A 65,998-nucleotide genomic window follows, 5' to 3' on the forward strand; every position below is an offset into this window, starting at 1 on the left:
AGCACCACGGGCAAAGGCATGAGAACTAATTAATGCCCTCCCACAATCAGGGTGTTCTATCAACCCTGCTTGCTTCCTAATTAGCCTGGTGGGAAGAGGGATGAAACCTGCCCTCCTTAGTGACGAATTTTACTTGGGTTACCCCTAAAACTTCTTCGCACCATCTCTCCTGGGGCCTGATCCCGAGGTCAGGGGACATCTTTCCATGGACGTCAACATCCACTGGCTTGGACTCACCGGGATCGTATTCGGAGACGGCCTCAGACTCTGTTCTCCACCCCCCAGAGCTAACTACTGCTGGCTTCAGGGGGAATTAGATCAAGCCCATTCAGCTAGCGTAACTAGGAGCACAAGTGACCATTGGCCACATGCTGGGGTCAGAGGGGAAGAAAATCCACTCACGATCTCTTCCAAGGCCAGCAGCACCAGTAGGTAGGCCTGGTCTTCCTGCAGAAGGAACAGAACAGGAAAAGACTCCCAGTGCAATTTCCCCTCCAGTCTCTTGGGGCCTGGTTCCTGCTCAGTGTCCACAAGTCCTGGGCAGAGCAGGCCCATTGAAAGAAAGGGTCATCTTGCTGACCCTTCCAGAGCCCAGTGGCGTTCCAGGTGTAGCCAATCAGAGCCCCTCACAGATGGCACCACCTCTGAGAGATGCTAGCAGGCTTCACCCGGGATAAAGAGTCTCCATTAATGCCAATAATGGGAGGTTTCCATGGTGTAATTTCACCTGGACCAGATCATACATTCCCATGAACCAGGCTCCTGAGCAGGAAGGAGACTCAACTGTCCCCCACTGCCACCTTAGAAACTCACCTCCCTCCACCCCTGAAAAAACAAACTGAGGCAAGCTTCATCTCAGTGACTGAGATTCTACTCATCCTGCTGCCAGGTGGAGGAGAATGATTTGCACAGGGGTCTGATGGAATTTGACCCAAAACTCTCCCCATCCACCTGCAATGGATCCCCATGAGAAATTGCCCTGCACCCATGTGCTTCTTTCATTGGGGGCTGTCCCTAAACTATGTAACACATGGTGGGGCGAGTGGGTTCTTCAGTTTGCATGTTTGTTTCCGAGTTACAAGGGCCACGTCTTGAAAATCACCAACCGCGCTATGTAATTTATGGACAGCCCCTTGGGAGAATTCCTTCAGGAACTAAGAGTGGAGAGGGATCTTAATTTCCATCAGGGAGCTGCCCATGCTTCCTTCATGGGTATCATATAGAGAGTGTGGGCCCAACCCTGCAGATTTCCCACTGGCTCACTTACACTCTATGACTAATATTAGCATCCCCAGCCTTGCAGATCAGTCCCAGCATGGTTCTCGCACTACACATTGTCTAGATGGTCCCATTCCATCCCATCCCCATTGAGTCCTGCACAGGGACGCATTAGATGGTGGTCTATGAACAAAGGATGCTCCTAACTCACGAAACACCAGCTCCCCTCGGAAGATGCCACACATCTAAAAGCTGAACTGAAATGGCAAGCCAACACATAGGTACGCACAACCTCCAGACAATGAATTATAAGCAACCAGATCTCCTAGCACTCCCCTCCTTCAGCCCCACTAAGGAAGAGAGACCAAGAGCCAGCACTACCCAAAGCCCACAGGTCTCATTCCTTCGGAGGGGCAGATTACTTCTCTGCAGCAGCAGCTGGATGCCAAACTCCAATCATGGGTCCATTCTTCTGTGTTTCAACCCAGACCTGCTCAAGTGGCCCAACTCCTAACCAGGTCAGCACGTCAGTTTGAAAGTTAGTGGTCTAATGGGGCCAACAAAAGGCAGCTTTCTGGTAGCCTGCAGGTTTAATTGAACTTGAATATTCAGCAATTCACCAACTCCCTGTTGGACTCAAAAGCTCTTGATATGCAGCCTCCCTTCTAATTCCTATCAATATCCCCAAGAGTTTTGCAGACTGCTCCAAAGGGGAATGCACATGGCTGTGCTCGGGGTGGGGGTAGGGTGATTTCTGAATCCTATTACAAAGCAAAAAACAATGACTTGTTAAATGATTTGTGTTTGTTGCAAATTATTTGAAAAATGAATAAATATGCCAGGAAGTCTCCTAGCCACCCTCATTAAAAATTATTCTAAGTAAAGAGAACGCACATCAATAAAGTCAGTGCATTAGTCTGTAAATGAATTAATTAGCATTTGATTACTAGGCATTACTCTCACTTAAAGGTTGGAGTGGCTGAGCAGTGAGTTACGCTGGCCATGGCAAGCGCTGGCTGACCCTCTGGATCTGTTCACTCCGATCCCAGGGATTCTGCGATCTGCTGTTAAACCGGGCTGGGGATTAGTGGAGTCACGCACTGCTCTCAATAATGTGGCGGATTTAGTTTTATGGAGAGGTAATTTCTCCCCTCCCCCACCCCCAAACACACACACACTTTTGTGCCTTTAAGCCGCTAGCTGCAAACCAAGAACCTTCTCATGAGATGACCCACAACGGACCCCCCAGCAACCCTACTCTAGGTGCATCACAGTTCACCCTGTCCTCGCACACTGCAATGAACGGGAATCTTCCCACTGATGTGAATGGAGTTTGGATTGGGCCCTGCGCAGCAGTTATCAAAGAGGGGCTAGGATAGTCTCCCCCAGATAAGGGCACCGTCCTGCATTCACCAAATTAGATGGGCCAGTCCTTACAAAGGGCCTGATCCTGAAGTGCACTTACTCATGCAAGTTAAGTAATAATAATGCCTCTTAAATGATGCTTTCATCCATACCTCTCAAAGTGCTTCACGTTGTACTGACAGGGAAACGGAGACAAAGCAGGGAAGTGACTGGCCCCTGGCCACTCAGCAGATCCGTGGTAGAGCTGGGAACAGAGCACTAGACCTGGGTTCTCTTGAGTAGCTGTCCCACTGGGCCAAACCCTGAAGTTTGCACATAGGCAAAGCTCCCACGGACTTCATTGTAACCTCCGCCTAAGTAAGGGCTCCAGCAATCAGCACCAACGGAAGCTTTACCGAAGTAAAGCATCAGAATCCAGCCTTCCTCTATTCCCTCCACAAGCTTAGAAGCAGTTCACAGTCCCAGCTCAATGTCCCGCAGACAGACGGGGACATCTACTGAAAGAGGGAGACTTGCAACAAATCATCCAAAAGGAGAGGAGGCAGCCTGCATGGGGTGATTCTGCGCCACTGAAGTCAATGGGAATTTTCTCATTGATTTCTAGGAGCATCAAGCCCCTACTGTGCTTAGCTCTTTCTGAAATGGATCACAAGAGGCAGCAGCTGCGCAAATTAACCCCCCTAAAGGTCTCAAGGCTGGGGTTGGGTTTTAGTTTTCTGGCAAGGGCGTCTTTGTTTTATTCCTTGGTTTTGTTTAAAAAAAAAAATCACAAGCTTGAAAGTCAGTAACAATCATATCAGTATAACGGGGGGCGGGCGGGGAGGGAAAAACATGCAAATATTGAACTATTCAAAACCATGCCTTGGGTAGATCCAAACTCATATTTACATACAGAAATAAAATACAGTGGGAACGATCAGCTTGGAATATAAATAGCTTACACTGAAATTTCTGCAGCTGCCATCTGCTGCGTAGTATCGGAAAGTAACATCGAACGCAGCCAAGGAAGGTTAATTAAAAAAAAAAAAAAAAAAAAAAGAGAAAAAGGAACAATGATCAGCGTGTGTGCGTGCACATGTGGGTACCCACATGTGCACGTGTGTGTGAGCAGGGTGGTGGGGATATTGGCTCATACAATCCCCACACACACACACAAAAACTACACACATGCAGAGAACCTGATGCAACCTTCATATCACATAAAAGGACAAATAAGAAAGGTCTCTGTGTGGGGGAGGGGTTGTTTGGGCTAGGGGAAAACACACACACTCTCTCTCTGCCTTCCTAGTTTTGCTGAATTCTAGTTCCAGAACCACAGGGAAAGGGAGGGAAGCAACAGGAGGTGGCAAAAGAAAACAGTTTGCTCCCCAATTTAAAAAAATAAATAAATAAATAAAATAAAGAAACCAGGGACCCAGACTAGCACCCTTGTCTGGAGCCGGTGTCTGATTTCCCGGCACGCCAGCCCAGGGGAAAGGTGTTTGAGAAACACTGCAATAGCTTCCAGAGTCACAGATTGCAGATTTCCCTGGACAAGACTGGCGAGATGCACAACCCCCCCCCTCCCCAGACCACTGTCTGATGCACAACCCTCCCCCCCCCACCCCCAACCACTGACTTGATTATTCTAATCAGTCTGCAGCGACAGAGAAACAGAATCATAATGGGGTTGGGGGGTGGGGGAATTCCCACCGCTCTGGCTGTTTGTCAGGCCAGATTCTCGGTGCGTATCACATAATAAGCGGAGAGGGCTTGGTCCCGGTTTATCTATGGCCAAGTGAGCCGTCCCCACCAGTGGGTTTCTCCCCCATGCTTCTCTTCTGTGGATCTTAATGGTGTAACCCTGGTTGTCTCTGCTCCAGCAAAGCCGTCTCCTACGCACTAGGAATCCGCCTGTGCTGAGGCCACTAACGAACCCAGAGGCCGTTCATGCAGCATCTTAACAAGCACAGCTCCTGCGCGAAGGTTGCTGCCCTCCCGACACAGGTTATAAGCCATGAGGGAAAGGATGAGCCACACAAACACGGTGTGTTGTTCTCCCCTTCTGCACCTCCGGCCCTGCTGCATAGGGCGCTCAGAGACAAGGTCAGGCCAGGACCCAGTCGTTGCCTTTGATTTTGCACACTTCATTTCCCACCTCCTCCCGACAGTGGTCAGACCAGTTTGTGCAATGCTCAGAACCAGGTTCCCACCTCCCTGTGCGAGCCACTGTGGTGGTTACTGGCCCTGCTGCTCCCTGCAGTGGCTTGCTGCTGCTCTGGATAATCCCAAATGGTTATTAACACACCACAGTGTCCTTGCCACAAGGGAGAAGCCGGCTTGATGCTGAGAAAAGGACTGTTCTCCTGTGGGTGCATTCCTGCTAAGCGATGTGGAGGCAGCCTGGCAGGGGTTAAATACTGTTGCAGCTTTTAAACAAAGTAGATCAGACTGTCCCCCCTCCCACTTCTGCAGAGCGCAGAGATGAAGGAAGTGTGTGTGGGTGGGGCGGGGGGATTTGGACAGTGCATCTTCTGGATGCCATAGCTACTTCTGGGAAGCCTCAAGTCAGCAGCCAGAGGCAAAAATCTTCTGGATCAGAGGGAAGCGTCTCCCATCTGTGATGGAAGCAACCACTGCTCCAAGCTAGCCCCTTCCAGAGCTATAGAAGCCCCTTCCCCAGAGGAAGGAGAGCCCCCAGGGGCAGATCTATCTAAACTGCACTCTGGGGCTGAGGGAAGTAAAGCAGCCTCTCTAGCGCAAGAGCCTAATCCGAAGGCCATTGGGAAGATCCCCATGGACTTCGGAGCGGTCGCAGAGGGAGCTTTTCACATTGATTGGGCATTAAAAGCTGCCCCGGTAACCTCAGAGGGACCGAGTGATATTTTCATGCCTGGCACGCTGGGTCAGGCCGAAGGTCCATCTAGCCCAGTGTCCTGTCTTCTGACAGTGGCCAATGCCAGGTGCTTCAGAGGGAATGAACAGAACAGGTCATCATCAAGTGATCCATTCTGTCACCTATTCCCAGCCTCTGGCAAACAAAAAAGAATTTTTTAAGTGATAAATTTGAGGCTCATTTTATTGGCCTTCTGAGCCACTAGAGTCACAGCTGGGTCACGTCGTCAAGCTTTACTCTTCAACCACTAGGGCTAGAAACGTCTTTAAAAGCAAGCCAGCAAGCTGAAATTCTGATGCAATCCCCAGACTCCAGGAGCTGGAGCTTTAAGAGAGATCAACGTTGCGAAACTTGGCAGAGCCCTATCCAACAATCCCTGCCCTCTCTCTGCCTGTCAGCCAGTCAAGGAGGAGAGAAATTAGAGATCAAAGAGGCCAGTGGGGTCATCTTTTCCCGCCCCACCAGATAGCGCAGGGTTGTTCCCTAAAGCGTCCCTTCTCCTCATTACTGAGGAGGCTGCGCCCTGCTCATGCCTCAGAACCGGTCCTGACACAGCAGGGATTCAGCCTTGCTGCATCGTTCTCCCAACTCTACATGCCATCAGCTGTGCCCACCACTTCCACCCCTGCCCCCGTTCGGTAGGGCAGAGGGGGTCTTTGTGCTGCACTGCATCAGCCGGACCAACCCGCACACCTCACATCAAGTCTGAGCCTGACAGGAACGGCCTGCGAGGGGCCCCCCACAGCTCACTCAAAGGCAGCTGGGTCTTGGGACCCAGCGTGGAGATGAGAAACCGACTGGCAAGTGCTCCCAGGCAAGCAGGGGGGAGGGGAGGGGGAAGAAGGGATGGGTGCACAGGGATAACCCACCTCCCAGCAATGCCTTCAGCAGGGCTCCGGAGATGCCACCGGCATGCCTCATCCCCACCACTTCTCTGAAGAACATACAACTTGCCAGTCACTCACAGCCTCCTGAGGGCACGTCCATGCAGGGAACGATCAGCAAATGAGACCCATCCTGGGGGAGTCGGATGAGTCTTGTCCCTCCGCCACACACACACACACACAAAAAGCCTGGGATGGACATGCCGTTACCCCAGGGGAGCATCCCACGCCCCTCATGGTGGCCTCTGATCCCCCCCCCACCCCTCCCTGCCCACCCCCTCCCAGCAGGGCAGGGGAGCGGCAGATGGGCTTATAAGAAGGGCAGCAGAGAGGTGAGCGGGAGCTCCCTCTCGCCCAGCAGCGTGTCCCGCTTGAGGCTGCTGCCCTTGTTGACCACCTTGACCTTGAGGGCCATCTTCTTGACGCTGCCAGCTCCCAGGCAGTCGAAGAAGAAGTCCTCATTGAAGACAGGGCTGCGGCTGTTCTTGATGATGGTGCTGCGTTGCTTCTGCACCTTGCCCGGGTTGAGGCAGAGGGAGACGCAGCAGTTGATGGCCCGGGCGTCGCACAGCTTGTCGAACAGCTCCTCGGCCGCGATGACCCGCACCCGCAGCCGGGCGTTGGCGGCGTCGTACTCGGCCGTGAGCCGCACGCTGCCCCCTTTGCTCAGCCGGACGGTGTGCTCCCTGGGCAGGCGGTCCGGCGAGTCCAAAGGCAGGAGGGACGGGGGCGGGGCGCCCCCCGCCGGGGGCGTGGGGCACCGAGCGCGCCGCTGCAAGCTGGGGCTGGTGTCGGCCGAGCTGTCGTCGGTGGAGAGGGAGCTGTTCCGGGCCACCGGGTGCTTGAGCTTGATGACCTTGGCCTGGCTGTCCTGGCTGAAGATTTTGAGCAGGGAGACGGAGCGGGACAGCAGCGGTGAGCTGAAGGGCGAAGACTCAGCCGAGGAGCAGGTGTCGCTCTCCCCGCCGCTGAAGTAGCGGTAGGGGTTCCTCAGGGACATGCCGATGTCGGAGGGGGTCAGGCGGGCGCTCTCCCCGTTCACCTTGCCCCCGGCTGCCCCCTTGCGTGGGGAGCTGGGCGAGGACGCCTGCGACTGGCACAGGCTGCCGTGCTCGCTGTGGAAGAGGGACTCCTTGCGCCGGGTGTGGGGGCTCTCCATGAGGGTGGCGAAGCCATAGGAGGTCTGGGCCTTGGGCACGTAGGGGAGGGACATGGCCGTCTGGGCCTGGGGGTCGGCATTGGTGCTGAAGTCCTCCTCCGAGGCCCACTCGTCGGCGCTCTCGATCTGGATGATGTGCCGGCTGGCGGCCTTCAGCAAGTTCTTGCTCTCCGAGGCAGCCTTGACCGGCAGGCGGGGGCTGCGCTGGGGCTTGCGGGCTGACAGGTTCTGCTCCGAGGCCGAGGTGCCAAGGTTGGGCTTGGCTTTCCCCTCTGCCCCCTCGGCTTCGGGCGGCACCGTTGTGAGCTTGGGCGGGATGAAGAAATCTGGGATCTTATCAGGGGTCAGCACGTTGCTGTACAGGGGGCCCTTGGACTGCTTATCCCCCGAGTCGCTGGCCCGGGCAGCACCGTTCTCCACTGAGCCACGGATCCTCTCCAAGAGCCACATGCTGCTTCTCCTGGGCTGGGGGGAGGGAAGAAGCCAAGGAGGGTGGAGTGGGGTTTAGACCCCCCTGTCACTCACCCTCTGTAAGATAAACAAGCAAAGCCCAAGGGGCTCATCACGCCCAGGGTCAGAAACAGAGTTTAGGGTCACAGGGGGTGGGAGGGTCTGGAATGGCAAATAATTGGGGTCCCCCTTCTGTGGGGCTCAGGGGGGATTGGAGCCTTACTATGGGGCTCTGTGGGGGGTTGGGCCCCCACCCTTCTGTTGGGTTCAGGGGGATTGGAGCCCTTACTATGGGCCTCAGGGGGAATTGGGGCCCCCATCCCTCTGTGGGGCTGGGGAGAATTTGGGTCCTTATAATGGGGCTCAGGGGTGATTTCCCCCCCCACTCTTCCACAGGGTTATGGGGGGTTGGAGCCTTACTATGGGGCTTGAGTCGGGGGGATTGGCGCAGCCCCTTTTGTGGGGCTCCTGGGGGGATTGGGGGCCCGTATCTGTGAGGTGCGGGGGAAGGGGATTGCCCCCTCCCTGGGAGGTGTGGGAAGGTCGGTGTATCTGCCAGCCCTACCTTGCTGCAGGGGGCTGGAATTCAGAGCGGGTTTGGGGCGCCCCCACCCCATCTCCTCCCAATCACCCCGATCCAACCTGCTGCTTCACCACCACCCCGCCCCCCGCTCCGAGCAAACCTGCCACGACTCGCCCGAGCCGCGGTATTTCCCCGGCCAACTTCTGGGCCCGGCCGGCCGAGCGGAGCCGTCTGGAGCCAGTGGCTCCCGGCCGCCCTGAGTCACTCGCCCAGCCCTGGCTGCAGCCCGCGGGGTCTATCAACCAACCCTCCCCCGAGCTCTGCAAACACTTCGCTGGCTGCAGAGTCCGCTCGGGGGTGGGGCGGGGGTGTCCAGCCCCCCTTGGCCACCGGGTCCCCCCCCCATCTGACCTGGATTTGAAATCCATCCCCCCCATCCCCAGCCCCAGCGCATTAGCGCTCCCGGCGCCACCTGCCAGCCCCGGGGCCACCAGCACCCATAGGACCGACAGACGCAGTTAACTTCTCTCCGCTGCAGAGCCCCGGCTCCCGGGAATGTCTCGCGTCGCCTCCCCCCGGCCGGGCTGGGCCGGGCCGAGCCAGCCGCCGAAAATCGATGCCCCCCGGCGGAGGGAAACAAGCAGCATCCGCAGCGCCCAGCCCCCCGGGGAGGGAGGCCGGGCCCGGCCGCGCTTCTGCTCTGCCCTCGGGGCCACTCGCCAGCCGCTGGCCCCCTCCAGGGGCGCCCGGGCTCGCCCCCGCGTCCCACCCGCCTGCCTGGCCCCGCCGCGGGCAGCCAGCGAGGGCGCACCGGGCTCGCCTCGTGGCCGGTGATCTCCTGGCGGAGACGGGGCATTTGAGCGCACGCCGGTCAGTTGCGGAGGGGCCAGCCTGGGATTAGGGGTCCCCGCTCCCCCACCTCGCAGCCGTGCCCCCGGCTCCACCACGGGCGTGACATTTTCAGGCGGGCACCTGTGGCTGGCGTCCCGCGGGCGGCCCCTGGCCGGCCTCCAACTAACTTCTTTGGGTGCGGGGGGGAGAAGAGCAGGACGGCTCCCCTGTAACCCTCCTGTTCCGGATGCTACGAAGGAAAGATACCCCGCGCAGTTACGCCATCTGGGTTTTGCTCAGGGCTGGTTCGCGTTGAGGGGCCCCCAGGCGCGCCCCCCCCCCCAGACCTGCGAGCAATGAACCCCAGCTGCGGGGGGGGGCGCCCCCCCAGACCGGCACGCAGCGCACACCCCCGGCTGCCTACCTGCCGGCGGGGGATCCGCAAGCCGAGCCAGAGGTGGGGGGCAGGCAGCCGGTCCGCGGCTGGCTCGGGGCTAGGAATGAGGTGCCCGAGCCCCGCCGCTCCCTTTTATACCCGCTCTCCTGCCACAATTCATTCATTACGGGCGCCAGAAACCTCCCCAACACAGACCTCAGCAACCGAGCCGTATTCCTCCTAACACAGCTGCCCCCGGCTTTTTCGGCTGCTCCTGCGCCTCGCCACGCGCTCCGGAGCGCACAGAGCTCCTCGCTCCCGCTGGCTGCGCGCAATGGCCCGGCTGAGGGGGCTAGAGGAGAGACACCGCCTGCAACCGGGGCCGCTGCTGCCTCGCCTGCTTTTCCTTCTCCTCCCAGGCAATTGCAGCTTTCCCCAGGGCCTGGGAGGTGGGCAGAGTCCTTTCCTAAGGGCCAGGCGAGGTCCTGGGGCTAAGCAGATCTCCTGCTGCGGGAAGAATTTGGTGGGACCCTTCTCCTCTGTGTGTGGACAGCATTGTGCAGAGGGCCAGGTGCCTGAAGGGAGTCTCATCTTCCCCTGATGCACCGGCTGTTGGCCACTGTCTGAGGTCAGGCACAGAACTTGTCAGCCCAAGGATCCTGCCCAAGCCTAGCTCATCTCAGCCCCTGTGCCCCACTCTCTCTCTCAGGCTGGTAGGACAGCTCGGGGCTGGGATGGATTCGCAGCAGTGCAAATCAGACAAGAGCCAGGCCCCCGCGATCTAGCAGCGCTCTGAAGAAGAGAGCAGAAGGATGACCGCATGGGTTTAGGAGTCGGGGACTCTGAAGTTCCATTCCCAGCTCTGCTACTGGCTCCCTGTGTGGCCTCGGCCAAGTCACTTACCTTCCCTGTGCTTCAGTTTCCCCATCTGCAACGTGGAGCTAATGAATCTTGTCTTCCTCATTGCCAGTCTTGGAGGCTTTTGCACAGTTCTCCTCCCTCCCATCCCGAATTCCTAGTAAGGCCGGGACACCCAGGTCCTTTAGACACGTGGAATAGACAGACGAGACAGGATTCGCCTTCCTGGGTTTCAATAAAGGAGTCGTAGGAGCAGATTTGGAGACAGGCATTCTGGGCCCAGGGCCCTGGAATCTGCAATCTGTGTCTACTGAATTCAATGGTTTCAGAGTGGTAGCTAGCTCAGTAAGTACTAATTAACGTAAGGGCTTTGTTAAAGCCTCACCTGAAAACCCCCCCTTCCCCCTGCTTGCCATGCACCGAAACCGAGACACATCCAAAGCGGCTCTGGCACGGGTACCTAAGGGTGCTCCATGGGAGGGAAGTGTAATATCCCCCACCAAGCACTTCAGCTCACCAGAGTGCTTCACAAAAGTCAATAGTCCTCCAAGGACCAGGCATCAAAGCTCAAGTACTTGCAGAGTGTAAGTGGTTTGATATTGTAGATGGCAGAACGGGGTGGGGAAGAGGACGGTGCTGCATGGGATACATTTCGCTAATGTCCAGCAAGAATCACCCTGGGAGGGGACAGGTGTCAGGAGGGCGGGGGGGGGGGTCTTGATAGGTTTGCTGGGGTAAATACCACACGGATCCTTTGTGTTTCAAGATGGAATAAGGGGACAAAGAGCAGGGCTTTGCATATCTTTTTAAATCAAGATAATCGATGTAACGCTGATAAAAATGGACCAAATCTACCATCCTGGAGAGGGAAGGTCTTGGTACAGCTGGGGCAGTACCAGAGCAAGATGCCCTGCCCACACTGCAGGGCAGAGAGCCTCCCGAGGGCTGCAAGAAGCATGCCACTCACTCCTTAGCCTCACCACTGAGGCTGCCAGTTGTAGGCAGGGCTGGGTGATGTCCATCAGCAAATGGATCAAGGCCCAGCAAACTCATTTCATGTAGGCCATCCACCAGCCAACTCGCATCACTCACTGGCTGCAAACTGGGCTAACCCGGATAGTGCAGACAGGGCCTAGGCTGCATTATGGAAGATTTCGTCTTCTTCTGGCATATGTGGCCTCTTTGGCAGACAGGCTGCTGGGTGAGATGGCCCGTGGGTAACATCAATTTTCAAAACAGGCTCCAAAAGTGAGCCTAGCTATTTGTCACGACTAGGAGTGGGTAGTCTGACCTAGTGGTCAGAGCAGAAGTCAGCTACCAGGAGGTCAGAGTCCAAGATAGGCCAGAGGGCAAACTGCAAGTGGGGTGTCAGGAGTTAGGCAGGGTCAGGTTACCAGGAGAACAGAAGCAGGAGACAACTTGAGAGCAGAACCACGGCTTGATAACCAGAGTCAGGCCTGCTCAGGATACCAGGAAGTCAAGCCGCAGGAGCGGGAAGCGCAAGGCACACGGCCCTGAGCAAGGTGGATCCCAGTTGCATGTACAATCTCCTCTTCATATGCTGGGTCTAAAGAGGGGCTGTGAGCCAATCAGGGCCCCCAGTGTTCGGCCAATCAGCTCCCAGGACTGGGGTCCACTGTCGGAGTTCAGCTCCTATTGAGACAACAGTTAGCAGGTCTCTGGGTGCCCCGATGGAGCCTGCTAATGCCAAAGCACCCTGTGGACCAGCATTCGAGACCTATGGTTCCTGACCCAATCACAGGCCAATGAGCCTAACTTCAGTACCAAGCAAACTGGCAGAAACTTTAGTAAAGATCAGACCCTGAGATGAAGAGTCAACAGGGCTTTTGTAAAGGGAAATCATGCCTCACCTATACAGGAGAATTCTTTGAGGGTGACAAGCATGTGAACAAAGGTGACTCACTGGATGTAGTGTACTTGGACTTTGAGAAAGCCTTTGACAAGGTCCCACACCAAAGGCAAGATCTTAAGCAAAGTGAGCAGTCATGGGGTAAGAGGGAAGGTCTTTCATGATCAGTAACTGTTTAAAAGGCAGAAAACAAAGGGGAGGAATAAATGATCAGTTTTCACAATGGAAAGTGGTAACTAGTGGCATCTCCCAAGGATCTGTGCTGTTCAAGTCAACATATTCATAAATGATCTGGAAAAGCAGGTGAACAGTGAGGTGGCAAAATTTGCAGATGATACTAAATCACTCAAAAATAGTTACGTCCAAAGCTGATTGCAAAGAGTACTAAAGGGACCTCACGAAACTGCGTGACTGGGCAACAAAATGGCAGATGAAATTCATTATGGATAAATGCAAAGTAATGCACACTGGAAAAACATAATCCCAACTATACATGTACAATGATGGGGTTTAAATTGGTTGTTTCCACTCAAGAAAGAGATCTTGGAGTCATCGTGGATAGCTCTCTGAAAACATCTTTTCAGTGTGCAGTGGCAGTCAAAAACACTAACAGAAGGAATCGATAATAAGACAGGAAATATCACAATGCCACTATATAAATCCATGGTGTGCCCACAGCTTGAATACTGTGTGCAGATCTGATCACCCCATTTTAAAAAGGGAAAGGTACAGAGAAGGGCAACAAAAATGAGTAGAGGAATGGAACAACTTCCGTTCGAGGAGAGATTAAAAAGATTTGGACTGTTCATCTTAGAAAAAAGTTGACTAGAGGGGGATATGCTAAAGATGTGTAAAATGATGAATGGCTGGAGAAAGTCAGTAGAGAAGTGTTATTTACCCCTTCACCTAACACAAGAACCAGGGGTCATGCAATGAAATTAATAGGCAGCAGGTTTATAACAAACATCAGGAAGTATTTCTTCACACAACGCACAGTCAACCTGTGGAACTCCTTGCCAAGGGATGTGGTGAAGGCCAAAAATATGACTGGATTCAAAAAAGAACTAGGTAAGTTATTGGAGGATAGGTCCATCAATGGTTATTAGCCAAGATGGTCAGGGACACAGCCCCATGCTTTGGGTGTCACTAAACCTCTGACGGCCAGAAGCTGGGAGTGGATGACAGGGGATTGCCCTGTTCTGTTCATTCTCTGTGAAGCACTGACAGGACACTGGGCTAGATAGACCATTGGCCTGACCCAGTATGGGCGTTCTTATGTCTAATACAGAAGGGAAAGTTCTGTGTTCTTGTGCTGAATCAGCCAGGAGTTGTTCTCTGCTTCCTCCAGGCTCTTCAATATATTGCATTAGGTCAGGGATACCGTAATTACTCCTCTCCTTGCAGCAGCATGGCTGAACGGTGCATTTTATCATCCACGCCTTGGGTATAGGTAGATTAAGGCTAAACATGGGCTGGATGAGTCAACAGAACCCTCCACATAAATCTCTCGGAGCTACCAGACCAGCCTTCCATTCTCCCTTCTAGCCTGCCAGCAGCAAGATGGACGGAACCAGGGACCCAAGCCTGTGAGGCGCTGGGCACTCCTGCAATGTTCAGAGCACCCTGCCCTCCCCTTGAAGCCTCCGAAAATTGAAGGCACCCAGCACCTTGCAGATCTGGGCTCCAAATCAGCCCATATGTGTCTGTGGGTCAGGGTGAACCAAGGCTGTTCACATCCCTGAGGGACCCATGGGCCTTAGACCACACCCACCCCTCAGGAAAGCAGTTTCCCCTCCTCTTTTCTTCCCTGCACAAGTTATTTTGATCGGTGAACAGCTCCCACGCCCCCCTGCCCCCAACATCTCCTGAAAGCGAGCTGCTCGCTCTATAGAAGAGCAAACTTGGGTGATGATTTATGAGGTGTCTTAGCACATTGTGCCGCATGACGGCGGAACAAGACTTAACGAGCCGCAGACCTTTAACACAAACAACAAGACGGGATTTGTGCTCTTTCCCCAGTGTATGTGAAGATCCTTTGCCACCTAATTGGCAGCCAGCAGCCAGGAGACGTCTCGACGTCTCTGGGAGAAGGATTCAGCTGAGAGCCAGGTGCCATTATTTTGGCAAATAGTAAATTTGCTGAAAAATACCTGTTGGGGGCATTTAAACCGATCTGCGAGGCTTCCGCTGGAAATAAACAGAAATGGTTTCCTGGAAAAGTAGAAACGGTTCATTTCAGCCATTTCAAAATGTCCGTTTGTTTAGGATTGTAGCTAATTTTCGATAGCAAGAAAGGGTGAAAACACCTCAAAAGACCCAAAACTAATTGAACCGTTTCATTTTAGGCCTTGTGCCCCTGTCATGCAGACAGTCAGTGCTTCATTCCTGACACCCCCCCACCCCCGATCTGTGGCTCAGTGCTTGTGCCACAAATCCTCCTTTTCTTTTTGCGGATACAGACTAACACGGCTGCTACTCTGAAACCACACAGTCTGGTTTCCCAGCTCCCACAGACCTCAGAGTTACGAACACCAGAGTGAAGAATTGACCGGCCAACCACACACCTCATTTGGAACCGGAAGTACACAAGCAAGCAGCAGCCGAGACACTCCCCCGCCCCCCCGAAAAAGCAAATACCATGTTAAACATAACCTAGTAAAGGAAAAGAGCATTTTTCTTCTGCATAGTAAAGTTTCAAAGCTGTGTTCAGTCACTGTTCAGCTGTAAACTTTTTAAAGAACAACCATAAAGTTTTGTTCAGAGTTACAAACAACCTCCGGTCCGGAGGGGTTCATAACGCTGAGGTTCTGCCACTGTGTGTTCAGGACTGCTTTGCAGGTGTGTGTGACTGGTGGGGTGACCACACAGTGCGGAGTCCAACCTGGTGCGGGAGGGTATGAGAGGAGGGGTTGCTGTGGCCAGATGGGAGGGGTCTCAGGCGGGCAAGCTGGGGATATCATGGAGATGCTGTGTCAGGGCCGGGGGAAAGAGAGAGAATCCCCTAAAACCTACTGCAGAGCCAGCCTTGGACTCTGCTGCAGGCAGTACGGTAGCGTGTGGCTGGAGGGGAGAGAGAGAGGGGCGGATCAGGAGGGGAGGGGAGGCCAAAGGAAAGGAGGGCAATTAACAAAAGGCTGCTGTTTGCCTTTTCTCAGCCTGTGCAGGGAAGAAGGCAAATAAAGCACAGAAATGGTTGAGTTCCCCTGAGATAAACAAAGAGCATTGGACATGGTCCAACCCTACCCATCTCCACAGCCGGTGCAGAGCCAGCAGTTAATGGGGCACACAGAGGAGGCAGAGCTCCCACAGAAACTGACCTCCAGCTCTCTGGGTGATGAGCGTGCCAGGTCTCAGCTCCTCGCTCAGGAAAGGGGGATCAAGTAAAAGGGGGTGGCCATGAGGCAGGAGGCTGGCTACAGATTCTGAGTTAAAGTGAAAACCAGACTAGTGGGTGGGGACTGGGGAACCCCGGGAACTGAGTGTGCCAGTTCTCAGCAAGGGAAGCTGCAGGCAGGTATCCACACAGTCAACTCTGGGAGCGTTGGGGAGATGTGTTTATAGACAGAGATTCACAACCAGAGATGGGAGCAGGAAGGTTCTTGGAAGCCCCACTGACTGCATGCACCGAGTGTGTCAATTCTCAGCCAGGGGGAGGGACTCAGAACCAGCTGCACACCAGATTCCATTTCTTTCTCTCCTAGCCTACCTGTGCCTGGTGCATTGCTAGGAAACACAGGTTTGAAGAGGGATCCTTTCTCTCCTGCCTCTTAACATCTCTCAGACCTCTAGAGAACCTCTCCTGAGTGGAATTAAAAAGAACAATTGCCCGAGGGTCTCTTTCTTTCACTCGCAGTTCTGGTGCCTTTTCTTCACACTGATCCGTGCGCCGCCTTCTTAGGCTCCGGTATTACTAGAGGGGAAGCTATTTCTGTGCCTAGGAAATGGCAAATTCTATTTAACTTGCCATTGTTCCCAGCACAATAACAAAGGCAAGGTGTGCGAGAACAAAGTAGCAGGGTAAATAGAAACAGGGAAACACAGCTCAGCAGCAGAACCTTGCCATCACTGCTCGGCACAGGCGTGGGAGCTGGGGAGCTCTGGCGTGCGGGGGGGCGGGGTGTTACCACGTCCGAGCTCTGCTCAGCTTTTCCACCAGCTTGCTAAGCTCTCTGGACGGTCGCACAGGACATTTACTGAGGATGGCTGACCCCTGGGAGGCCTGTCAGTGGTTTGGAGACATGGGCCTGGCACTCCCGTTTACGTGCCCATGGGATGCAGATATCTAAGGGGCAAATCAAGCACTGCAGCCACAGATGCATGGGCAAGGATCGGGGCCACCAAAATCTGAGCACCCCACTCGGCTGGCAGCGGGTGAGGAGCAGGGCCACCGAGATCTGAGCACCCCACTAGGCTGGCAGCGGGCAAGGGCAGTGGCTATTGGCCCAAGACGCATCCTGTGGATGCAGGGGGAGGAGAAACTGCATTGATAACTGGGTTGGGCTGCATACCCCTCACAGGTAATGAAAGAGTTAACTGGAGACAGAGCAATCAGGGCCCCTGGCTGCACTGGCAGGTGGGGCAGGCCCCTCTGAAGGTGAAGCCCAGCTGGGTGGTGAGCCTAAGGAGAGGGAGCCCAGATCAGGAGGCTGGAGGGAGAGAGAAGAATGCTGGGTTCTTCTCTGCTTGCTAAGGACAGGAGGAAAGGCCTGGAGAGAGGCAGATGTGCAGCATGTCTGGGAAAGGCCCTGAAGGAAGGCCAAGGTAAGATGAAATCCAGGGAGCAGTGAGGAGTCAAGGGAGCAGACCTTAGCTGCTCACAGCAGGGTCCCTGGACTGGAACCCAGGTGAGAGGAAGGATCTGGGTTTCCCTGCTGAGTTTGGAGCTGGGCCTTCAGAGAGAAAGCCCTAGGAATGAGACCTCGCACAAGAGCAGGGGGACGTCCTGCAGAGCCTGAGAAGGGGGGAAGAGTCGGGGGGAGGGAGCCTGGGTAGCGGGTGCAGAATTATGTTTATCTGAGTTTAGTTTCCTGGACTCTTTGTTTGCCCAGGAAGGGGCAGGAGAGCATGTGAATTGGCTGGAGAGCAAGGTCATCATGAGAAGAGGCTGGGCTGGAGGGGCTGTTGCTCCTCACCAGGGAGGAGATCCTGCTACCCCACAGCCCGCCATGAGGGGGGCGCCTCAGCAAGTAACTCCACTCCAGTAACACTCCAGAACGGATCAGAATTTGGTGTCGCGCAGTCTGGCTGATGTAATGCTCCGAGCCACTAAGGGAGTTGGGTCTGGTACACCTAGATGACACAACTGTGGCTATTCTTTGCATTCACGGATAAGGCGCCGTCTTTGGACCAGTGCAGAGTGCTGGTGTTGTAACCCGCACACCGCCCAAGTGCGGCGCTCTGTTCCATCTAGCGGCACCGAGACCACTTAGAGATTAATGAGTCTGCTACAGCCTTAGCTAAGAGCCATGTGACCTTCAGCTCATACACTAAGCTCCAGAGATCCCAGGTTCAATCCTACCTAGTGGGTTCTGTCAGACCGATAGCTGGAACGTGTGAAACTACTTGCCCCCCAAACGACTCCTCGTCCGGGGAAGCTGGGGGAAAATGCAGGCGTCACAAGGTCTCGCAGACTCAAGGCGGACACGCCAGCACTGGCGGGTGGTTGTGGAGTGATTCTCAAAGAGGGAGAAGCTGTTGGATGCCTGGGGCCTGGCAGGCATTAGGACCAGCGAGGCTGAGAGTCTGTTTTACAACCGCTAAATCCATGGATTAGGAAAGGGAACCCAGCAATACCCTCAGTTAGTATCAGAGCCCTGAATTTAGCCCTGTGATAATGGTTGGGGGTACTTGTTCATTAACCAGCCAAGTAGCAGAAGACAGAATAGGAGACTCAGTTGCTGGTAATTTGAGTTTTACCAGTTCTTTCATGTAACTGAAAAATTCCCAGGTTTTACAAAAGCAATTATTTGTTTTTTACTGATTTCCCCCCCCCCCCCCACCTGAATTCTGGACCACACAAGTACATGACACTACTCGGTATGTTAAATTAATCCAATCCGTTCCACTGGGTAAACCAGCAGGTCGCAAACTTTGGGCCGGGACCCCAAAGTGGGCCGGGACCCTGTTTTAGTAGGGTGGCCTGGCCTGGCTTAGACTTGCTGAGGCCCAGGGCCGAAGCTGAAGACCTGAGCCCCACCACCTAGGGCTGAAGCCTGAGGGCTTCCGCTCTGGGTGGCGGGGCTTAGGTTACAGGCCCCCTGCCTGGGTCTGAAGGTGGGCTTCAGTTTTGCCCCTCCCATATTTGTTGCACAGGGTGGTGGGGTTTGGGCTTTGGCCCCTCATCCTAGACTGCGGGGCTTGGGCGGACTCAGGCTTCCACCGCCGCCCCCCATTCGGACTGCTGGGGTCATGTAGTAATTTTTGTTGTCAGAAGGGGGTCGCAGTGCGATGAAGTTTGAAAATCCCTGGGCTAGCCTAATTGATTATTAATTTAATAACGCTAAGTGCGAACGTTACTCTGTTAAAGTAAGGCCGTGTAGTACGAGATATGCATGTACAAGCACATGCATATGGGTATGTACCATTATGAGCAATGCATGAAATAAACCACAGCCATAAGCCACTTTGACTGTCAGTGCTCTGACTTTTCTCCATTTGCTGCTTTTCTCTGTTCTTCCGTCCCGCCGTATTAACCCCAGTATTTACCCAGAAAACGTTGACGTTATTTTTTTTGCACTGATTCTCACCCATCTTTTAATATTTATACTAAGCCCAATAATTTCCTGGGAAACATTCAACAAAATAACAACGGACAATGAAGGGCCTGGCTTACTGGTAACTCCGTTTGCCGGTTCCTTGCCTTCCCCAACAGTGCGGGAGTCGTGAGCAGGCAGCGTTCTGATACCATCTGCTGGTAGCAAGGCAGCAATGAGATCTACCACCGATCCCACAAGTCGCGGCCTGATCACCCTCCCTCAGTTAGAACAACTTCAGAGCTCCAGACGAAGGCTAGCAAGAGAAATACTAAAGCTCATGCTCAAATAAATTTGTTAGTCTCTAAGGTGCCACAAGTCCTCCTGTTCTTTTTACTAAACAAGCAGCCGCTCATGACACGGAGGGGAGGTGGGCAGGATGGAGAATGGGACACTAGGACCAACAGATTTATCAGTAAGTAATATTCCCTTGTGCCTCTCTTCTCCCATCCCACAACATCAGCTTCTTGGATAGACTGCTGATGTAGCTAGCAGTATCTGCCCAGGGGCAGTGCTATGTTACTGGCCACTAGCAGGGTCCTACAGCCAAAGGGGCAACCTGAGAAGCAGAACAGCCCTAGCTGACAATGTCATATGACTCGCAGTGTTGCCAGTTCATGGTTTAATTCTTGCGATATTTGGTGCTTTTCTTCAAGCCTCAGCTCCTGGAGTCCTGGGATGAGGTGAGACTCTCAGGCATTTTCTTTTTTAACGAAGAAGATACTAGGCCTTGTTTTCAAGCTTTTCTTGGATGCCACATCAACCGGAAAGGCTACAACACTGGCAGACAAATTCAAAGAACCCCAAAGTTGCCATTTTGAAATTTCATGATTTTTCAGCCAATCCCATGATTTGGGGGGGGACTCATGATTTCGAAACGTTTGGGGTTGACGATACTAGGAGGGGGTGACGACCATGTCACCACCACCTTACATACCTTGGGCATGAAGAGGTGATTTCTGTCACAAGTGACAAGATGAGAAGAAGGCAACTGGCCTGCTCATGAGCTGTGCTAATGCAGTGGAAGACCCAGCTAGCCAGGGTGACTTTAGCTGTAGCTTTGGCCTTGTATCCCTCAAAAAAGAGAGTTGCTTTGACTTTCTAAATTCTTGAGAAAGACAGAACTTGAGAACGTGCCTTGCCTCCATCCCCCCAACGCAGCCTCTTGTCCTAGGAGGGATACCAGGTAACAGTTCAGAGAGAGAGGAAGAACAATGGGTTAATTCAGATGGAATTTGGAATTCAAAGATTGTCAGGTGCTCAGATACTATGGTGATGGGCACCAAGATATGTACCAAAGATAGATGGTTGTGTTGGGGGATAAATAGATGGGTAACAAAACTGAAGAGGAAGCTGGGGAGGGTGGCGTGGGAAACGGGACTCTGGCCCAACTCGGTGCTAGTCAGCCTCTACCAACTCTCTGCTAAGTGTCATGAATGCAATGTTGTCAGCCCAAGTCTGCAGCCAGCTTGAGATAATAGCTCTGAGAGGTGTGAACTGTCCCAGTCATCTCAGTGGGGTGTTAACTCTGAGATGACTCTATTTTACAATTAGTGTTATTAACCATTTAACTGCTGATAATTCTAGCAAAATTATACAGCTAATGTGCTTAGTCCATCATCCCAGATGGACTCTCATGCCTCCCCAGCTGTCAAAGACCCCAACATCCCTTGTATCCAGCATCAAAAACCTCTAGCTTCACCCCTTCCCCCTCCCTCCACAAGTACTTCTACCATGCATCTATGGCCTGTCAGTAAAAAAACCTCTGGCAGATCAAAAATGAAGATGTGCAGAGAGCATAAAATAAATTGAATTGAATAGCAAAGTACTCCCGAGGCTGCTGCCTCGATTGCATTATTCAGGTCCATGTTTAACTCCATAAAAGCCCCCATTTTTTTAATTGAATTAGGGCTGCCACAGGATTTCCTGTCTGTCTCATCAGGGGTGCTGCCGTATCCAGGGATGCTGCTGAAGAATTTAAGTACATCTTTCCCTGGAACCTGGCTAAGTGATTCATAGATGGTGACGATCATTATGATTCTCTAGTCTGACCTGCCGCACAACACAAGACTAAATATGCCATGGCCTCAGTCGGGAGTCAAACCTGGGTTAACGTCTCGGAGGTAGTTAGAAGCCTCCCTGAGGATCAGACCCTTAGGGCTTAAGGTCCAGTGCTGGATCCTCATTGATGACCTAGGTGTCTGTATATAACCTGCACACTCTCACATGGGAACTACAGGGGCAGAAAAACATAGAGCCAGTTAGTCCGTTTCTGTAAATAAAAAGCACCATCATAAATCCCCAAATCCCTTCTTGGGACAAATAAAGAAATCAGCTTTATTTTGAGCAGATCCTTAGTTCTCAGCTTCTCTGTCAGTTTCACAATAGAGCAGCAAAACCCTGGAGAGCATGTGTCAGGGTATCATGGCCCCAGGCTTCAAACACACAGGCCACGCAACTTCAGTATTGGCCCCTGCAAAAAAACCCCAAAAGGATGAGACAGACCAAACCAGGATTGGACACTGGATTATTGAAACGCTACAAGTAAGAGGCTCTCTCTCCTGAGGTTTGAAGCCTGGCTTGGCAGAGCTGAGAGATGCATCTAAGCGACCACACTTTTAGGTGCTTATTCATCTCCAACATATCCCACTAACTCTCTTCGTTACTCCTTCCCAAACTGATTTGGGTTACACAGATGGAGGCAGAATAACCCTGGCAGAGGCAGGCCTATTGTGAAGCAATTAATCCCTTTTAAAAAAAAAAAAAAAAAAACCTCTCTCAAGCATCAGATCACAGCATCCCTAGAAGTCGAAAGGTCCGTGCTGCTCAGACCCAGCAGTAATGGGTGTAAGACAGAGGCTTTCTTTCCAGCGGTGACAGAAGAAAGTGCGTCTCTAGCAGCCTTTTCATGCCTCTGCTATAGAGGGACGATGCAATTATCTCTGCAGACGCATTACGATACTGCAAAAAATAGAACCCGAGATGGAAACGGCTCGTCCCCGCTTGTATTCAGCGATCGATGGAAAATGACCTGTTCGTTAGTTTATTCATCGACTCTTATAACGTCTAGCTCTGCTGAGCACCGGATGCTTCCTCAAAGGGTGTTTTATTGACTCAGCGCCCCTGGCCTGGGGGAGTCCGTCCTCTCCCCACCTATGGTAAAACAAAGCGAGGGATTTCTTCAGCAGCAGCTTGCGATTCTGCATTCAGGTAGCTATTGTTATTATTTTATTTTTTTATTAAAGGGAGTATTATTAACCCCCTTTGATCACTGAGGCACAGAGAGAGAAAGTGGCATGGCCAAGGCCTTAAAGGGGGTCAGTAGCAGAGCCAAGCATAGAACTCAGCTCTCCTGAGCCTTCACTACATCCATCCTTCCTCTCATCAGCTGATTGGCCTGGTGCTCCAAATGCTGCCTGCAGTTTGCAATGAACTAGACTCATGAGACTGGGAGCCGGATCAAAACCTTTGAAAATCAGGGCCTAAAAGTTCATCTGGAAGGTGCAACAGATGAGGTGGAGTGGAGGGAGGGGGATTCAGACCTACTCACGTGGCTTTGGAAGCACACACACGCACCCCTCCCAATTTCCCTGAACAACAGCCACCTGGCACTACCCGCTTTTAGGAGCGTCGGGCTGTGCAAGATCCACTGGGCTTTTTCTGCCTCTGTTCCTTTGAGCGACACTCCTTTTGTGGGGTCATTCTGCTTAGCAAAGAGCCTCAAGTCGGGCACACCTGCTGGTTTTTCGTTCCCATTTGAATGTGAGTGTTCGTTAACTAGTGATGAATGGTAGCTCGGAGCCTGCAAAAACAGCACATGGCTGCTCAGACGCCAGGCGCAACACAATGAGAGGGAGAGAGACCCGGTCTAGGAAGCACCATTCACTTGTGTCCAAGCCCCACCTTTGGGCTACACCCGGGTGGCAGATCTTGAACCCAGATCCTGGTAGTTCTCCCCTCTCCCGTCCCCCCCCGCAAGAAGGCAGCAGGAATAAAAATAAAGGAGCCGTAACATGCTGGAGGAGGAAGAAAGTAATCAGCCGACACGGTTAGTGAGGGAACATCCAGACTTCCCCCACCCCCACCCAGCCAGGGGCTGTGCCAGCAACTGGCAAAGAACAGCTGCAGACAACAGGTGAAACCCAGCTAATTGGAGTCACCTCCCATTGGCTTTGGATCAGGTCCTTAATTTCCAACGATTCAGTCAATGTCAGGGAAGTGCAACCCTGGAGGAGGTGAGGGCAGCCCCTTGAGAGGCTCCACCTCGATCCCTCTGAGATCAACAGGATGGGCACAGTACATGCAGTGGTAATGCAATCTTCCCCTTCCTGCCCGTGGATCCCCCCCCAGTCCTGGGGCAAGAGGGTGGATTGCTCTCTATGGCTTAGCCAATCTCTGGGTGCCTCGCCGAGGCTGCCCTGGCACCCCAGGAGTGCCAGTAGCAATGTGGGGCGTGGGCAGGTGGGCGCAGCTGTAACAATGGTGCTGTGTGTTCGGCAGCAGAGGCATCTCCCAAGGGGAGGAGTAGAAGCCCCAGGAACTGAGTCATTTAAATCTAGACCAGCTCTAGAGACTGGATAATATATAGCAGGGACCAATCCTGCCTGCAAGCTCTGTGGGGCAGGAATTGTCTTGTTGTTTGTACAGTGCCTAGCGCAATGGGATCCCGCTCCAGGCCCGGGGCTACCACAATACAAAGATTAGCAAATGCATGTGACGTGACCAAGCTCCCATGTCCCTGAGCTAACTCCCTCCACCTTGGATCCAAACACTCCTACGTTGTCAATGGGGGTGTGTGTCTGAGAATCTGAGCCCAGGTTGGGGTCTGAAATCCACAGCGCCCCCCCATTCTCTGTCCTGGGCTGAGCTCAAACCCTGGCTCCAGCTGCAGATGTCACAGCTGAGCTCTCTCTAATGGGTCCGAACCCCCTCCGTAGGTCTAGGCAACCCCAGCTCCAGTGAGAATCCAGAATCCAAACCTGGATTCCAATTTGAGGGGAGGGTTGGGGGGCTCCCTCTTAATGTCAGCGATGCCCAGTGTGGATCGCAGGATGCAGTTGGGACACATCAAGCAAGCGAGGACAGGTGCTGGGCTCAATCTGCCGGAAGCCCCTTTTGGAAATCAGGTGTTTGGGAGCATGTAGGGGGATGCGGTGGGGGAGCAGAATTCTGGGGGGAGTTAGAAATGGAGTGTCTGCTTGGCTAGGTTGTCTGGAGGACATAGCACGTGAAACCCGTGTGTTGTGTGTACCCCTCGGTGCCTGATCTGCAGTGGATATGAGTCTCTTACAGCCCCCGCTGGGGCAGCTTGGCTCGTTAGTTCAAGCTGTAGCTACTCATGCCTTTAGTTCTGGAGGACCCCAGTTCAATCCCTGGTACGGCAGCCTTCAGGGATGCGCCTCGCAACCCCGTGTTGGCAAGGAGGCCAAGGACAGAATGGGCCAAAGGGACCAACCACTCAGGAGCTTACGCTGCCAATAGGTAACTTCAGTGTCTGGACCAGATGGAGGCTCATGGGACAGTATGTGAAAGCTGCCCCACGGGAGCCAGGGGTGGACCTGTCATGGCCTGCTTTCACCTGAGTGGCTCTTTGCAAGGAGCAGCAGCTGTCCTACACCAGAGCAGAGGCAGATAGCTCTGTTCATCTCTTCCCCCAGGGCACAGGCTGCACTGGGGTCTGCCAAGTGGAGTCAAGAACACGTTCAGGCCGTTTGATCATTTCCACATTTAATTAGAAACGTATTCAAACCAGCGAACCCCTCGCTGCGTGTCAGACGGTTCCCCGAACGCCGGCGCGTTGGCAAGGCAATCGCTGGATGGCGTTTAAAAGGCTGCCACCGTTCAGTGGAATTCTCACCGTGGGTCCCAGCTGATGGATGCTCAGCGCCGGGTAGCCTGTAAAATCCTGCTACAACGTGACACGGACCCGGGTGCCTGAGAGGAGCAAGCCCCACCTTGCTGGACAAGGTACCTTTCCATTGTCCTCTCTTGTAATGCCGGCTGGGGTGGGACTGGAGGAGGTGGGAGCTTCCAAAGAGCAGGAACCCCTGCTGGAAGATGACACCTCTTGGGAGCAGCTGGGCTTGGAGGAGCTGTGGGCATTGCATAGCAGGTGCTTGGTGAGTCTCCAAAGCTTAGGCTCTGGGGAAGGTCCCATCTTCCACCATCCAAAGGAAGCAGGCACCTGGGCTACCCCACCCAGAGTGGAAGGGCAATGCCGCGACCCAGGCTAGGTACTAGAAGCCTGGCTGAGGCTCTGAAGCGGGGCAGAAGCCGAGTGGACACCAAGTCACCTCCTGGCAGCTGTGCAGGAGAGATGTGTCCCAGCGGTGGGTTGGCCACACCCTCGCTTGTGTCGCTCTTTGTCCTCTCTCCCAAGGTCCAAAAGCCTGTCCTCAGGTCCTGATTCAATAAGCAGACTGCTGATAAGATCTGAAGTCGTTTTCCTAATGATGGGCCATCTCGGCCAGATAACGTAATTACAAGATTGTCCCCTCACGGCTGCAAAGTGGAGTCTAAGCAGCTGTTACGGTAATGGGTTGGCTTGGGAGGTTTCGGGAGATGGGGAAGAGGCTCCTATTCCCTTTGCAGATGGGAATGGGGCCTTGTGCTTCTGACACCTCCCGCCGCATCCAATTATACCTCCAAAGGGAGTTCCCTACCCCTCTGATGGTCTCTAGCAGCGACTAAACCTAACAGCTGCGCTGGATGCTATTTAGCCCTCAGAAGGCCATACCAGCTTTAGCTAACTCCTCTCCACAGCACCCCCTGCGAGGTAGGTAGGTCAATATCATCCTCCCCATTTTACAGATGGGGGAAACTGAGGCACAGAGCGGCAAAGCAACTTGCCCAAGGTCACCCAGCAAGTCAGCAGCAGAGGTGGAGGCAAAGAACGCTGGTGTCCTGGCGCCCAGCGCTGCGCTTAGGCCACTAGACCACAGTCCGCACCCAGCCATGGCTACAAGCGGCTCTCCGAGCAAGGCTCCCTGCTCGCAATTCGTTTGTTTTAATTAACTATTAGTTTAAGAAGCCGGGGCAGGTTAGATCTGTTGTGTGTGTGTGTGCTCCTGATGGGACGTATGCAGCACAGAGCTGAGCTCCATTTGTGTCCTCTGGGCTCCGCGGCGGGTGGGGGGGGAGAGCCATGCTAACGCTCCAGGTGGAGTTTCGTCGGCACAAGTAGAATAAATACGTCCCAGGATAGGAGGAAGAATGGAAAAAGTCGGCGTGGATTGTGGCAGCAGCTAGGAGGGAAAGAAGGGATGGAGCAATAGTCTGTAGGGGAGAGAGAGAAGGAAGATGGCACAAGGCTGGAGGAGTGGGGGGGAACGTGACAACAGTCCGCTGGCAGAGGTGGGAGAGAGAACACGAATGGGCAGGGGTCCACCGAAGAGACACCAATGGCCGCCTGTAGGCATGGGGACAGCAGCAGCAACCTGTAGGCGAGTGACAGCCATCCATAGGCAAGAGGGAAGGTGGCGCGAGCCCAGAGGAGGGGGAAAGAAGGGGGGAGCGTGGCCGCAAGTGGAGGGGAGAGGGAAAGAGGCAGCTGTTTGGGGAGGGGAGGGAAAACAGTCCCCTGGGGAAAGAGAAAGGGTGACTGTGGGCACTGGGTGGAGGAGGAGCAGAAGGGGATGTGGGTGCTGCTTAGGGAAGCGGGGAGGGGGGTTTCTGTCTGTGGCATCCCCTTCTCTTTTTCACCTGGCTCCCCTCTCCTCCGTGGGCAGGTTCTCCGAGCACAGAGCCAGCTCCCCGGAGGGCTCTGGGCCAGAGAGAAAGGAGATTGCTTTCAGGGGTCAGAGAGGCAGGGACCCAGCATGCTCAGGGGGTGTCTCACTCCCAGCGACCCCCGTTAGCCCAGCCCAAGAGGCAGTGGGTACGGGCTTGACCCCGCCGGGGCGCCTGCACAGAGGAGAGAGGGTGCGGGCCAATTCCCCACTGCCCCGCTGCTCTGACTGGGGCGAATGCAGGAGAGAATCAGGCCCCCTGGTCTCCTGCCTGCCCCCTGCCGAGGGGACGCACCCAGCCATCACTGCTTCCTCTTCACCACCTGCCTCAGGTGCAGCTCGCTCTCCGCCGCCACAATGGGCTGCTCGTTCTGCAGGTGGTAGTTGATCAGGTGGCTGATGCTCTCAAACCGGATGTCCTTGGTCCTCACCTGGAGCAACAGAACGGGGAGGGGGGTGGGCGTGAGGCGGGGAGCGGGCAGGTCACGCTCCACCCAGAGAGGAGGCTGATGGGGCTAAGCGGGGCGGGGTGCCCGTCAAGGACATGCGGGCTGAGTTCGGGGAGCCCGGCCCGCTCCTTACCACACCCTCAGGATCCACCAGCAGCAGATGCTTGGGCTGCCCGCCGTTCATGCCCGTCAGGACGTACTGCCCGGGGTTGGTGATGCTGTCCCTCACCAGGAAGTCCCCGTCCATCTGCAGCAGCTTCTCCGCCTCTCGCCGGCTCATCTTCCCGTGGTACCAGGGCTCCCGCTTCAGCTGCTCTTCCGTGGGGGCGATGGGAGCCTTCCGGGTGGGCGGGCTGGGCCACTGGTCCTCTAGGGGCGGGCTGGCCCCGCCAGCCACCGTGGATTCATGCAGCTTTAGGGCGTCTTCGAAAGGCCCTGCAAGAAGCCAAGACTATAGAGCAAGGAGGGGACAGGCCCCGGCAGCTACCCTAGCCAGGATCACACCACAGGGCTCCCAGTCCCCAGGCCTCCTGCCAGCCGGGTTTGGGAAGAATTCTCCCGTTGCTGGACCTTGGGCTGGCTCTTTTAAAGGCCTTGAGCCAAAGACCAAAAGCAACTCCCACTATTCTGTTCTAGTGAGGTTCCTTCACTCCAAGAGCCGCTGTCTTACTCATGTCAAAGAGATCCTTGGGGGGGCTCTCCTCGTACTCCCAGCCGTCCAGGCACTGCGTGTTGACGTACATGTGCTCTTCGTAGTCGCGGCATCCCAGGGGCTGGCTGTCTGCCTGGAGGTAGCCGTCGCAGGACTGGCCTGGAAGACACAGTGAGGGCCAGTGAGCGCCGGCAGGCTGTGCGCAAAGGAACCACAGGAGCCGGGCCTGCCACACTGGGATCCATGGGTGGTGCGAGAACTGCCGGCTGAAGGAGGCTAGCCCCCCACCCCTTCTGCCTGAGGCCCTGCCTCTTCTGTGACCCCCTGCTGGAGCCCAAAGCCACCGTCACTGCGGCCACTGGCCTCCACCCCAGGCTAGCCCCCCGGAGCACCGGGAAGGTGGGCAGCACGGCCCCAGCCTCACCCGGGGCCAGCACTGGGGGACTGGAGCCACACGCAGAATGGAAAGTAGGAGGGGAGAGCTGGGGGCGAAGCATGAGTGGGGCCATGCCTGGATGTTTTGGGGAGCCATAGCCTCCCCCAGCCTATGATACCCGCCGCCCATGCTAGGATTGCTCCCTATGATCTACCCTCTGGGGTTTTGTCCAGTTCAGTTGTACCAATGGGGGCCCCCACCGCTTCCCTGGGGAGGTGATTTCCACCTACCCTCCTCCCTGCAAGAAGTTCTCCTGCTCCATGCAGTCTGAACTTCCCTCTGCTGAGTTTCACCCCATTGCTCCTCCCTTTAGGATTGTCCTCTCCTTGGCCACACACTCCTACACTGATCTCATCTTCCCTTGGGTCCTTTCCCCTCCCCCTATTTGGCCCTTTCACCCTGACTCACTAGGGGAGGAGCAGGAGACCAAGCTTCTTAAATTCGTCTCTGATGGGAGCAGCTGCTGTAACATCCGGGGGAGACTCGGGGACAAGCTCATTGGTGGCCAGGAACACCCCCACCCCTGACAGTTCCCCCTGGAGTCCATGTGGTGACGGTGCGGAAGGATCAGCTGACGTGCCAGGCTGTGTGACTCATGCCAAAGAATTTGGTTTGCAAAAGGGGCATCACTCCAAGCAGCTGCCCTATGCATTGTTCTCAGCTAGTTTTCTCGTAACCGGGCAGCTAGGGACAGTAATGCCCATCTCCGAGGGTCCTACCACAGGCATTTGCGAGTCCTGGGCCATGCATTCCCGTGCCCACAGGGACATGAGTCCCTGGGTTAAATGACGCCTTCGAGCTGCAGCACGTACCAGGAGCATCGCCGTCCCCGTGGGAGCCCGGGTGGCTGTTCTGGTCTCTTCTGGCAGGAAATCCAACCTGTGAAGCAGAAGAATCAGACCTCGGTCCATGCAGCCAGCACACATGATGCAGGAGGTTTGTTTCCCCTCCACACGTGGCGAAGGGGTGGGCATGTGATATGGAGACCCAGGCAGTGGACAGGGAGATGCGTTAGGTGGAGGCGTGAGGACAGCTGAATACCCTGGCTTTGCTCGCTGCCTCCTCAGGGCCTCCACCCCTTTCTGGGCCTAGCACCGGTTTCCATTTGCCGGAAACACAGCCTGGAGGTCACAGCTCATGGTCACACGGAAGTGTGAAGCAGGTCCCCCCCCCCATGACCTCCTTCACCCCTGCACGCTTCAGCTCCCTCCTCTGTATAATCGGGTGATGCGGCCCATGCGGGGTGACACAGCCTGTGAGAGATTGAGGGGGTTAGTGACTGCCAGTGCAGGGACCGTGGGATTGGCGCGCCTCCGTCCCTCCTGATCTTTGCCTGTTGCACATCATTGCTTCGTCTCCTGACGGCTGTAACACGTTCATCTGGGGTTTAGTGGCCTGCGATGTGCAGAGGATCGAACGCTCCCTTCTGGTCTTAAACGCGATGAACCGATGACTCAAGGGCTAGAGCTTTTGGTAGAATCCCACGCAGCCTTCAGAGGCTGTGACAGTCTTTACTGCTGGACAACAGACCCCTCAAGCCACAGAGGAGGCCATAGAGCTGTATGGGGCTCTCCCTGATGGACCCACCTCCATCCCTGACCCCAGAAGCTATTCCAGAGACACTCCAGGCCTGACCCTGCACCAGGCACTCACTGGGGGCGTCCTCGATGGGGACAAGAGCCAGGTTTGGTTTCCAGCTTTCAGCATCAGGGGAAAAGGCTCAGTTCAACACAGGAGGTTCTGGGTGCAACCGTGGGGTGGGGAGGTTGTGAGGTGGGGGAGAATTGGGGAAGCTGCACAGCCAAGCGTGCTGACTGCAGGATTCACCTGGCTGAAGTGACCGGCACAGGAGGGCTGGGAGTGTGCGTGGCCCAGCAATGTTCCATGCCTGAGCCGAGAGTCGACGAGTCCCCCCAGGGGAGGCTCCTTCCCCGGGATGCTGTTGTAGTAATCGTGTTCGGCCATGTCCTCTTCGTCGCCCCACGCGGATTCCTCGGTCTCCATTACCCTGCGCAACAGAGAACACGGGAGTTAGGGAATGTGGTTAGACTCCAGAGCTGGAGCATCAGAGCACCCAGAGATTGGCAACCCAGCACCCAGGCCCAGAGCATCCCCAGATCTAACACGCAGGGCATCTCATGATCTAGCACCCAGGGCATGGTAGCACCTAGTACTGAGAGCACCCTGGACCTAGCACCCCTAGCTGTGACAAAACCCACAGACAGGGTCACCGTCGTATGGAGCATGCTGCAGGGCCCTGTATCTTGTGATGCAGAGAATGGTAACACCCCAATGCACCGGGCAGAGGACGGTCCCGTTCTTCTACCAACAGCCCTGCTGGGGGCTTGAAGTAGCTCAGGTCCTGCTCAGGTGGTGACTGCAAAGCAGTTCCATGAAGGCTTGGCAGTGTGAACGCCACCTTGTCCCCAAGTCTGGAGAGCACCTGGTGGGGCCAGTAGGAAGTGGCTGGGATGCCAGGTCACTTGCCAGCGTAAGGGATGGATGAACGTGGGGGTAGAAGGCTGCAAGGCCTCATTCACCTGGACCAGCTTGGGGAATATGCCTCGGAATTGCTGCCCAGGGTAAGGTGAGAAGGTGCAGACCTGCATAAAAGCAGGCCCAGTCTGGCCAGGGCGACCCCAGAGCAGGGATTTGGGTTCCCAGCAGCACCAACAGGCCCCATGTCTCTCATCCCCCCTACCTGTCCGGCGGCACCACCACCTTGGGGGGGCTGTGTAGATACTGCTTGAAGCGCAGCTCGAAGGCCTGCCCCACCGTGTTGATGATGCTCTGAGCCAGCCCGTCACAGCACTCCAGGATGTGGCATGCTGCCCGGCAGGGAGGGAGACACAGACACATCAGGCGGCGCCTTTATCCCACGGCAGGACTGGGCACGAGGCCCCCCGGGTGACATATGGCATGGGACACCCATCGCTTTAAGGTGAAATGGGGCTAGTCTTGCCTGGGTCATAATTAACTGCCCCCTTGCCTGAGGAGGTGGGACTAATGGGGTCAGGTGTCTGCATGGCGAACACCTGGGCCTCATCAAAAGGCTTGAGAGAGAAGGGGTGGGGAAGGAAGCTGTAGACCAGGCTGCTGTTGGAAGCAGGGATGTCCCTGAGAGAAGCGGTGGCAGATCCAGGGGAAAGGAGCCTCCAGAGTGGAAGAATGCCCTCAAGGCCACGTGCTGGCAGGAGGGGCGCTCCGGTGGTGAGTTCCCCAGTTACACTCCGCACAATAAATGCACAAGAGGTTGTGGGGGGAGCCCTTCTCCATACTTTTGGCCAACATGGGTCTCCTGGTTAGCCTTGATCCTTCCTTGCTTATCACCCCTCTTTGTTACCTCCCTGTGTCCTCTCACCCCTGCCCTGCTCACCTCTTTGGTTAATGGGATCCTTTGCCACATAGGCCACATAGTCTGTCATGTCCTGGAGAGAAAGGGAAAGTCAGGGAAGGAAGGGTTTTGTGGCTATCGTTCCTGGGATCTGGCCTGCAGGCTAAGGGTCGGAGGGGCTTGAGGCAGGGCTATGAATCTGGGTGTGAAGGGGAATGAGCCACAATCCTCCGGCTGGCAGATCCCCCTTCCCCAGGCAACGTGGGTGTAGGTCCCTGCTCTGATACACTCCCTCCTTGGCTGGTGAGGGCCAGGGAGTGCTGCAGAGACAGCAAGGGTTACCCGGTGCTGGGCCTCACCCCATTGCCCCAGGGCAATCTGCCCTCCGTAGTGCCCACCGGGCGGCCTGTGCTGTAATTAACCAGCTCCCTGGGGCTGACTGAGGGAGGACTGCCCTCTCGTGGCTGCAGCCCAAAGAGGAGATAAAGGACATATTACCCCTGGTAGCGGCAGGAGCTTATGTAGGGGGTGGCTAGGCTTTGGGGGTGAAAGAAGCAGGGGTCCAGGCCCCAATCCTTGAAGGAGGGAGAGAGGGACGGGGGAGCAAATTGCTTGTTGCCTGCAGGGATGGAATCTCATTGCACTGTCAGGCTCTGCAAAGGCGGTTTGCTCTGGCGGACAAGTGCGCTCGGGGCATGGGGGCCAGGAAGCGGCATGTGTCCCTCTGCAGCGCCCCCCTCTGGTCAGTGCAGGTATGGCATGGCAGGTCACTGCTTTGTGGATAGGGGTAGACACTCCTCCTGAGGGAGAGCCCTGGACCAAGCAACTGGCCAGAGAGGCGTTTCTCTGGCTATTCTGGCCTTTCCCTGCTTCTTTGTTGTCTCCTCAGGGTTTAGGAGCTGTTACAAGGCCCAGCTGGAGAGGGAGAGAGGCCCAGCAGGACCCCTGAGTTCTCAGAGTAGGAAACAAGTGGAGGGGGAGGGGACTTGCTTTCCCCCCATCCCGGGTTACCACCATTGAAATGCAAAATACTGGCAACCCCCCATCCACAAAGCAGGACTGTCACAACCCCAGCCACAAGGCAACTCCATAGCGCCCCCCCCGACCCCCAACAGCCACTTATAGTATCTAGAGAGAGGACACCTGTAGACAAGACCGATAATCATCGCGGGTCTCCTCACTGTCCCATCACTCAAAGCCTACCTCACACACCCATGCGTGGGGCGGATGGCTGCTGTATTTGCAATGGTTTTGCTCTGTTGTCACTTACACCATGGAAGTGGGAACACGGCAGCATCTTTCGCTGGACGCGGACACTTTGAACATGAGCTGTCCCAGCGTCGTGCGAGAATGCTGCAAAGCTTTAGACCCATGTTTTAAAAAAAAAAAACACAAAAAATCTGGCCGTTTAAATTATTTTTCTGGCAAAACCATAAAAAAACCCAGAGAGGCCAGTCAAATACCAGCCAGTTGGGAGCCCTCCCGTACCCAGCCGTCGGTGCCCAGGACTGAGGCTGCAACAGGCAGAAGCTGGTCCACTGGCAGTGTGATTGTTGCTGCTCATTGATCACCGCCAGAGGCAAAAGAAACTGAGGCAGGGGGGAGAGAAGAGAGGGATGCAAAGGGGGCGAGGAAGAAGGAGGGGGAGGAAGAGATGCAGAAGAGAGCGGGGCCATGAGGAGCTGACGACTCCTCTAATCTCCACGCACCGAGGGCGGCCCTTACCGTGTCTCCTCCCGAGGCGAAGGAGATGGACTGCATGTGGTGGTTGGCAATGATCTGCAGGGAACAGAGGCAGGCGTTAAAGATCTTTGCGAAAGGTCGCTGGGAGGCTCTGGAATCGCTCAGAGCAGCGGCTCGGTAGAGCGGGGGGAGGGTAGGGATGGACCCGCCGCCAGCCCATGCCGAAAGTCGGTGCTCTGGGAACCGTCCTGGCTTTCCTCTGCTGCTGGGGGGAGGCGGAAGCTAGGCCGGCTGTATCCACCCCACCCGGCCTAGGGCATGTAGGCTGTGGCTTGTCGAATGGACATGCCTGCCTTCTGCTGGCGAGCGTGGTTGGTTCTGAAACACCAGCTTCCCCTCCCTGCTCGGATCGCAGCCGGGAATCCCCCTCTCCCATCATATCGCCACCCTGTGGAGCCTCACCGGCTTGCTTGACTGTTTAAAGGGGATAAAACAACATGGGGGCTTGCAAGAGCAAAGGGTGGCCTAGTGGTTGGAGCACAGGACTGGCAGCTGGGCCCACCTGAGTTCTAATCCCTGCCCTGACACTAGCTCCCGATCCTGTGTAACCCTGAGTTGTTCTATCCTTGTGCTCTGAGGATAAGCAAGGTGTTGCTCACCTGCCCTCTAGAGCTAGATACGCTGATCCCCAAATTGGGTGGGGCCCAGCTCCAGGGGTTGGGCTCACCCCATATGGGGACAGGTGTTCGGGTGCCTCTCTGTCAGCCCAGAGTGGATCCTTTGCATTGGGCGAATGATGCTGGATTTACAGCGGTGAAGCTGAGAGCAGAATTTAGCCCCAGATCTGAATGTTGGAGCCGGCCTCTCACTTTCCCAGTGTCTGGGGGTTGACCATGGAGTGGGCGGAGTTGCAGAGGACGCTTGGAGGGGGAATACCCAGGAACGACGAGATGAAATTGAGCAAAAGGAGATGTAAATGGAGGCTGAATGGCCAAAGGATGTGCCTAGCAGTCGGCGAGGAATCATCTTTGCAAGGGGGCACCCCATCGCTTGGGATACAGAAAGCTCGACTGGCCAGAGCACTAGAGAAGGACCCTATATGGAGTGGGGTGGACTTGGCAATTCTGTGCCTGTGCAAAGCCCCAGAAGCAGTGGCACAACTTAGAGCAGCCTCAAGGCTGCTCTAACCTGCGCTAGGGGCTGCACAAGTCCCACTGGATAGGGGAGGTGCAAGCAGCCTCCCCTCTGTCCCTGCCCCAACTGGTCCTAGATCTCCATGCCCCAGGAGAGCGATCGGAGCACTTGGGTGGGCACTAACCTGCCGGGTGGTGGGGATCATGAGGTTGAGCCCGTCGATGGAGATGTTGACAGTGATGCTCATCCCAGCGAAGTGCAGATTGTTCTTGCCCAGGATGGAGAAGAGGGCTTTGTTAGGCGCCTGGGGAGGGAGAAAAGGGCTGGAGGGTCATCGCCTCATCTAGGGTAACACTGGGTGCTGCGCTCAGCTAATGAGACAGGGAGATGGCAGGGGGACAGTGCAGGAAGCTTCTGCAACTCTGCTGAGCTGAACCAGCCCCGGCACAGTCAGCGAAGTGTCCAGCTTCCTGCCTGCAGACAACCGCTCTGCGCAGGTCAACAGTGCTGGGAAGGGGATCCCAGGGGAGAGTGCTCCGAGGATGCTGGGGGAGAGATCCCAGAACCTGAACCTGCCTTAATAACCTTTAGCCACATCCGCCCAGGGTCTGCAAAGCCAAGTCGGCATCATCAGCCCTGTTTTACAGATGGGGAAACTGAGGCACGGTTACCCACCTTCTTCTTCCAGGCCCCTTTGACCCCGGGCACCGCCTCGTACAGTCTGTTGATGGCTTCCCTGCAAGCAAAGAATCAAGCAGTCTGGGGTTAATCCTCCAGCCCCCGTGGCGAGACTAGGTCAGTGGGACCTGACCTACCCCACCCCACCCCTGCTGCTAAAATGCTACCACCTGCATTGCCTGGAGGGGTGCACCGGGGACCCTTGCAATGACTGTTGGGGCGGGGACAGCTGGTCCACGTCACCTGTGGCTGGGGGCACTTCCCCAGACGTCCTTTGTTAGCGAGCTGGGTGAGAGCCCTCCCCCCTCCCCCCGCCTCAGGCTGGGATCCTTCCCTCCAGGATCCCAGCCCCCGGACCACAGGGATGCTGCCCTCGGGCAGCTTTCAAGGGGCCCAGTTCAGCCTCGGTCAGCACCTGCAGCGTTTGTCCTGCTTGCCGGTCACCCGGCCCCGATGTGGGGTAAATATGGAGGTCTCCCCACACGCAGAAGCTACATGGAGCCGGCGGGTCCCTGAGTCCCAGCTAGCAGCTCGGCCTGCTCCCCAAGCCCACGGAGTCCACGTGCCTGAGAGAGACGTCTCCCAGGGACCTCGTCCCCATCCCCAGGACTTGGATGGAGGCTGCGGAACTCAAGTCCCACTGGGGGACACCTTCACCCTCCGCCTGCTCCGTGCTCCTGCTGCTCCCACGGCGCTGTGGGGACAGGACCATCAATATGCCGTGGCTGGCAATCTGCTCTGGAGGCTCCTTCCTTCTCCCCCGCTCCTGTCGATCCGCCTGGGGCGGCCCAACGCTGCATCAGCAGGCAGGAGACTCTGCCGTTCTGCGCCCCCCTCTCCACCCCCAGCTTCTCTTGCTACTTGTCTGGTTTGCAGACGGAGCTGCTGCAGCAGAACCCGCCCCCCACGTCCCTTCCCTGCGCCCTCTGGGCCGGTGGCTTTATTTGAAATGCACGTGGGGATTTCTCAGCTGGGCTGTTTGGGGTGGAGCTGAGGGGTGGAGAAGGGGAGCCAGCCCTGAAGACTGGAGGCCTGCGATCTCCCCCAGACCAGGACAACAGAGTCAGCTTCCACGCCCGCCCCACCTTCCATGGTGTCTGGCACCCATAACCCACCCCTGCCCGCGCTGTGTGCCATGGCATGGTGTGGGTGCCAGGGGTCAGCCAGGGGGTCCCTTAGGGCCCGCGCTGTGTGCCATGGCATGGTGTGGGTGCCAGGGGTCAGCCAGGGGGTCCCTTAGGGCTCGCGCTGTGTGCCATGGCATGGTGTGGGTGCCAGGGGTCAGCCAGGCAGGTTGGCCGGACTGCAAGCCCTGTGGAGCACCTGCAGTGCCAGGTGGAGACGAACCCGTCCCACAGGCTTTCTCAGACCTGAATCTCTGGAAAGCTGGTGCATTCATTTGGAAGTAGGGGAAAGCCCAGGGCAGGGGGCCCGGAGGGGCTTACCTGGTAACCTGCGTCCGGGTGTTAAAGTCAAGAGATCTCATGGAGCGCAGCACTTCAATGCAGCCCATGTACTGGAAAAGAAAGGGGTTGAAATCAGCCAGGCTGCAGTGACCTGCTCAGATCCCCAGCTCACGGGAGGGCAACAGGAGACCCAGCCAGGCGGGAGCAACAGGTTAGGTGGGAGTGGGAGCTAGTGCACCCCAAAGAGCTTACGGAATTCACACACCCAGTTCAATGGACTCGGGCTGACAGGCTAAAAATAGGAGGGCAGACAGTTGGGCTTGGGCTGGAGCCCGGGCTCTGGAATCCAGCGATGGGTGCAAAGAGAGGGCCTCCCCGAGGCTTTGTCTGTGAGCACATTTCATGTACTGACTCCCACCCTTTTGCCCTGGTGGGGGGCACATCAGAACTCTCTGTGGGAGGCCAGAAAAGCAGCCCCTGGCTGGCATCAAGCGGAGCAAGGGTAAGCCACACCCACTCAGTGCCCCGTGCTGTCCCCCACTAGCGGTGGCTGGGCACCGTTCTAGAGGTCCAAGAGCTTCCTGCAGCCTTGGCTAACAGAGCTGGGGTGTAACCGGGCAGGTGACCTGCCCCTTTGAAGGCCAGGAGGCCGGGGCCGCTCACCCCTATCCTGCTACCCATGTGCAGGTGTCGTCCTTCAGGGCAGGAAAGCCCAGCAGTTGACAGCTGGCTGGGGAGTAGAAGCTGCTCCTACGTGGGACCAAAGAGCCTGACTGGGGACCGGGGGTTGGCAAAGGACTGTGGCTGGCTGGGCCAGAGGGTTGGGTTGGCCATAGCCCGGTACCCGCCGGCGGGCATCAGGAGAGGCTGTTGCAACTGGGGCCAGCCTAGGAGGAAGGAGGTGGGATGCTGAGCCTGGCTGGTGCAAAGGTCTCTTTGTTTTGTGCTTTCCTGGACTTTGTCTACAGGACTCCATTCCCCTGGGCAGGGATGACCTGTCTAGTGACGTGGCTGGGAGGGGCAGGTCATACCGGCGACTGGACTAGGCCGAAGAGTGCGGCGGGGGGAAGCTGAGCCAGAACATGTGAGAGGCCACGCTACCCTGAGTCTGGCCTGGTATGCTGCTAATCCTGCCCTGCCTCGGGAGGCCGCGCTCATAACTCACGCTCCTGATCGAGTGGGCCTGATCGAATGGTTTGAGGATGTCAGTGCCAGGGAGAAGGGGGCCAGGCTGACAGCTCTGCAGCCTGGAGCCTTCTGTCTGCACCGAGCAGGGACAAAGCAGACAGCGTGTGGGCAAACTGCCCACGCACCACCCACTTGGCAGGCCTCAGCCCCGAGCTGGAAGGGAGCCTGTCTCCAAGAGCAAGCTCCGTCCCCGTTGCTGTCAGGCCTTGGCTTCTCCGCTGAAGCGGCTAGCAAGGGGGCCAATTAGTGCCAGTTGCCATGGGGCTTTGTGCAGCATCAACACCTTCCCTCTGGGCACCGGACTGATATCCACGAAATTCGTCTCTCGCCAGCTGCTAAACAGCCACCGTGTAGCCATGATTTCCAGCTCCATCTGTCTGCATGCGGGGCCAACCTCCTAGCTGGGAACGTCACTGTGCCCCCCTCCCAGCCCCTACCCCTCTTCAGTGGTGCATTAGCTGCCTTTCCAGCAGGCACTGCCAACGAGGTCAGTTTAATGGGTTTGGCAGGGCTCCAGGAGAAAAGGCTGGAGGCGAAACGTATGGCGGCTGATTAGGGCCACAGCAAACTTAGGGCTGGAAAGAAATTCACTTGGATCATCCCGCCAGGTGCTCGCCTCCTGCAGCGCTCGCCTGCTTATCCCTTGCTAGCGGTGATTAAAATGTACAACCTCTCTTGAGGGGGAAAAGGAGGAGGGTGAGCCTAAGAGGTTCTGAACAACCCCAGCGCTCCTTGGTCTCAGGATCAGGACCTTTATCCTGGCCTCTCTCTGAGGGGTGGATACCTGGGGCCAGCTCCTAAGCTGGCGTAAACTGGGAGAGCTGCCTTGACCTGTGCTGATGTGCCCCTTAGACCGGGGGCGGTCTTTGCCGACTCTAGTTACTTTCATTTCAAGGCCCAAGCAGCAGCTTGCTCCCCATCAAAGTCCTGCCTTATGGGGAGGCTGGGGAAGGGGGAGACAGGATAGTGCCCTACTGATGGTCCTGCCTTCCGCTGTGCAGCTACTCTAAGCTCTGGGGGGTGGGACCGATGCAGGAGGATACACCAGTGTTTTTGTGCTGGGGATAATGGGACTTTGCCCTTGGATGGCTCCCTCCAGCACAGGACCCCCCCCCCCTCCGCAAAGCCTTTTCAAATAAGTCTGAGTCTCCCAAGGCCCCTGTAAATAAGTGTCTTTATCCCCATTTTGCAGAAGAGGGAAGCTGACGGAAAGAGACAGTGTCATAAGTGACTTGCCCTAGGTTGCCCAGCAAGGCAGTGGCAGAGCTATCACTTCCAGCTGAATTATGGTCCAGGGGGAGGTGTTCCGGCCTGTGTTAGACAGGAGTCAGGCACGATTATCCTGATTCCAAGGCCAGTGCTTTACCCACTGGACCATGCCCCCTTCTTTCCTCCCCTGAGCTTTGACTCCTGCCCTGTGCTCTCCCCGACTGGCATTCCAGCTGCTGCGGAGATGGAAATCTGCTGCCAGTCTACAGCCTCCCGTGCAGCCTCAAGCCTTCACTTTACTGGGAGTTCGGGGTATCCCCTTTCGACTTCTTTGCTCCCTGTTCTACACTGCACTGTTGTGGCTAAATTCCACCCCAGCAATGGCTGCATTTCAGTGCTGGGCAAAGAGAGTTGTACAGCAAGTTGCTTTGGGATCCTTTGGTAAGGAAAGACACTGTTATCAATGCATCTCTTCTCTCTCTGTCCCCAACACCATGCCCCTCTCTCTGCCTTCTGCCAGCCTCCTCCTATGGCTCCTGTAGAAACTGCCTGCACTGAAGGAGTTAACCTCTGCGCATTTCCTTTTAAATCAGGTCAGCTCTCAACCACTGTCCCACAGTCAAACATCTGATGATCTATGATGGGGCAGGGGGAGGAGAGAGACAGAGGCTAACCGGAGACATGCTGCCCTGCTCCTCCATCTCGCCTGCAGTTGTAAATTACCACAAGTTAATTGAGAGTAAGACAAGGAGCCAAATGCCATCAGCAAATTCAATTACAAGTGTCTCACCCTTTCAGTCCCAAAAGCAGCAACCCTGGAGCTCATAGCACTGTGGTTGAGACTGACCTCCATAGCACCTTGCACCCCCAGAATCTCAGAGGGCTTTCACCAGTGAACCCTCACAACTCCTTTGGGAAGCAGGTGCTTGTTATTACTATCCCCATTTTGCAGATGGGGAAACTGAGGCACGTGGATGTGATTTTTTCCCCCCCAACATCAGGCAGCAAATCAGTGGTAGAGATCTGAATTGAACCCCAGAGTCCTGGCTCCACGTCTTGTGCTGTAACCACTAGACCCCACTCCCCTCCCAGAACTGGGGCTAGAGCCCAGGAGTCCTACCTCCCATCTTCATGCGCTAACCCCTGGACCATCTGGAGAGGTGGGCCACACTAAACCCACTCCACAAAATGACCCACTAGGCTAGGGGGTGTGTGTAACCCTGGAGATAGGCCTAAACCAAAGCCCTAGATCCAAACTTCACAGCTGGCCCTATTTCTACGATGGGCCCAGATTCATCCCCTGTGAAGCCTGGGGGATTTGAACTCAGATCCTAATCTCAGTGCTGGAGCAGAGGCCCCATTGTGAAGGAGTTTGTTAAACTTCCCCCTCCTTTATTGTCTCTTGCTATTCAGCTACCTCTGGGGTAAGGGGCGAGACTGCACTGGTGGGTCCAGGCCAGCTGCAGGGCCAGTCAGTATCCCCAGAGGCACTGGGAAACAGGAGGATCTTCTGAACCTTCCCCATCCTGTTTAGGACCCTCATCTGCCACAAGGCCTTTTCAGGAAGACCCCTCCAGTGCCGTGGCAGCAGACTCTCCCCTCCTAGAAACCAGCCTTTCCAGGCCCCGGCTTTCTGGTGTATCGATGCGTCTACACGGTCTAGCTATTCCAGCCCCGATCCTGCATGCTTAGCTGTGTGGACAGACCAGAGATCAGGACCTCGGGCCCAGGTTCTCAGAGGTATTTAGGCACCTAACTCCCATGGGGTTTGTGTGCACTTCAGCTGGGCACGAGCGGACAGAAGCACACGAGTTTTGCTTGACCTAGCGCGCCCAGCATAGCAGTGTGGAAGCTGTGGCTCAGGCGGAGACTTGGGCTGGCCACGGGAGCTCAGGTGAGGGGGGCTCAAGAGCCCGAGCTGCTTAAATACCTTTGAGAGTCTGGGCCGGGGTTTGTAAACCCCTGGGTCGAGGAGCACGAGCCTGCTTCGAAGCTGCGTCTTTCTGGGAGTGCTGCGGGCCCGGGGCTGTGGGAGGCCTTTGGGGAATAGACACTCCGAGGGAGGGAGGCAAGCAAGGCTAGACGGAGAGTGAATGGGGCCCAGCCAGAATGTGCCATGGCCATCTCACACCCTGCTGGGGAGGCTGGCTCATGCTTTTCTGGGAGCGGGGAGGTAAATCTCTCTCCTTTCTCAACTAACCCCTAGGGGCTGATTCTCCCTGACCTTGTGTCAGCAGTTACACCCGTGCAAAGCAGCGGGGAGAGCTGGCTATCCCCCCAGCCAGCACAGGTAGGCCTCCTATGGCCTGCAGGCCGGGTAGGTTTCCTCTGGTGGCTCTCAGAGCCCAGGGGCAACGAAATCAGTGGAGTTGTGTTGGGTCCAGACCACAGAAGCAGGCCCAGCGGCATTTGCATGGGAGACCAAGACTGGGACACACGCACCCCCAGCAAAGCCATTTCCATGGTCAAGCGTAAGCCCCAGCTTTAAGAATTGGAGTCAAGGGGTGGGGTGGGGATCTTGCTGTTGTGTCCACCCCACGGTGGCTTCCTCTGGGGGGAGCGGGGAGGGGGTTGTATGTTAGAGTGCAGGGAAAATTAACCCAATTTTCCCAAGTCCTAGCCTAGCACCCTAACCACTGGGCCCTCCTTCCTCAGCCCAGCTGTACACAGAAACTTAGGGGATGTTTAAGGGGTGGCTAAAGCAGGGCTGAGTCTGCCCTCACTGACATTGGCACAAGTCAGGAGTAACTCCACCAAAGTCAATGACAGTGGAGTCAAACGGGGGTAAAGGAGAGCAGTAGGCCATGGGTCCTTGGTGGTGCTCTTAGGGTTGACACACTGGGCTGGGAGTCAGGAGAGCTGGATTCTGCTCCTCGCTTCACCACAGAGTCACCGTGTGACTGTCCCCACTTTGTGCCTCGGTTTCCCCATTTCTGGTGTGGGGGAGGAGTAACACTACCTCCCGCCACCCCAGGGCTCAGGTCATCAACAAGTGGCTTGCCCAGTGAAGGACGAGGTCTCAGTGCAGCTGGCAGCTGAGTACGGGTTTCACGCTGGCTAAGCAGCAGTGGGCTCGTTTTAAACCATGTGCAATTGCCCGGGCAAGGCCAGGTTGCCCCAAAGGGCCCAAGTCATAATTAAGTCCCAGCTACCGTGGTGTGATGGTGACAGCCTTTGGCGATGCAACACCAACCCCTCCCAGGGCAGGGTGACACCTGGGCTTTGAGGCCTTGAACAGAGGGAACTTGAATGAGGAAGCCTTGAAAACTGGGGAATTGGGTGGTGTGGGGGGAGAATCATCCCAAACTTCCCTCTACCCATGGCTGGGGGCTCCCCTTCCCGGCTGCCAGCCCCGAATGACAGAGGAGCCCAGGGATCCAAGTGCCAAAGCAGCGGACTCCCAATTCAATCCCAGCTGCGGAGATGCAGTCAGCATGGGAGTTCGTTCAGCCCTGGACAGGGGTGGGCAGCGAGGGGAGGGGAGGCCAGAGAAACGGGCTTACCCTGACAATGTAGGAGACCCCTGGTCCCAGGACCCGTTCGTCCGGATGGAGCCAGCCCTGCGCCGGTTTATTGATGAAGCTACCTTTCCGGTTCCATTCCTCGCCGGCCAGTTTGACTCCCTCGACCCGAGCCGCCTTCCTCCCTCCCACTCCTCGGAACCGGTTCATCACCTGCAGGGAACAAGGAGAGTGGCAGACAGGCTCGCAGGCGCTCAGGACAGCAGCCAGGCCGGAGGAGGAACCTCCTGCCTCTCCGGGGCCCCCGGGCTTGGCCGGGGATGACAGGTCCTTGCTGGCGCTGGAAGGGCTGCGGCTCAGGAAGCCAGAGGGGCTGGAGAACTTCCACTGGGGAATCTTGGGGATCAGCATGCAGAAGGTGGTCACGGCCTCCTGCTCCTCCGGCAAGCGGGCTTCGCCCAGCGCGGGGCACGGGTGGGCCAGGGAGGCGGGCGGCGAGGGGGCCGGGGTGGCTGCCGCGACCTTGCTGCTCATGGCTGGGTCCTCCGAGGGCGTCACTGAGCCATTGCGAAAGCGACCATACTTGGGTTCTGTTAGCATGCCCTGCCGCTGCGTGTCTGGCTAAGTGCTTTTAGAGTGCTCGCCGGGCACGCTCTGCGCTCCTCTCTCCCGCTCGCCGGCCCCCCACCCCCCGCTCCTCTCTGGGGAGGCTCAGCTCACACAATGATGTCATGGTGTTATTGCTCATCCGCCAGGAGCCTGGCTGCCGCAGACCTGGCCTGCACAGCTCCACTGCCACAAAAACAGCCATCTGCCAGCACTGGACAGAGGCAGAGAGATGAGCCCGGCCGTGGGCCCGCTCACCCCAGTGCAAGGGGCAAGGGAGGCCCTGGTCCACACAGCACCTCTTGGGGTGGGTTTGCCTAGCACAGCAAGCCCCAGGGTGAAAGGCCAGCGGGGGGAGTTGGCTGATTTTCTACCTTCCTGCTTTCCGCCCGCACAAAGCCAGCTGGGGCTGGGCCTGAAGGGCCATGGGCACTAGGAAAGTAGCCTGATCGCTTTCACATGCACTCGCTACTGCTCTCCTGGTCCTTGTCTCTGCCAAGCAATGGTGCCAGACTCCCTGAGATGGGCGGGGGGAAGAATATGGGACCCTTACATGGGGATTATAGATCCATGGATTATAAAATCCATTTTGGGACCATTATGATCGTCGACTCTGATCTGACCCCCTGCAGATCACTGGGCAGAGGAGTTCACCTGGTGATTCGTGCGTCAAGCCCAACAGCTTGTGGGTGAGCTAGAGAGCACATCACCAACCAGTGGGGACTTGGACCGGGGCTGGCTCACCAACCATCCCGGGCTTGGTTATGGAATGGATCACCAACCAGCCAGGGACTTGGATAGAAACCGGATCACCAGCCAACCTAAGACTTGATTAGGGACTGGTTCACCAACAATCCGGGGCTTGGATAGGGACTGGAACATCTAGCAATCCGGGGCTTGGATAGGGACTGGAAAACCAATTAGACAGAGACTTGGATAGGGACCACCAACCAGTCCAGACCTGAATGGGGACTGGTTCACCAACCAAGGAGAGAACTGAATAGAGATTGCATCATCCTGAAGCACCCTGTCATGTTCCTGATGCTTCCTTTCCACTGATGTCATTTTGTAGCAATTGACTATATAATGGGTGGGCCAGATTCTGCCCTCGGTTACATCCTATGCAACCGAAACACAGTGGCTGCAAGAGTCACATCACCTTATAGAAGCTAGTCCACATAGAGGATAAGAGTCCACGCTCCTGCCAGCTAATGGATTAATCCTTTGGCTCAAGTGGCAGAGGCCTGGATTCTGGCCTTACGGACGACCTGTAGCTGGAGATCATGATACAGGTCCCTCCTGCCAGGGCCTTTGTGCACCACGCAGCATTGTCAGTGGGGCATCCCTGGAGAATTCAGCCCTGCACATCTCCCTTTAAAACGACTCTTCCCCACGGGAGCCTTAAACCCTCTGGGTTGATTCGCACTAGAACAAAGACGGCCACCTCATCTGTGTGGCATCATGTAGACGTGCCCTTTGCGCACTGCTCCAGTCCAGCCATGGCAGGGTTAATGGGCTGTAAGTGGCAGGCAAACAGGCGAAGGTGGAGCCAGGGTAGGCTACCGCCTTCCTACTGGGAGCCACTAAAAGTGAGGCAGGAGTCTTCACTTGCACTAGTCTGCAGCTTAGGCTGCATAATTGGCTTGAGTGGAGACAGGGTCACTTCTGGAGCCCGGCTGCTTGGCTCACTACGCTCCTTGGAATTTGTTCTCTCTCTGCATTTACATCGAAGTCAGGGTTTGTTTTGGGGTTTGGAGTGAGAGCTCCGGGATGCCCTGCTGCACAACATGGGCTGCCTTCTTTCTTTGCTTCGGAAATCAGGGCTCTTGTTTGCTCTGCTTTATCCTGCACCTGGAGAAAAGCCCAGCGCCTGATTGTTCATTTGTTTCAAGGGTTTGTGCAGTAAGGAGCGGAGTAACTCCCCCACCTCTTTGCCAGAATCTACAGCGAAGGGGAAACCCTTAAAGGGAATCTCGCCGCTCAAAATAATACATGCCCCCAACCCCCAATCAAACTTGCGCCCGATGCTCAGAGGTCAGAGAACCCAAAACTCCAGTCAAAGTCCAGTTCTCAGCACTTCTGAAAACCAGCCCAAACTGTCCTACCTGTGTTTTTAGCATCATCTGAGACTTAAAACCCTAAGGGCCTTACCCTCAGCTTGTGTCTTTGAACATAGCTCCACTGATCCCACCCTACGGGGTTCTGTCTATGATTTTAACGGCTTCCCACCGCTGGAGTCTTTGCGCATCTTAAATATACTGATGAATTTAGCTTCACCCCACCCCTGCGACGTGGGAAAGTGATATCCCCATGGTACAGATGGGGAGCCAAGATACAGAGAGATTCAGTGACTTGCCCAAGGTCATGCAGGACTTCTGTGGCAGAGCTGGGACTTGAACCTAGAGTTCCCAAGCATCTTCATCACAAGTCCATCCTGCTAAATGTTATTTTCAGTCTTTGCACTTTGCAGGGGTTGGGAAGGAAAAACAGACTAGTTAGTTTCATTCCTAGTGGCTTTCACCCTGCAGCCATGGTGCACTGATGCCCCATGCTGCCCTGTTTGCCTTGCAGGGGGGTGTTTACCTCTTTATCAAAGCTGTTTCCAGCTGGATCTCTTCTCTTTAAAGTCACGCACACATTCCCATGGCTCTGGGGCTTTGTGAAGTGGTAGGTGTCACAGAACAGATGTTTTGGTTCCAATTTGACCATATGGTGCCACCCCTTGAACGAATTGAAATGTAATTACCTTCCTGATCCACATAGGATCTTCCTCTGCAGATGATGATGAAAGGAAGGTAGGTAACCTGATATCTTAGCTAACTCCCCATCAAGAAAGAACCCGCATAAGGCATGGGGGGTTCGTACAGATGATAGCTACTAATGACATATGAATTAAAAATCAAAGCCTTCCCCACAGGGCTCTTGTTTTCAAACTCCAGAATGCATGTGTGACCGACTCTTTGTTTTCTCCTTACTGTCTCTTCCTCTCTCTCTTTTACTGGCAGGTGACTGGGCGAAAGCCAGTAATTGCTCTGAGTGCGATCAATAAAGCAAGGTAATAGAATTACATGCGCTGTTGCCATATTAAGATGTGCTTCTCTCTCTTTTGGTCTAGTTGTTTTCTTTTCTTAAACAGCCTTAAGAACCTGGAAGGGAGAAGGGGCTCTGATGTTCTTTAAAGCTGCTCCAGAAGTTGTTCAGACCCTGGGTTCCAATGTGCTTTGAAGGATAGACCTTGGTTGCAGGGGAGGTTGTCATGTGCTCCCTGCTAGATGCAATTTCAGATCTGTTCAGGCATTTGCTATCAAGTTGTCTGTATGCATCTGACTAGGCTTTCCTCATCATCTATTAGCTAAGCAAGATTTAGGTCTGGCCAGGACTTGGATGGAAGACCTCCACTTAAAGCCCAGGGTTATTGGGGAGGCATTGCCTCATTTGGAGCTGGTTCTTCTATTTAACTTCCTCTCTCAAACTGTTGGGCAGTGCTGCCATGCTCCCATTCAACAGCTGCCGATTCCACCCCAGAGGCCGCTGCATTGCAGGGCTGCGTGAAGCAATTCTCAGACAGTTTGTTATAGGCATTGGGCAGAGGCAGCGGTGCCGAGAGGCGGGTGTCTGGCGAGGCCTAGAGATCTGTGATTAGCGAGGACAGGGCACGCAGGGGCCTTTGCCAAATAGGGGCCTGATTCTCCACTTTCCTACAGCCCTCGATCCCAGTTCGTGGTGGGAACGAAATGCTCCCGATCAGAATGGTAGCATGGGAAGTCGGCTTTGCACATGATTGTCCGGGAGTCTCCAGGAATTACAGATGAATCTCGAATGAAAGATGATGTCATGTAATGAAACCTTCAGGAATACGTCCAACCAAAATTGGCAACTCTATGCACAGGGGTAAATGACAACGCGAGGGGCAAGGCAATGGGGCACCTGCCCAAGGTGTCCAGAGGTGCCTGTATGCAGCGGGCCAGGCAGCATGGGGCCCAGTTCCGTGTGCTTTCTTTATCACCCGTAGGTTGGATGAATGATCTGACCACTCCTCCAGCAGAGATCCATCAGCCCTGCAGGATAATTCATGGCTCTCCCTGAGCCAGTGCTCTCTGCCTTCGCCACGCTGGCAGCTCCTGGGCCAGGAAGAGACTAGAATAGAAGCTCCTTTTCCTGGAGTAATCCCTGGAGATGCGGGCTGCTCTCCTCAGCAGAACTCCCTGGCGGCTGGGAGATTATTTCCATCTCATCTGCCATCAGCCTTGGGCCCTGGAGAGGTATCAATCAAGCAGCTGGGGCTTTCCCAGCCTCCTCTGCAGCCCCAGCTTCTTTAGCGGAGCTTTGAAGAATAAGGTCTGATTTCAGCCTCCCGCTGTCTCCTAGAGCAAAGCAGCCCAGCAGAGTCCATGCAGTACCCCTCTCCTCCTGGAACCCCAAACCTATGGCTCTGATCCCCCGGATCCATCCCTGCACCAGCTCTGGGACAGGTGGAAGCTGCTTGTCCCTCCCCTATTCTGCCACTGCTGGGGGCCGAGGTGCCGGCTACAGCAGCTCTGGAGATGCTCTAACTTGTGCCTTCTGCTGCCAGCGTCTCTCTGGAGCTTGCGGTGGTTGCAGGCTGACACTGCCTTTGTCTCTTGCTGGCTGACCCACCCACGAGCGCGGCCTGGGCCAGAATGTCCTTGAGCAAGGGGTTGTTCTGCACTGCTGGGAATTGACTGCGGGGTGAGATGCAGTCCCTTTGCACCAGCAGCAAAGGGATTAATTCCTCCTTTCCCCTCTCTCCTCCCCGCTTAGCCTCTATCATTCCACCCTTGCTCTGTCCTCCATTGGGATCTGATGCCTTGCCCTCCAGCCTGGGCCCCAGGTCACTGTGCCAGTCCCCTTCCCCTGGGGTGGAGCTGGGACCTCAGTCCAGCCCTGCTTTGGAAGGGAGCTCCAATCCTTGATGTAGAACTCCAGCCTTTGGCTTGAAGGCCCGATCCCAGGTCCGCAGTGCAGAACTCCGCTCTCCATCCCTGGCTGTTGCGGAGACAATCCAAAGACCAAGGGGAAGGTGAGATGGGATGGGGAGGGGACCTTCAGAGGAGGCTATTGTTAGAAGCCGAACATGAAAACAAAAGTCTGGCTGTCTCACCGCTGGCGGCGAACAACTCATCCATCAAAGAGCCATCCAAAGAGGAACACCAGGTCCCTCTGATCTGGCTGCACGTCATGGCAGCTGGGTTCTGTCTGCAGGGGGCTCCCAGAATGAAAGCTAAATCACCCTGCCCGCTGGGCAGAAGGGAGCAATTTGCTGGCGGCGGCGTTTCAAAGGGAAGCCAGGAGGCAGCGCCAGCCAATCCAAGGGAAATGCCATTTACATTTTCTTACATGCTCAGATGCAAGGAGGAGAGAAGAAAAATCGCAGCCGAATGGCTTCATGCACAGCCCTGGCTTTGCCGGAAATTGTTGGGCAGAGAAGCCCTGGGGACCGGAACGGCCACCTCCATGGGACAGATGATGGAGAGCAGCCATTGTAGCAATGTGGCTCTGCCCGGGTCTGCAATCCCAAGGGCAGTGTGCCCACTCAGCCGCCCCAGGGATCCGGCAGGTGCCGATTCTCACCAAGCCTGACTGAGGAGGAAGGATGGTCTAGTGGGCAGGGGCACGGCAGTGGTACTCTGGAGAGCTGGGTTTAATTCCTGGCTTATGAACGACTCGAGTCTCACCTTGGGTGACTCACTTAACCCTGATCTGGGTGCAGGTTTTGTACCAGTATTAATGTGTCAGTTCAGGGTGTGACATTTCACTGATAGTCTTAGATAGCTACAGCCCCTAGCATGGGCACAGGGATAAGGTATAAAGGTGCCTTACACCACTAGAGCTTATTCCCCTTCCCACAGAGGAATAACTATACTGGTGTGAAACACTTTTATCCCGGGATCAGTGCGTCCACACTAGCTGGGTTGGCATCCCTTTAATTACCCCCGCAGCGTTAAAGCTGTAAAACTTTTGTGTGCAGACGAGGCCTTAATCTGCTCTCTGCCTCGGTCCGTCTCTATCCGTCAGGGCACTTCTGGGGCCCTGATCACCGGAGTGCTGGAGCTGCCTGCGAGCTTTGTCCTTGCAGTGCCCCGGAAGGCAGGGAATTGTTATCGCCATGGTACAGCCAGGGAAACGCTAGGCTGACTGCCTCTAAGCTGAGCTGTGCTTCAGGGATGCTGTCAGAACGTGTACCGCCCGGGGCTGACAGGAGCGCCGACAAATCGGCAGGGGTCGTGCCATTCTCTTCTCTTAGCTTCTTATCCCTGGCTCCCTCCTGGCCTGGGAGCACCAGGGTCAGGTATTCACCCGGATTGTACCAAGTTAAGGATGCTGTGTAATGGACGTGTCTGCTGCAAGGGACAGCCCTGGGCCAGAGCAGGGGAACTGGACAATCTCGTTTCCTTGTGTCCAGCTTTGCTGAGTTGCACCCCAGAAGCCCCCAAGGGAGTTCGTAGCATTGTCTGAGTGTGGCTGAGAGCAGGACTTAGCCTAGGAGTCTGATCTTGACAATAGCCCCTTTGTCCTGCCCACTGTTGCTTGGCTTCATCTGTGCACCAAGCCCTGAATCAGCTGCTCCCACCTGGGGGCTTTGTCTTTGATTCTTCCTCCATTGGCAGTGGCTTTGTCCTTGCACAGCTGGTTGCTGGGCCTGTCGTGGGGCAGTGTGAACACACGGAGCCATGTCCACGCATACGCTCACCCATACGTGCATTGCACACGACCGTTCTGGGGGCCGATGGGGTCTGACGTGAGGCGAATTGACGCAGGGCCTGGCAGCACCGACAGCCACCTACACTCCCCCATGCACTATACCCAGATGCGCACAAGTCCGTGTGTTACACACGCACAAGCCCATGCACGACGTGCACAAACATGTTTGCCACCCGTGTTTTGGCACGCAATGGTGCACTGTCCTTGACACCCCCCAAAAAGGTATTTTACACACATACCTTACACACCGCAACACACACACTAGGTTAGGATGAGGTTTACAAACCCCACACCAGAAGTGCCCCTCCCTGACCCCCCTATGTACCCCCAGAAGTGCCCCTCCCTGACCCCCCTATGTACCCCCAGAAGTGCCCCTCCCTGACCCCCCCTGGGTACCCCCAGAAGTGCCCCTCTCTGACCCTTCTGAATGCCCCTCCCTGAGTGCCTCTTAATGCTTCTCCCTGACCTTCTCTGCCTTCCTAGACATGCCCTCGGGGAGGTACCAGGCTGCATGCTCCAAGGAGGGAATGTGACAGAAAGGGGAGAAGATGAGATGGTATCAGGCAGCAACTGAGGGAGCTGGGAACTGCCAGGGGCTCAGGGATGGAGAGTGAGAAATCTCTGCCCAAACCGAAACTCCTCAGACAAACGTAGGGTCTGGAGCGGCTCTGCAGGCCCGGTCTGAAGTTGGCCCAGTTGGCTGAGGTGCATGGCCCCTGTAGGAACCCCAGGAGACGGAAGAGCATGATCTGACCATCCCCTATGATGGCTTCATGGCTGTCGGTGCTGCCAGGCCCTGCTTCAATTCGCCTCACGTCAGACCCTGTTGGTAGGGTTGCCAGGCGTCTGGATTTTTACTGGAACGCTTGGTCGAAAAGGGACCCCGGTGGCTCCGGTCGGCACGGCCATTAAAAGTTTGGTCGGCGGCGCAGTGGGGACCCGGGGCTAAGGCAGGCTCCCTCCGTGCCCTGGCTCTGCACCGCTCCTGGAAGCGGCTGCCAGATCCCTGCGGCCCCTAGGCGCTGGGATGGCCAGGGACTGGGAGGCTCCGCGCGCTGCCTCCGCCCCGAGCACAGGCTCCACAGCTCCCATTGGTCGGGAACAGCGACCAATGGGAGCAGCGGGGGGCGGTGCCTGCGGGCACGGAGGCAGCGCGCACCGCACAGAGCCGCCGGGCCGCCTATGCGCCTAGAGGCCACAGGGACCTGGTGGCTGCTTCCTTGCGGCTGCGGTAAGAGCCACCGGGATCCCACAACCCCCCCCCCCCGCCCAACTCCCTGGCCCAGCCCAGAGCCCCCGCCCTCACCCCCTCCCCCCGCACCTCAACCCCCTGGCCCAGCCTGGAGTCCCCACCTGCACCCCAAACCCCTCATCCCTGGCCCCACCCCCAGCCGGAACCCTTACCCCCCCCAGGCCTCAATCCCCTGGGCCAGCTCAGAGTCCCCTCCCACACCCCAAACCCCTCATCCCCGGCCCCACCCCCAGCCAGAGCCTTCACCCCCCCCACATACCCCATACCCCTGCCCCAGCCTGGAGTCCCATCTTTCACCCCAAACCCCTTACACCCAGCCCCACCCCAGAGTCCACAGCCCCAGTCCACAGCCCTCACCCCTCTGCACCCCAACCCCATGGCCCAGCTCAGAGTCCCCTCCCGCACTCCAAACCCCTCATCCCTGGCCCCACCCCAGAGCCCGCACCCCCAGCTGGAGCCCTCACCCCCTGCCCCCTAACCCCTTGCCCCAGCCCGGTAAAAGTGAGTGACAGTGGGGAAGAGTGAGCAACGGGGGGGGGGGGGGAATGGAGCAAGCGAGGGGCGGGGCCTCAGAGAAGGGGCGGGGCATGGGCAGGGCCTCAAGAAGGAACGGGGCAGGGGTGTTCGCGTTGGTGTGATTAGAAAGTTGGCAACCCTACTTCGCCCCTGGGAACCACTGTCTCCCCTTTGCTGCTTTGTGGCTCAGCTCTGCACATGAAAGGGCCTCTCTGTCCTGCCATCTCCCGTCCTTAATGCAATCACTGCTCCCACCGGCCTGGGGCCCTGGGCCCTGCTCTCTTTCCAGGAAAGAAAGTGAGGTGGGGCGAGAGGCCTAGCAGAGGATGTGACCAGGGGGGTTTGTTTTACACCTACGGAGACCCAGCATTGCCGTTTTCACTTGGACAAGGCTGGTCGAGGTCAAACCCAGATGTGGACCGGATTGACCTGGACTAGCTACAGTGAGGTGAAAACTACCTGCATGGAAAGAGCTGCCTCAGTGTAAACGCCCACCTCTTTCTGCAGTGCAGATAAAGCCGCAGAAAGGAAGGGGGGAGCCTGGTGTGCTGTCAGGGGGGCCAGACAGCTCATGGGGAAAGGTCACAGGCATCGCCTGTGTTCTCAAAGGGGCTCAACCGTTTCCCTCATTTTGGTCTCTGTGCGGGTCGGGGAGGAGTATAGGGCCTGTGTAGCGATGAGGGCGTGTGTGCATGGCTGTGTCATTGGGAGTGTATGGTGGGCATGTCCAGTATTGTGTCAGAGAGGCTGTGTGTGTGTGTGTGTGTATGGATGTTGTGTCATGTCAGTTCGGGTAGCTGTGTGAATGGATAAGGGGCCAGAGAGACGCACATTCTGGTGTATTAATACGTTCTTGCATCTCTGTAGGCATTTTGAGCCACTTCATGCGCTACCAAAATGCACCCAGCTCTGGGGTGGAACACAGCTGGCGCTCAACAGCGTGCATTGCTCCAGAACAGTCTAGCTAATCTTTGGTCTTTCTAGAGAACCAACCACCGTAGGATCTGGTTGTTAAAATACAATAGAAGAATAGCAGAAGTGGCTAGTCCTAGTGGCTGAGCATTTATATACAGGTTTGTTGTTTGTTCTGCCTCCCTTCCTTTTAGCATTTAGACCTGGGGGTGGAGAGTCCCAAACACCTCAGTGGGTGGGCGGGGTGTCAGATGGGCACAGTGCAATTCTCCCCGAACTCGAACTGGGCCAAGACACCAAGGCTAAGCACAGCTCTCTCTACGGCCTTGCTGAAGCTGGGGGTCACTGCCTAGCTACATGGCAGAACCCCGCTCTCCGTTATGAAATCAACACAACCCACTTCGTAGCAGAGTCCTCCCGTGTGAGGAGTGACTGGACCTGACTCTGCTTCACTTGTGAACAGGACCGCAGCTTGAAGTGGAGAGCCTCCAACCCCGATAACTACACACACACACACAATTCATAGAGGACTTACCTGTTGCCAGCAACTGGTCTCCCTCTTACCCACTGCGCTCTGGGAGGAAGGGCGGCTGAAAGCCCGTGCTGGTACGTTCTCCGTCAGCCCACTGCCTTGAGTTCAGCTGCAGTTTGTCCGCTGCTTTCACCACTTCCTCTGGGCTCTCCGCTCAGAGAGTGGCTCCCCTGCCTGCTGCCTGCTTGTTGTTTCCCTCTGTGGGCCAGCAGATGCAGGGGGGAGGTTAATGTTTATTGATCAAGGGGAAAATAAACAAGCGAGAGGGCCGAGTGAGCGGTATCTATTTATTTATTTATTTCAAGTCACCCAGGGTGAAACCGGGGGCCGCCCTCGCCAGACAGAGGCCCAGCAGAAACTCAGCAGATGTAACTTATTAGAAAGAAATCAGCAAATGATTAATTAGCCAGGGCTGGTAGTAAAATCCAGGCCACGGAAAGCGTGACTGTGTCAGGCTCCCATCATCTTCAGCCACCCTAGGGAAAAAGTAGGGGATACAGTGGGGGAAGGCCGAAGGTCTCGCTACAGCCACTCTCTCTGGAGAGGTTTTGGAGCTGAAGGAAAAAGAAAGAGCCACCCACTCCATCCCCATCCTCAGGATGCTGGCTTCTCAGGAGCCCAGTTTCAGCTGTCATTAGTGTGCGGAAGTGCCATTCCCAGCTTGTTCTTGGAGTACAACCTCTCCCCTTCCTCGGTTTGGGCTTTATTGATACAGCTACCATAAAGTTCAGCTCAGATCTTCTCCCCAGACCAGGCTGCTCCTCCCTCTGCACAGCTCAGCCCACACCCTAGATCCTTTCTCCCCAGAGCGCCACTCCCACCTCCCCTCTTTCCAGGTGGGGTAACAAACCGCCTGCCTCGGCCAATCAGCATAGCCCACTTAACTCTTTCCCAGCAGCATCAACACTGGCTATGGGATAGGGCATTTTCAGGCAAAGCCTGCCTGCCTCTTACATTCATAGATCTGAAACCTGGGCTAGGTTCACTGAGGTTGGTAGACCTGGGGCTAGTCCACACCTGGTTTTACACAGGTGACACATGGTCCAAAGCAGGGGAGAATCAGACCCAGGCTTTGGGTTTGACTCTTCACGCAGAGAATGGCATCTCTAGAATGTGGCATCATTATTGTTATTAATCTGACAGTAACACCTCCCGGCCCTGATGTGCTAAGCCTTGCACGTACAAATAAGTAACCCTGAATACCCCCTTAGTGTACGGCACTTGGGCACCGAGCACTTTTACAGCATTTAATAGGGGTGAGACCAACCAGATTCTAGAGCGGTCACTTGGAATATCAAGAGAATGAAACAAAGGGTGAGGTCCCGGCTGTTGCATCCCACAGGTCATTTTATAGGAAGATTATCCCTCCCAGATCAGTTCTCTAGGACTTTCCCATAAAGAAGACTCCACGCGTAGGGCTAGCTCCTGAGCTGATACCAGTTGGCACAGCTCCGTTGATGTGTTAGCAGGTCCACCAGACCTTGGCAGTCTCCTCGGAACTATGTCGATTGATCCCAGCTGGGGATCTGGGCCCCCGCCTCCTATTATTTATTAATGGCGTGGGGCACCATAGGTGCACATGGGCCATTCTAGAGAGAAGAAGGGTTTGAGCTGTGTCCCCAGCAGCTCACAATAATGGAAGCTTTCCCGCCTTCGGTCTCCCCATTTGTGAGCAGTGGGACATGAAGAGGCTCTGGGTACTCGTGCCCAGGAGACACTCACCCTTGGTCTCACGGCGCAAAGGCAGACATAGGTGGGAGGATAGATGGTGTATCCCCTGCAGCAACCAACAGGGTGTAAGAAGATGTCTCTGCTGTGTTGCATGGGGGTTAAAATGGTGAGGTGCATCAGTCGTGTCATGGCATAACCCAGTGCAAGGCAGCCTGATCACTCAGACCTTGAGGAGAAAGGCGACTCTTTTCCCCTTGGGGTGCTGCTTCACACCACAGATACCCAGCCTGTCTCTGAAGGTAGGTGGAAGATCTTTCACACACGTGGAGGGAGTCCATCCATTCCCTCCTCATTGCTGCACAGAAGGAACTGGAGCAGTTTGCCACATGGGATCTGTCGGTAAGTTATAACCCACATTAGACCTGCCTTCCAAATTCATACAGGCCCGCCTCCTAGCACAGGACAGAACCGGTGTCTGGGGCCAGTGACCAAGTTCTCTAGGACGCTATCAAGATGGCTAGTCATGTTGTCGTCCCCTCCTCCCCTTCCCATCCAGCGAGGTGGATCCTCTACTGATTTAAATCCGTATAACTCAGGCTATAAAACAAATAAAAGGAAGTATTCCTTCACGCAATGCACAGTCAACCTGTGGAACTACTTGCCAGAGGATGTTGTGAAGGCCAAGACCATAACAGGGTTCAAAAAAGAACTAGATAGATTCTCTGAGACAGGGACTGTTTTTTTCTGTATCTGTGCAGCGCCTAGCACCGTGGGGGTCCTGGTCCATGATGGGCGCTCCTACGCGCTACAATAATTGATGGAGGATAGGTCCATCAATGGCTATGAGCCAGGATGGGCAGAGATGATGTCCCTAGCCTCTGTGTGCCAGAAGCTGGGAATGAGCAACAGGGGATGGGTCACTTGATGATTCCCTGTTCTGTTCATTCCCTCTGGGGCACCTGGCACTGGCCACTGTTGGAAGACAGGACACTGGGCTCGATGGACTCTTGGTCTGACCCCTTAGGGCCGTTCTTATGTTCTGTACCCCTTGACACCAGTGAGGGGTCTGTGCTGCATGCGGGCGTCAGTCGCTGAGCAGGAAGGAACAGGGAAGGAGGTTACAAGGAGGTGCCTTCGCCAGGGGTGTCGACACTTGACAGCTCTGTGTGAGGGCTAGCAGGGTGGTGTGGTTTAGTGCAGAAAGGTCAAGAAACGTGGGGGTGGAGAGCTGTGATGCAGCGGGGAGGCAGCATTTCAACACAGTGTCTTTCGTTGGTTAGTAAATTTATTCTGAACCAGAAGAACATCTGTCACCCTTGGAAACTTTTTTGTATGTTACAAATGATGCTAGTGAATAGCTCAGGCCCAAACGTTGTTCAAAATACACAGGGGAAAGGTGGGGTTTAAAACCTATTACAACAGAAATAATTTCATTCCTCAGGGCCAAGGCGGGGGATTGCTATGGTCTCCCTTGCAGGGCTGTACACCCAAACGCAAAGGCCTGGTACTGCTTAGAACCTGAAAGGGAACTGACTAGATACAGCAAGTGAAACTCACCAGCCTAGTTTCACTGCCTGAGGCAGGAAAAGAGCAAAAAGAAGCAGCAGTAATAAATGGTGGGAAAGTAAATATGACAATCGAACTCGGAGGAATGCCAGGGAGGGGGCTAGAAAGCAGCACCTCTTCCCTTTCCCCCTCTCCCTATCCCCTGCCTGCCCTGAAAATATCTTTAGAGAGACAAGGTGGGGGAGGTAATATCGTTTATTGGACCAACTTCTGTGGTTGAGAGAGACAAGCTTGCGAGCCACACAGAGCTCTGCGTCAAGTCCACACTGCATACAAACACTGTCTTTGAAATTCTTCTTTGTTGACCTATTTATTAAAGAAACTTTGGGTCTCCAAGTGGGAAGATCAGCACCCAGTTTGTGGAGGCTGTTAGAGAATCAAAGCGTCACAGAGGCCAGAGGTGGAAAACTTAGGGTTGCCAAATTTGGTTGTGTTCCTGGAGATTTCATCACATGAGGACATAATATTTAATTAAAGATTAATCTTTAATTCCTGGAGACTCCAGGCCAATCCTGGAGGGTTGGCAACCCTAGGAAAACTCCTCCCACTGCAGAGAAGTGCAGGATTGTTCCCTACAGTGCCACAGGGTTTGGACTGGCCCGGTTTTAAATGTCTCAGGTGTTGGTGCATCCGCTGCTTGGAAGCTCTCCCAGGACTGCTTGGCATGAATGGGCTGGGGGCAAAGCGAAGAGCTTCCAGTCTGAGTCCCTGGAGATCCAGTAGATCAAGGCAGGGAAGGTAAATCAAGGCCAGTTGGCCTGATGCCAAGGAATTGCTGCCCCACTGCTCTGTCACTGGGAAACCTCCACAATGAGAGGAGTGACAAATTCGGAGTGCCGGACACCCAGGGAGTAGGCCGGGGCTCTTGTCCTGTGGGCGGTCACATTTTCTGGGCTGTGTGTTCCAGGTCCTGGTGTCCGGAAGGCAGCCCTGGGCGCACTGCATCGTCCCCGAATGGAGGAGGCAGGTGGTCGGGGCAAGTAGGTGTTGGGATCCATCCTGTTGTAACGGCCTGGGCCAGGCGTTTGGGACAAGGCCTCAGAAAACCCACCGTGTTTGTTCCACCCTGAGCTGGTGACACTAGGGCTGGACGGTTTGCTGGGGACCCGGGAGCCCAGCAGCAAGGGGAGAGTGTAGCTGTTCGGGGCAGGGACGGGATCCGCCCGCCGGTACTTGGTACGAGATCCCATGGAGAAAGACGGCGGCCTGCGCTGGGTGACAGGTGGGGCTTTCTCTGGACTGTACCTGCCTGGCCCGGGGGTCTGTGGCTGCACTGAAGGAGACACAGCGGTAAACGCTAAAGCAGGACGCACCAAAGCTGACCCCTGTGTTGGCTCTGACTCACCCCTGGAAGTGGCCTCAGCCCAGGGCTGAATGGGCCACTCTCACCCTAGGGGGGCCCACCAGGCTTGAGCGAGGAACAATGGCGGAGGAGTAGCTTGCCCTGAGGATAAAGAGAGGCCCAAGGGCTGCTAAACCAGCCCCTTTCCACACGCACTGCATTCAATTTAAAAGCAACCCAAAATGAGCTGCTGACGCGACCAAACCAGGCACACCAACTCCTAGCCCGATGGAGGCTTTTGATGCTCTTCCACTCACCCACGGTCTTTGATCTCGCCAGCATGGAATAGGACGGGCCTCCGCTCCTGCCAAAGCGAGTGAGCTGCGGGTCCACGTAATAGCAGGGACCTGGGCTTGAATCTTTAAAGTACACTGACAACAAAAGGGAAAAGCATAGAGCAATGGGGCGGCTGGGAAGATAGGACCGCGCTTTCTCCTATGGAGTGGGCCAAATTCATGCCTGATATAACTTCAGTGGGATTTTACCAGGGATGAATTTGGACACGGGCCTGTCGGTCACATCTCAGTTTGATTGTGCATCCACACCGGGCCATACTCTGATCTGTTACGCTGTTATACTCCTGCTGATTTCCATGGAGTCATTCTGGATTTACACTGCCCTGAGATCAGACTCCGGCCCATCCTAGGGAATGAATCTGGAGTAAATAAAGGACTTTGATTTCCACTCACGTACACTGGTGTAAATCAAGCCCTCCACTCCAGTCAATGGAATCACATCTAATGGAATGATCACATCAATGGAATCACATGTAAAAGCCACAGCTATGAGATCAGATCTAGGCCTTTGATCATTTGTAAGCAACATCAAGAGCTTGACAGGGCTGCAGGGGAGGGCAGGTCTCTAGCCCTAGTTCTTCTGCTGCTGATCTTAGGAAAATCCGTTTCCTCAGCTGTGCAATGGGGATAACAGGTTTCAGAGGAGCAGCCGTGTTAGTCTGTATTCGCAAAAAGAAAAGGAGGACTTGTGGCACTTTAGATGAAGTGAGCTGTAGCTCACGAAAGCTTATGCTCAAATAAATTGGTTAGTCTCTAAGGTGCCACAAGTCCTCCTTTTCTTAATGGGGATAACGTTACTCCCCTGTTCGTTGAGATCGACAGCTGAAGAGTGCCTGTTACAACTCGCGGCCACAACACTCCTGGGCACGTACAGGCATAACCTCCACTAATCAGGCACGTTTCTGTCATGTTTAGTCGCGACAGGTTTTCAAAATGACAGGCCATTGGAAGGGGCCAGCGGGGCTCGCTGCTTTGAGGCTAAGGTCTGGACAGCGTGAGGGCTGCATTCAGAGATGAGTGGCAGCAGCCCCTGATGGTCGTGGGCCTGCATTTCAATGACCCCTCTGAAGCGGAAGTGGGGAGGGGATGCAGTTTGGCCAGGAGGGGTATGGCGCAGGGAGGAAAGGTGTATTGGTTTTCATTACAAATCCTATTGAGCTTGAGAATAATGCACTTTTGGCCTCTCACCTCTGGCTCCCTGCTTCACCCTGTGCATTCTTGTTTTGGAAATAAACAGCGGTCAGGTGTCCTACGGTGTCTGTGCTCTCAGCCTGCTCAGATGAGATAATGCAGTTTCAAAGTTACCCTGTTCCAGCAAGCTCGTGGTTACAGCAACACTGTACACAATGGCAAAGCACAAAAGATCCGTGTGCAAGAAGTTCTCCTAGACACACACACACAGAGAACACCAACCCACGCATGGGCGATACACACACAGGACACAAACCTACATATGGGCAACACACACACAGAAAGCACACACACCCACACACGGGTGATACACACACACAGAACACACACACATAGGTGATACACACACACACATGGGCAATACACACACACACAGGTCACAAACCCATATATGGGCCACACACACACACACAGAACATACACCCACGCACGGGTGATACATACACACGTGAGTGATACACCCACCCACACATGGGTGATGCACACACACACAGAACACACACACACACGGGTGATACACACACAGAAAGAAAACACACATACACAGATGGGTGATAAACACACATAGACAGGACACAAACCCACACATGGGTGATACAAACACACACAGATAGTGACAGGATACAAACCCACACTGGGGTACACACACAGAGACAGGACCCAAACGCATGTGGGCCATATGGAGGGGAGGTATACACACACGGGTGCAGTATACACACATTTGGACTCAGTGCCTGAGAAGATGCTCTGAGGAAGGGCCGGGAGGTGGGTGAAGTGACACTGGATACGGAGTGGAGGGAATTTTGTGTGAGGGGGGCACTGGGAAGAATATGAGACTAACGTTGTTCGGCCCCAGGCTGTTTCAGAGAGAGTGGTTCACAAAGACTTACTGACATTGTTGAGCCTCCTGTGAAAGGAATAAGCTGGGCTGGTTAACTTGGTGCAGTCGTGGTTGACAAATCCGACAGTTGGAGGGAGACGGTATTGTCCCGGCCCGGGACCTGGCACAAACCAACAAAATGCACATGAGTTAATAATATGTCAGAAAACCAGGCTGCCAGCAGCAATGTAGCTTAGTGGTTAGAGCAGAAGAAGCCAGGACTGCTGCGTTCTGTCCCTCGCTCTGGAAAGGAGTGTTAGCTACTGATCTGAACCCAGGACTGAGTGCTAGGATGCCTGGGTTCTGTGCCCAACTCTTGGAAAAAGTCCGAGCTGGTGATTAGAAAAAAAAAGCTAGGAATTCCTGTGTACTACCCCAGACTCGGCCACTGACGCCAAGGATGACCTTGGGCAAGTTGCTCAATCGCTCCATGCCTCAGTTTCCCCACCTCTAATGCAGACACAGTGAGCGTTCTCTATCCTCCAAGGGGGACTTGACAATGAAACTATTTCGTATTTGCAAAGCTCTCTGAGATGCTCAGATTCAAAGGCACCAGAGAAACATTATTATGTTGCTTCAGCCCAGTGGAGTTTCCATATAGGAAGCTGCTGATTGATGCCCGCACAGAATCCCTGGTGCTGTCACATCAGAAGAGAGACTGACGACACAGTTCTCTGAGACAGGGACTGTCTTTTCCTGTATCTGTACAGCGCCCTGCACCATGGGGGTCCTGGTCCATGATGGGCACTCCTACGCGCTACAGTAATACAAATAATTCATACGAATCTATTAATTTGCATATGTTGTTAGAGCAATCACCTTCGATTTGAAGCTGTTGCAGCATCAGGGTTTGGGGGGTCTGTATTTTAAGTGCAGGGCTCACAGTTGAAGTTCCTATTTGGTGCACTTTGAGCAGGGGATGTACTGCCACAAAGGGCATGTCTAGCCTCCAATCACAGGGTGTAACTGCAGCTCACACAGACGTACCTGAGCTCGCTTTGATCTAGCTGGCTCAAGCACTGGAACAGTGGTGCCGTATTAGCATGGACGCATACAAGCCCACCTGGAATCCCGGGTAATTACTTGCAGGGCTAGCAAGCTAGCTCAGGGCGACTTGCGCCTCTAAGAGGTAGTGGGCCCGTGTGACTCATTATCTGCTGCCCAAATTGGTCTTACGGAAGGCACCTGGACCTTATAAAGGGGGAAACAGGAAGAGGAAATGGGGTAGTATTAGAAAGGTGTACCATTGCCTGCTGGAAGACCCAGGGCAGAAAGAGAATATAAACCACTAAGTAGTTAGCAATTATAGTTAGTGGTGGATATAGATTATTCAGCCAAGTCTCCTTTGCCATTGAAAGAAAGAAAGAAAGAAGCTGGGGAAGCAAAGCTATAGAGACTTAGACGATGCCTGCAGGGTTCAGAGAGTGGAAGGCTGCTGGAGAGCCCCTGGTTGCAGGGAACAAAAAGCAGGCAAGAGCCAGGGTGGAGCTGAAAGGCTCGGAGCCTCTCCTGGGAAAAGAGGGAGGGTGGAGTGGAGTGGAGACAGCAGGGAGGGTGGAAAGACTCCTGTTGGGGAATGGCCCTGGGAAGAGGAGGGTTCTCTTCTGGGTGAAGAGGGGGAAGCCCTACAGGACTGTATGTTGTTGTGAATTGTAAATTAGACCCAGAAGGGGAATGTTTTAACAACTCTGGACAGGTGGAGGTGATTTAAGGAGCCCCTGAAGAGGGTAAACTGAGGGCAGGGCCTGCGGCACCATGCTTTGCCAGAAGGGGGTGCTACAGGGCAGGCATGCCCAATGATATATGTGCTGAAACTCACTGCTGCCAGCTAAATTAAAGCTAGCTCAGGTACATTGACAGGAGAGGCAGCCATGCCCTAAGAAAATGAGTTTCTCTGCTGTCCAAGGATGCAGTGTTGGGGTACCATTGTGAGAAGGTAGCAGATAGAATTCCAGCAGCGGATACACACGCGCTTACAGAAGTAACGATGGAACAAAAGCATCTTTCACAAGCCATTCGTCGAAACGCCTGCAGCTCCGACTTCGAGAGGAGGGAAGTGACAGCACTAAGGAAAGTGCTGCCTGAATCCAGAGCACTGTAATGAACAGAAATGTCACAGAGCTAAGACCAGCTACCTCCCAACAGCTCCTGTTTCCAGCCGTGATTTCTAACGATTTGGCACTTATGGGACACTTGACATCTTGACAGCAGCTCTGAACAGACATTTCAGCTTCACCACATCCCCTCTGTCCCTGCTGTGAGGTAGGTCAATTTTACAATCCCTCCTCACAAATGGGGAAACCGAAGCACCAAGCAGTTCAGGGATTTGCCTCAGGCCAGTTGCACTGTGGTGGGGTTGGGATGGGTAGGGTTTTATTTTGGGCCCATCTCAGAAATAAACATAGAATCATAGAATATCAGGGTTGGAAGGGACCCCAGAAGGTCATCTAGTCCAACCCCCTGCTCAAAGCAGGACCAATTCCCAGTTAAATCATCCCAGCCAGGGCTTTGTCAAGCCTGACCTTAAAAACCTCTAAGGAAGGAGATTCTACCACCTCCCTAGGCAACGCATTCCAGTGTTTCACCACCCTCTTAGTGAAAAAGTTTTTCCTAATATCCAATCTAAACCTCCCCCACTGCAACTTGAGACCATTACTCCTCGTTCTGTCATCTGCTACCATTGAGAACAGTCTAGAGCCATCCTCTTTGGAACCCCCTTTCAGGTAGTTGAAAGCAGCTATCAAATCCCCCCTCATTCTTCTCTTCTGCAGGCTAAACAATCCCAGCTCCCTCAGCCTCTCCTCATAACTCATGTGTTCCAGTCCCCTAATCATTTTTGTTGCCCTTCGCTGGACTCTCTCCAATTTATCCACATCCTTCTTGTAGCGTGGGGCCCAAAACTGGACACAGTACTCCAGATGAGGCCTCACCAATGTCGAATAGAGGGGAACGATCACGTCCCTCGATCTGCTCGCTATGCCCCTACTTATACATCCCAAAATGCCATTGGCCTTCTTGGCAACAAGGGCACACTGCTGACTCATATCCAGCTTCTCGTCCACTGTCACCCCTAGGTCCTTTTCTGCAGAACTGCTGCCTAGCCATTCGGTCCCTAGTCTGTAGCTGTGCATTGGGTTCTTCCGTCCTAAGTGCAGGACCCTGCACTTATCCTTATTGAACCTCATCAGATTCCTTTTGGCCCAATCCTCCAATTTGTCTAGGTCCTTCTGTATCCTATCCCTCCCCTCCAGCGTATCTACCACTCCTCCCAGTTTAGTATCATCCGCAAATTTGCTGAGAGTGCAATCCACACCATCCTCCAGATCATTTATGAAGATATTGAATAAAACCGGCCCCAGGACCGACCCCTGGGGCACTCCACTTGATACTGGCTGCCAACTAGACATGGAGCCATTGATCACTACCCGTTGAGCCCGACAATTTAGCCAGCTTTCTACCCACCTTATGGTGCATTCATCCAGCCCATACTTCCTTAACTTGCTGACAAGAATACTATGGGAGACCGTGTCAAAAGCTTTGCTAAAGTCAAGAAACAATACATCCACTGCTTTCCCTTCATCCACAGAACCAGTAATCTCATCATAAAAGGCGATTAGATTAGTCAGGCATGACCTTCCCTTGGTGAATCCATGCTGGCTGTTCCTGATCACTTTCCTCTCATGCAAGTGCTTCAGGATTGATTCTTTGAGGACCTGCTCCATGATTTTTCCAGGGACTGAGGTGAGGCTGACTGGCCTGTAGTTCCCAGGATCTTCCTTCTTCCCTTTTTTAAAGATTGGCACTACATTAGCCTTTTTCCAGTCATCCGGGACTTCCCCGGTTCGCCACGAGTTTTCAAAGATAATGGCCAGTGGCTCTGCAATCACAGCCGCCAATTCCTTCAGCACTCTCGGATGCAACTCGTCCGGCCCCATGGACTTGTGCACGTCCAGCTTTTCTAAATAGTCCCTAACCGCCTCTATCTCCACAGAGAGCTGGCCATCTCTTCCGCATTTTGTGATGCCCAGCGCAGCAGTCTGGGAGCTGACCTTGTTAGTGAAAACAGAGGCAAAAAAAGCATTGAGTACATTAGCTTTTTCCACATCCTCTGTCACTAGGTTGCCTCCCTCATTCAGTAAGGGGCCCACACATTCCTTGGCTTTCTTCTTGTTGCCAACATACCTGAAGAAACCCTTCTTGTTACTCTTGACATCTCTGGCTAGCTGCAGCTCCAGGTGCGATTTGGCCCTCCTGATTTCATTCCTACATGCCCGAGCAATATTTTTATACTCTTCCCTGGTCATATCCAGACATTTCCAGATCCTTAAAACAGAAACAAAAAAACCCTCTCAAAATCTGATTCTCTAAAGGAGCAATTTTCAGGTAGGTTTCATAAAGTTCCTTTGCTGGGCTGCCCGCTCAGAGTCAAGAGAGTGATTGCTATTGGTCACTATTTTTATTATGTATATTGCAGTCATAACACTAATAATCCCTCACTTTTATACAGGCCTGTTCATCAGCAGATCTCAAAATGCTTAGCAAGGGAAGTCAAAATCATTATCCCTGTTTCATAGATGGGGAAACTGAGGCAGAGTAGCACCTCTAGGTCAGTTAGATCAGCTTCCCATTTTGCTAAGGGCCGTACAAATGTACAGGAAATGACAGTCTCTCGGAGGTTATTTATTAATTTATTTACAGTAGCACCTAAAGATTGAGGCCCCACGGTGCTAGGCACTGTACAGACACCTCATAAAAAGACAGACCTGCCTCCAGTTGCTTACACTCTTGTCTCATGCCAAAGGGAGCTGGGGCTTCACAGCAAGCATACCGGTCTTATGAGCAGCAATGGCAGGTGTCTTTCTCCGCCCCACCTCTGCCATCCCGGACACATCTTGGATGCACAAACGGAACCAATCCTTTATTGGGCCATGCTCTCTTCCCTGCTTCTTGCTCCAGAACTACGGCTGATCCTCAGTGCGAATGCTGACAGGCGGGGATTTCTGTCTGCTCTGATAAAACCGCCCTGCCAGGATGCAAGAGAGAAAAGGCCCTGGCCCTGGTATTCCCAGAGGAGCCCAGCACGAGATGCTTGCTGGATCCCTGCTGCGGTGAAGCATTAGTCGATCAGCACTGGTGACAGCCACTGGGCGCTTGACACAGAGCACTCGCTGAAAGCAGACACCCATGGAGGAGGGACTGGGGGTGACATTGTAAACTTATCCCCCACACACACTCGACCGTGGCCCCAGCAAAGTGTTGCAAGATTGATGCCCACTTAGCAACCCTGCAGGCCAATGGCGAGACAGCTGCTTTGCCCTGCTCTCTGGAGCATGACGCCTTCTGTTCTCCAGCTGCTCTCCGAGGGGGTCAGGAGGGCGAATTAGATTCTGATGAGTGCAGCCAGCATGGGGCAGGATTGCCTGGTGTGCTGAGAAATCCAGCAACATGCAGCTGTTGCTGCCTGTCCGCTTGATGCTTCTGGGACTTGCCAGGTGTCCGAGAGGCTGGTGCTTGGGGCAGAGGCTAGTCCTTTTCCTTTGTAAGGTGTGGGGTGGGTGCTGGACCCCTTGCCTGCACAGGATTGCTGAGAATCAGCAGCCAGGGATTCCCTTGGAAATGGCAAGTGGGGAGCCCCAGCTCCTGGCCTGTGTCGTGAAGGCTCAGAGGAGTACAGTGCAAAACCAGTGAAGCAGATGGGGGAGTTCATGCAGGTGCAATAACACTCCATTCTGCCCTCCTGGGCGCTTGTGGATTTTTGGTGTCGCTGTCAGCTGAAACTATGGCAATGAAACACCCTGCCAAGGAAAAGACCTGGGGCCAAGTTCCCCACTGCCCTCTCCTGGGTGTGGTCATTCACACCGGGGGAAAAGTGGCTGTAAAATGCTGATTTGGTTTGCACCAATGATGCAGTGATATAAACGACAGCAAAGAGAATCGGCATCTAGGCCTGGAGAAGGGGGGGGGCTGGCAGGAAGCAAAGCACAATGAAGGGT

At 54.9% G+C, this 65,998-nt stretch overlaps 3 protein-coding genes across 4 annotated transcripts; all 3 read right to left on the reverse strand.

Moving 5' to 3' along the window:
- Positions 1 to 6,636: 6,636 nt before the first annotated feature.
- On the reverse strand, positions 6,637 to 9,842 carry C2CD4C (C2 calcium dependent domain containing 4C). Its single transcript, XM_084614860.1, has 2 exons — positions 9,730 to 9,842; positions 6,637 to 7,966 (listed from the first exon to the last, which is right to left on the reverse strand). The coding sequence occupies exon 2, from the start codon at positions 7,949 to 7,951 to the stop codon at positions 6,653 to 6,655; it is 1,299 nt and encodes a 432-aa protein (XP_084470986.1). The 5' UTR covers positions 7,952 to 7,966; positions 9,730 to 9,842; the 3' UTR covers positions 6,637 to 6,652.
- Positions 9,843 to 24,871: 15,029 nt separating this feature from the next.
- SHC2 (SHC adaptor protein 2) lies at positions 24,872 to 43,118 on the reverse strand (the record flags this gene model as incomplete). Of its 2 annotated transcripts, XM_084614604.1 has the most annotated exons (13): positions 24,872 to 26,436; positions 27,184 to 27,319; positions 27,471 to 27,772; positions 28,008 to 28,148; positions 29,238 to 29,304; positions 30,253 to 30,433; positions 31,127 to 31,253; positions 31,802 to 31,853; positions 33,485 to 33,538; positions 34,761 to 34,880; positions 35,252 to 35,312; positions 36,700 to 36,770; positions 42,561 to 43,118. In XM_084614604.1, the coding sequence occupies 12 exons, from the start codon at positions 43,116 to 43,118 to the stop codon at positions 27,191 to 27,193; spliced, it is 1,863 nt and encodes a 620-aa protein (XP_084470730.1). In that variant the 3' UTR covers positions 24,872 to 26,436; positions 27,184 to 27,190. The 2 variants fall into 2 exon arrangements, with proteins under 2 accessions (XP_084470730.1, XP_084470729.1); XM_084614603.1 differs by having other exon boundaries at positions 24,872 to 27,319.
- Positions 43,119 to 57,033: 13,915 nt separating this feature from the next.
- Positions 57,034 to 60,744, reverse strand: CIMAP1D (CIMAP1 family member D; the record flags this gene model as incomplete). The annotated part of the gene is made up of 4 exons (XM_084614909.1): positions 57,034 to 57,569; positions 57,896 to 58,009; positions 60,016 to 60,126; positions 60,726 to 60,744. The coding sequence occupies 4 exons, from the start codon at positions 60,742 to 60,744 to the stop codon at positions 57,088 to 57,090; spliced, it is 726 nt and encodes a 241-aa protein (XP_084471035.1). The 3' UTR covers positions 57,034 to 57,087.
- Positions 60,745 to 65,998: the final 5,254 nt, after the last annotated feature.

The sequence above is a fragment of the Lepidochelys olivacea genome, assembly GCF_965140295.1.
Source record: "Lepidochelys olivacea isolate rLepOli2 genome assembly, chromosome: 25".
In the NCBI taxonomy this organism is placed as follows: Eukaryota; Metazoa; Chordata; order Testudines; family Cheloniidae; genus Lepidochelys; species Lepidochelys olivacea.

What these genes read in the sequence shown, in the direction of transcription:
- C2CD4C (XM_084614860.1), bottom strand. Translation starts at nt 7,951, where the DNA reads ATGTGGCTCTTGGAGAGGATCCGTGGCTCAGTGGAGAACGGTGCTGCC.